The 72,089-nt window shown below is 38.4% G+C and overlaps 1 pseudogene; it reads right to left on the bottom strand.

The window, feature by feature from the left end:
* Positions 1 to 32,887: 32,887 nt before the first annotated feature.
* On the bottom strand, positions 32,888 to 36,605 carry LOC148545914 (uncharacterized; annotated as a pseudogene).
* Between the last annotated feature and the right edge of the window lie 35,484 nt (positions 36,606 to 72,089).

The following is a 72,089-nucleotide window of genomic DNA, read 5'->3' on the forward strand; positions in this document are numbered from 1 at the left end:
CTTCATTTTTCACCAAGACTCTTCCACTCCTCAATTGTATTGCCTTGCATTCTTCCTTAGGATTTGGGATTGTGTCACTGGGCAGTGAGCTTGAAGATTTCTCAACAGAAATCTGTTTGGAGATTTGCCCAATTTGCCTCTCTAGGCTCTTCATGGATGCTTCATGGTTCTTGGTTGTCATTTCTTGGTGTTTCCACATTTTGTCTATCAAGGTTTCCAAGTTGGTGAGTCTTTGAGATTCAGGTGATGCTTGTGGTGGGTTGTGAAATGTGGATGGTGGATGGTAGGCATTTTGGTTGGTGGGTTGGTTATTAGATTGGTAATGGTTGGGGTTGGAGTAGTTGTTTTGAGGTTTTCTGTAGGGGTTTTGGTTAGTTTGCTGCTGGTTGTGGTTTTGGTTGTTTCTTAAAGTGTTTTGGTTTGAGTTTCTCTGCCATGGTTGTTGATTTTGGTTGTGATTGTCTCCCCACCTAAGGTTTGGGTGGTTCTTCCAAGAAGGGTTGTAAGTGTCACCATATACTTCATTTGGCCCAGAATTTTAGTTGTGCATGTACTGGACTTGTTCTTGCTGTTGCTCCTCTTGAGTCTCTTCACTCTGTCCCCATGTGGTTGATGGTTGGCTAATGTTGACTGCTGCAACTTGGAGACTATCAATCCTCTTAGCCATTTGCTCAAATTGTTGTTGAAATTGCTGTTGCATCATCTTGTTTTGAGCTAGGATTGAATCCACTCCGTCTAGTTCCATTACTCCTCTTCTTTGTGATGGTTGGCGGCTTCTTTGATGAGCAAAGAAATATTGATTGTTGGCCACCATGTCCACAAGATTCTGAGCTTCCTCAGCAGTTTTTATTAGTTGTAGTGAACCTCCAGCAGAATGATCTAATGCCTCCTGAGATTTCAATGTCAGGCCTTCATAGAAATTTTGCAGCACATCCCATTCATTGAACATCTCTGGAGGGCACTTTCTGATTAAGGCTTTGTACCTCTCCCATGCTTCATACAAGGATTCAGCATCTAATTGTGTGAATGTCTGCACCTCAGTTTTCAGCCTGATGACTCTCTGGGGTGGATAGAATTTGGCTAGAAATTTAGTCACCAAGTCATCCCAACTAGTGATACTTGCTTGGGGAAAAGTTTCAAGCCATTGTGCAGCCTTATCCCTTAATGAGAACGGGAACAGCAGAAGCTTGTAAGTTTCAGGATTCACACCATTGGATTTGACAGTGTCACAGATCCTCAAGAAGGTAGATAGATGTTGATTTGGATCCTCCAATGGTCCTCCTCCAAATGAGCAGTTGTTCTGGACCAATGTGATGAGTTGTGGCTTCAGTTCAAAGTTATTTGCATTGACATTAGGGGTGAGAATGCTGCTTCCACAATGTCTAGCATTTGCAAAAGTATAGGAAGCCAATACTCTCCTCTGTTGTGGTGGATTATTAACTCCTTCTCCTGGATTAGATGTATCTCCTTCCATCTCGTGGTATTCTTCCTCAGATTCTTCTTCTCCAACAATACTTTTCCCTCTTTCGGCTCTTCTTAACCTCCTGAGAGTTCTTTCGTCTTGTTCATGAAAATTGGGTATGGCTCTTCGTGTACCTGACATACAAGCAGAACATAAGAGCACACAAACTAGTGATACTTCAATCTACTGCTAGAATGAAGTTTTAGTTAGCTTAAGCAAAAATTCAAACAGTTAGTGGGTTAATCAAAAGTTAATGAAAAATAAAGAAAAAGTGCTTGATCTAGATTACCACCTCGCTTAATCATTGTCAATCTAGTCAATCCCCGGCAACGGCGCCAAAAACTTGATGAGATATTTTGATGAGAAACGAATCTCTCCCAAAACACCCAAAACTAGCCGGCAAGTGTACCGGGTCGTATCAAGTAATAAAAACTCACGGGAGTGAGGTCGATCCCACAGGGATTGAAGGATTGAGCAATTTTAGCTTAGTGGTTGATTTAGTCAAGCGAATCAAGTGTTGGTTGGGTGATTTGTGATTTGCAGAATGTAAATTGCATGAAATCAAAGAGAGCGGGAAAGTAAATTGCTGAAACTTAAAGAACAAGAAATTAAATAGCAGAAACTTAAAGTGCAAGAAATGTAAATTGCTTGAAATGTAAAGGGGATTGGGATGTGGATTTGCAGAATTTAAACACAGAAAAGTTGAATTGCATTAAACAGAAGAGGAAAAGGGGATTGGGATTGAACCGGATCTTGAAGCAGTGAAGTAAATGAAGAGAAAAAGCAATAAACAGGGAATTGAAATGAGAAATTCAGATCTCAGGACCCAGAGACTAGAAAACCAAGTCTAGATCTCAATGCCTTCCTAGATCCAACAAGAACAATAGCAAGGAAATTGTAAATTGCAAAGAAAAGAGATGAAGAACAATGAACCAGAAATGAAATTCAATTAACAGTAAAGAAAGCAGAGAGATCCAAGATTGAGATTGAAACAGAATTTCTTCAATTCTCCAATCCAAGATCCAAGACAAATGTAAAATGAAATTGAAAGCAATGAAAGCAAGAAATTAAAGTGCACTCAAGTTCAAAAGCTCTCCGAAAACTATTATGAAAATTCTAAAAAGGAAAGCTCTCTTATGAAAATTCTCCAAAAAGCTCCCTTAACAAATTGAATTCTATCCTATTTATACACTTTCCAAAATGATCTTCAAGCCTTGAGTTGGGCCTTTGTTCTTGGTGGAATTGGGTTGAAAGAGGCCTTGGTTGATTGCTCTTGAAGATTGAAGAAGAACCGAAGTGAACCAATTGAACCGGTTTTTGAAGTTAGCCCCAACGTTAGCCCCCTAACTTGGAGGCTAACGTTGGGCATGTAAATCACTCCCTAGGCTCCCACGTTTGAGCCAACGTTAGCCCCCTAACTTGGAGGCTAACGTTGGCAAGAGAAACTTCATCCCTGGGCCACCAACGTTTGCGCCAACGTTAGCCCCCTAACTTGGAGGCTAACGTTGGCACTTAAATCACAATGGGGGAGTAGGCAACGTTTGCGCCAACGTTAGCCCCGATGAGAAACGAATCTCTCCCAAAACACCCAAAACTAGCCGGCAAGTGTACCGGGTCGTATCAAGTAATAAAAACTCACGGGAGTGAGGTCGATCCCACAGGGATTGAAGGATTGAGCAATTTTAGCTTAGTGGTTGATTTAGTCAAGCGAATCAAGTGTTGGTTGGGTGATTTGTGATTTGCAGAATGTAAATTGCATGAAATCAAAGAGAGCGGGAAAGTAAATTGCTGAAACTTAAAGAACAAGAAATTAAATAGCAGAAACTTAAAGTGCAAGAAATGTAAATTGCGGAATCTTAAAGTGCAAGAAATGTAAATTGCTTGAAATGTAAAGGGGATTGGGATGTGGATTTGCAGAATTTAAACACAGAAAAGTTGAATTGCATTAAACAGAAGAGGAAAAGGGGATTGGGATTGAACCGGATCTTGAAGCAGTGAAGTAAATGAAGAGAAAAAGCAATAAACAGGGAATTGAAATGAGAAATTCAGATCTCAGGACCCAGAGACTAGAAAACCAAGTCTAGATCTCAATTCCTTCCTAGATCCAACAAGAACAATAGCAAGGAAATTGTAAATTGCAAAGAAAAGAGATGAAGAACAATGAACCGGAAATGAAATTCAATTAACAGTAAAGAAAGCAGAGAGATCCAAGATTGAGATTGAAACAGAATTTCTTCAATTCTCCAATCCAAGATCCAAGACAAATGTAAAATGAAATTGAAAGCAATGAAAGCAAGAAATTAAAGTGCACTCAAGTTCAAAAGCTCTCCGAAAACTATTATGAAAATTCTAAAAGGAAAGCTCTCCAAAAACTTGAATTCTATCCTATTTATACACTTTCCAAAATGATCTTCAAGCCTTGAGTTGGGCCTTTGTTCTTGGTGGAATTGGGTTGAAAGAGGCCTTGGTTGATTGCTCTTGAAGATTGAAGAAGAACCGAAGTGAACCAATTGAACCGGAAATGAAGTTAGCCAACGTTGGTCTTCAACGTTAGGGCCAAAGTTAGGGGTCTAACTTTGACCCCAACTTTTCATAGCAGCAAACCACATCCTTCTGGTATGGACGTTGGCGCCAACGTTAGGGGTCTAACTTTGACCCTAACGTTGGCCTTGCTTGGTGTGATTGGCGCCAACGTTACCTACTCCCCCATTGTGATTTAAGTGCCAACGTTAGCCTCCAAGTTAGGGGGCTAACGTTGGCGCAAACGTTGGTGGCCCAGGGATGAAGTTTCTCTTGCCAACGTTAGCCTCCAAGTTAGGGGGCTAACGTTGGCTCAAACGTGGGAGCCTAGGGAGTACTTCATGCCCAACGTTAGCCTCCAAGTTAGGGGGCTAACGTTGGGGCTAACTTCAAGCCTCCAAGTTCAATTTCAACTTCCATTCTTCACTTCTAGCCATTCCTCTTTGCTTCAACCTTTCTCCAAGCCTTCTTCACCTATCATTGATCAACCAAACTAATCAAAGTTTTGCTCAAAATCATGAGGTATTCAATCTTCCACAATATGCAACAATTATAGCTCAAAACCTCATGAAATGGCATGAATTCACATATGGTTGGTTCAATCAAGGGAAACATGAAATTCTACTCAATTAGCTTGCTTGTAGCTCAAGAAAGTGCATAATTCTAATGAAAACTAAAGAAAAAGACTAGCTAAAATGGGTTAAGATGACTTGTCATCAGTCATTAGGGGGCATTTCCAAGATATAAAAGTCAATGGGAAATGTGAACCCCTTAATGCTCACTAATACATCTTCAGCAATTCCAACCAGTGTAATAATGCTTTTATCTGCTAACACAAAATGAGCTGCCGACCTTTTTAAAGGAGGTAGCCTCAAAGCATCATATATAGATAATGGCATTATACTAAGACACGCTCCTAAATCACACATGCAGTAAGAAAATATTACGCCTCCAATGGTAGAGTTAACCATGCATGGACCTGGATCACTACATTTTTCAGGTATACCTCCCATTAAAGTAGATATAGAACTACCTAAAGGAATAGTTTCTAATTCATTAATTTTGTCTTTATGTATGCATAAATCTTTCAGAAACTTTGCATATTTAGGTACTTTCTGAATAACATAAAAAAGGGGAACAGTTACCTCAACCTTTTTAAAAATTTCTACCATTTTGGGATCAAGTTCCATCTGCTTCCTAGACTTCCTTGCAAGGTGTGGAAATGGAATAGGAATGGCACCAGTTGCGGCCTCTGCATCCTTTGGTGCTCCATTCCTTGGCTGAGCTACTTCTTCTTCAACCTTGTCTTGCACTTCCTCTTCCTCTTCAGCATCTTTCACTTCAACTATGTCTTCATCTTGGGCGTGTTGTATTGGGCTTGGCTCTTCCTGGTTCCTCTCTTGAAATGTGGTTCTGGACCTCAAAGTGATGGCATTGATGCCACCCTTGGGGTTAGGTAGGGGTTGAGAAGGAATTCCACTGGAGCTTGAAGGTTGGTTGGTGGAAGCAGGTAATGAATCTATCCGAGAGACGAGAGCTTGTAAAGTGGCATTCAGACCATTTAGAGTAGAATTCAGTGTAGTCTGCATGTCTTGTTGTCTTTGTGCAAGAGAACGAAGCATCTCGTCATTTGATGAGGAAGAAGGATAAGTGATCTGAGGGGTCTGTTGTTGATTGTGCTGGGGTCCTTGGGATTGCCTAAGGTGGAGTTCTCTGTAAGGCTGGTTCTGATTCTGCTGTCTGTTGTTGTTATTCCACATCTGATTTCCATTATTGTCTCTGCCTCCTCTATTATAGTTGTCCCTCCAGCCATGGTTGGAATTATCTCTCTAACCCTGGTTGGAGTTGTCCTTCCATCCTTGGTTATAGCTCCCACCTTAGTTGTAGTTACCGCCTTGTTGATTATATCCTTGATTCGGGCAGTCATAGAAATTATGAGTAGCTGCCACAGTGTTGTCTTCTTGTTGGAGCTGCGGGCATTCATCAGTATAATGACTATAATCAGCACAGATTCTGCATACTCTTTGGGGAACTAACTGTTGGCTTTGTTGTGGTGGGGGAGGCTGCTGTTGTTGTTGATTTAACTACATCTGCTTCAGTAGGTTGGTCATTTCACATATACTCTGTGTAAGAGTAGTAGTCTCACTGCTAGAGGAAACCTCTGCAACAGCCTTTGAGTGGTTGTTCCTGTGCCTGTGATTCTTAGTGGACTCAGCTAAGTCTCTGATCAGTTGCCATGCTTCGTCTGCAATCTTGTACTTTTTCAGAGAACCATTACTAGCGCCATCTAGTGTAGTTTTATCCCGAGGCTTCATGCCTTGAGTGAAGTAGCTGATCAACACCAGCCTGTCAATCATGTGATGGGGGCATGCGTCCAGAAGGTTCTTAAAGCGCTTCCAGTACTCATAGAGAGTCTCTGATTCTCCTTGAATAATGCAGGAGATCTCTTTCCTCAATCTATCTGTGACTTCAGATGGAAAGTATTTTTCCAGAAATTCTCTCCTGAGCGTATCCCAGTTGGTAACAGTTGCTTCACGTTGGGAGTAGTACCACTCCCTTGCCTTTCCCTCAAGAGAAAATGAGAAGGCAGTTAACAAAATAGAAGTTTCATTTGCACCATGACGCCTAACAGTAGAACAGGCTGTCTGAAAATCCCTGAGGTGCTTGATGGGCTCCTGAGCAGGTAAGCCATGAAACTTGGGCATCAAGTTGATTAGTGCAGTCTTCAATTTAAAATCTACAGCCATAGTTGGATGATGCACTTGATACAGCTGCAGCGTAAAATCTGGGGCTCCAGCTTCCTGGAGAGTAATCCTCCTAGGTGCTGCCATGTTATCTGCACGTGAATCAACTGAATCAGTAGTAAAGGAGCTTATTTCCTCCTCAAAAGGCGGGTTAGATTCGCCCTCAGATGAGACTGGTAAATCGATAACAATACTTCACCACCCTCAGAGGCTAACCGACGCCGAGCTCGCCTAATACGTGAAAGAGTTCTTTCAATTTCAGGATCAAATGTGGCTAAGCTCAGATCAGGCAGTGAATGCGTCATTCAATGAAAGAAACATACAGCTCATGGTAATAAAATAAAATAAAATACGCAAATAAAATAAAAATATGTACACTAATTAATAATTCAGCACACAATTGCAACTCTCCGGCAATGGCACCAAAAATTGGTGCGTGGCAGAAATTAGACCAGTTAAGAGATTATAATATAAGAACAGCGTTGCAAGCATAGCCCTTAACCAGCAAAAATCTGCCTCATCAATTTAGAAAGGTAGTCACAAAAAAATTTAGAATAAAAATACTGGGAGTATAAGTCCCAGGTCGTCTCCCAACGAGTTGCTAGAAATGGTGCTAAGTTATTAATCAGGAGTTTTCTGAGAATTTTGAGAGTTGAATGACAGAAAATAAATAATTGTAATTTAAAAGATAAATATATATTCTAATTAAAAGGCCTTGACTAGGGGAATGATTAATTGGAAGTTCTATCCTTGTTGGAATTTTCACAAGTGTAGTATAAAGAGGTTGTTATTTTTACTTAGTTAACCCTTACTAAATAAAGGAAAGTCAAGCGATTGAGCTAACTCTTATTCACAAATCCTAGTCCTCTCCCTTGGGAAGGTCTAGCGTTAGTAAATACAGAATTAGCCAACAACTCCCAATTTAACCAATCACTTAAGCATTCTTATTCAAGTGTCTCCTTTTAATCAATCCCCATGTCACGTTGGGAGTCTACTCCATTGACATGAGAATTACTTGCATAGAATTAAAAAGGGAATAAAAGAAAGACATGATAGACAATAACTGCAATTTAATTAAAAATAAAAGTAATCATTTTCATTAACAATCCATGAAAATAATCCAATTGCAACTTTAAACAAGAATTAAGAATATGGAATAAATAAAAGAGTAAGGAAACAAACTAGAATAGTATCTTCAACGGAGGTGATGACTCTTCAATATCCAAAAGCAAAAGCAATAAACTGTGAATGTAAAGAAAACCTAGAGGAAGAATAGTTTTCTCTCTAGATTAAGATCTAAAAACCTAACACTATGCTAATGAGAATGTATGTTGAGTCTCTGCATGTTCCCTAGCTCTAATCTGTGTTTCTGGGCCGGAAACTGGGTTAAAACTCTGCTCGAAATCACCCCATCGTTTTCTATTATTTCTACAGATCGCGCATGTCACGCGTACGCGTCAGTCACGCGTGCGCGTCATTTGGCGAATTTCCTTGTCACGCGTACGCGTCAGGCACGCGCACGTGTCATCTTGCAGAACTCCAATCCACGCGTACGCGTCAGGCACGCGCACGCATCGCTGCGAATTTCTCCATACCGTGCGCTCGCGTGAGCCATGCGTGCGCGTCGGTGCTCGCTGGTTATCTCCTTGGTTTCTTGTGTTCCTTCCATTTTTGCAAGCTTCCTCTCCATTCTCTAAGCCATTCTTGCCCTATAAAGCCTGAAACACTTAACACACGGATCACGGAATCGAATGGTATAGAGGAGAATTAAAATATACTAATTAAAGATCTCCAGGAAGCAAGTTTTTAACCATAAAACAAAACTAGGAAGGGATTGTAAAATCATGCAAATCATCTGAATAAGTAGGTAAAGACTTGATGAAACCACTCAATTAAACACAAGATAAACTATAAAATAGTGATTTATCAAGACACCCACCATGGTAATATCCTTTCAACTCTTCTTTCTTGTAGTTTTTGTTTATTGAATTTTGCCTCTTTAATTAGCTTGGTTTGATTGCATTCTAGGTTTAAATTAGTGGTACTTTATGTTTGATCATGTGTTTTTTATGAATGATATGTTTTGAGGTTGAAAACCTTTGATTGATATCATGGTTGGTGCCTTAGAGGCATTAAAAATGTTGCAGAGATAGAGTTCTGTGCGTGCGCACATCCTTTTGTGTACGCACACTTCCCCTGTTTTTCCCCATCTGTGGGTGCGCACAGCAGTGTGTGTACGCACACCTTTTTGCACATGCTCTGTTCACAATGCTTGTGCATGCGCATCCCCATGACATTTTCATTTTGTGCGTACGCACACATGGTCATTTTTCCCTGTTTAAAAAAAAAGAGTGTTCTGTGCGTGCGCACAGCACTGTGTGCACACACACAACTTGAGACCCTCTCTGCCAGCAGTGCTCGCACGTCTTGTGTGTCTGAACGCCCCCAAATTTTGCTAGTGTGTGTACGCACAGATCGCATTCTGGGCATTAATGACAAAGGGTGCCTTGTTAAGCCAGCCTCACCCCCTTTCTTCTTTCCTTCTTTCTTCTTCTACCCCCCTCACCCCAGCCCATCCCTTCTTTCCTTCATCTTTTCAATTTTCTTGATTTAATCTTCTTTGTTATGCTTAGTTTCTTGCTTAATTTCTGTTTTCTTTATTTAATTTTGATAATTTAGCTTAGGTTTACTTAATTGTTTGTTTGTTGCATTGCAAGAGTTCAATTTTTTACTTATGGGTTGTTCATTCTTGAATCTTTGGCTTGAAATTGATGAATATGTGCACCGTATACCATGTGTTTGCTTAAATCCTGAATGAACATTTCGTTTAATTCATATGTTATTGCGACCATATGTGTTAGACTATATCCTTGTTTGGCATTCTAATCAAGAATTGCGCACTTTTAAATGGTTATCATGACATTTTGGATTGGATTTTCAACAATGTACTTTTTGTTTATTGCTTTGAGTTGCTAGCACTAAATTGATATACAAGAGTGACATTTGATTTCTTATTTGGTACAATTTGAAACAAGTACATATTGAATTTAGTGAATTGAATTGAATTGCTTGTTCATCATAGTTTTTAAGTCAATATAATCACATCACAAGGTCCTTGTTTCTTGTTAATGCCTTGCATTTGTTTGAGTTGACTTAACTTGATTCCTATCAAGACTTGTCACTTTTTGTAACAAACACCTTAACCATGTGATTATTTGATTATTCCTAAGGATGAATAAGTAATTTTCTTTTCATCATTGCATTCGTTATTGTTTGTTTTGCTATTTTATTAATCTTGCGCTTTCACTTGTACAATTTCAATATCCAATGTGGCCTACATTCAATTCACTCTTGTTGTAGTTGCCTAAGTTTGCTTGTGCTTAATTGATGCTCATCTCTTAGTTGCATCTTAGGCCATTTAATTGAGGAACTCATGCTTACTTTTTGATTGTGTGGATGCCATTTTAACCATCCGTTGTGTGTATTCTAACCGCGCGCATAATTGGAATACACACATGGCTAATCCATTTTCATCATACCACACCACTATGCAAACTTCCTCAATTAGATACTTATTTGCTTCTTACATTACCTCTTTGTGCTAGTTGCCCTATGAGTCCTAATTATACTTTATTCATTCTTTTCGAGGATGAGACATAAAGGCGAGGAGCCGGTAGAGGAGGAGGACACCGAGGATGGAGATGCCAAGAATGCATTGGACTTGGAAATTTTAGTACAACCTGAGCCCTCGCATCTGCCAGCGGAAGGTGGAGGAACCTTAGAGACATTTCCTCCCCCTGGATCGTGTTCGTGCATGCAGGACCATCCAGCGCTTAAGTGTGGGGGAGGATTCATCATTTTGGGGTGTAAATTCTCTTTTCCGAACAATTTACACTTTATTTTTGTTTCTTTTTATTATGTTTCTTGTAGATATTTAGAGTGTTTTTGATTGTTGCATTGCACTTTCTTCTAGTATATATATATACATCTTAGTTCATCCATAGTTATTGCATTATGCATTTTTGCATGGTATATATTTTATAGATAAAAGTTGTGATTGGATGATGTGAATAGTATAGCACCTAGTTCAATCTTGTGCTAATTGTTCATGTTAATTTTTGCATTGTTGAAAATTAGGAAGAGAACTAGGAAAATTTTGGAAATTGCATCCATCACGGCATCCATACATATAAGAAATAATTTTGGTGAAAAACAACAAAAATTTTCAAAAATTTTGTTTTAGGGCATTCTATTGAATTGATTTGGAAAAATTATTTTCTTTAAACTTGCTTGAATGATTTTTGTGGAACATAGAAGAGAGATAGAACAAACAACATTGTGAGTTGTTGAGCCTATAATGAGTGGTTGCACATTTTAACCACTATTTTGTTCTTGTGTGTTATACTCCTTCTATGATTGTAATCTTGGTTTTGCTTGATTCTTTATTTCCGATGATTGATGTTTGAATGCATTGAGCATGATTGAGGCCATCTTTGTATAGCTCACTAACCCATATAGACTTACCCTTGCATCTACCTTTGTTAACCCTCTTTTGAGCCTTATTTACCCACATTGTTTTAACATTACCACATTACAACCTTAAGCAAAAAACCATGATTTACCTTGGATTGTATCCTTGATTAGCTTAGGTTGAGAAGTATGTTTCATTTAAGTGTGGGGAAATTTTGGGAAGCATTGGTAGAGAAAATATTTATTTTGGATCTTCATTGAAAATTTCAGAAAATGGGTGTATTCATGTATGAACTATGCATTTGTCTTGATTGAAAAAATAATCATCAAAATCAAGAAGGGGACAAAAGTTACCCCCAAGAGAAAAGAAACAAATAAGGAATGCATGTGATATGAATGAAAGAGTATACATGAATGTGTGGAAAAAGTAAGAATAGGAAGGTTAGGTTGCATAATTTTTGTTATTGGATTGATATAGGTTGAGTTGGATACCTAAAATAATCAAGGATTCAATTGAATTAGTCCACTTAGCCATATTTATCCTACTTTAGCCCTAACCCCATTTCAACCCTATGAAGTCCTCATGATAATTGCATTCATGCATCCATGATTGTTGATTGTTAGATGAAAAGCAATTCCTTGAAAGCATGATTAGAGGAGACTTGAGTTATTAAACCCTAGACACTGAGTGATTAGAGTGTATACACACCTAGTGAGGGTTCGTTTACTCAATTCTATGTCTCCACCTTTCTTATCATGTATTCTTGCAAGTTGCTTCATTTTTATGACTTGAATCAATTCTTTAGATTTTGATTGCAGTGAGCTACTTCTTTGCTTAGCCCTATATGTCGATACTCTTACTTGGAAATTTGATTATTTACTTTCACCAATTTCATAGGATATTATATTATAGATAGATATAGATAGTATATAGTATACTTGCATGCATATAGATAGTTGCATTCAATAAGTTGGTTACCCCTTTGATTTTTTTCCTTGTTTGGTTGAGCATGAGGACATGTTGTTGTTTAAGTGTGGAGGAATTGATGAGTCTATACTTTCCGATATATTTTAGCTTGATTTGAATGGATTTCATCACACAAACTCACACTTAAGCACCAAAATAGCATACTTTTGTGTTTTATCCCTAAAGTGATCCTAAATTTGAAAACATGCAATTTTGATGCCGTGACATGTTTGTTGAGTAATTTCGGGTCATAGAGGCAAGAATGGATAGCCAAAAGTGGAAGAAAGCATGTACAAGGGAGAACACCTGAAGAAAATAAGGAAAAGCAAACACAGACAAGTGTGCGTGTGTACAAGCATCTGTGCGTACACACAAGAAGGAATTAGCATGTGTGCGTGCGCACAACCCTCTGTGCGTGCGCACAGGTGAATGTTCAGCAAAGTGTGCGTACGCACACATCTGTGTGTACGCATAGGTCCCTGCACGTGGTTTCATTAATGAAGCATGTAGCTCACGATTTTGGGGGCCTTTGGCCTAGTTTTGGAAGGCTTGATGCTGAAATTGAAGTGCTATATCAAGGGAAATTGAAGACATATGAAGGCATTAGGAGTTAGAACTTTATTTTTACATTTTTCATATAGTAGGAGTAGGAGTAGTGTAGATTAGGAAGAGCTCCCTTAGGGTTTTTAGTTAGGGTTCATTGTAGCATTTTATAGCAAGCTTTGATTTTGGATTTTGCTCATCTTTTGTAAGTACTCTCAATTTTCTCTTTAATTTCACTACTTTTGCTTTTATGTTCTTATGGTTCAAGTTACTTTTTTTATATATGCAATTTTGGTATCTTGAAGTTTTGATTGATGAATTTAATGTTTTATGCCTTATATATGCTTGATTGCTTGTTTATAATTGGTCTTGTAAGCATTTTGGTTATAGATTTTATTTTTCTTTGCAATTTACTATGTTTTGGTTTTATGCCCACAAGGTATTTGTGAAAATGCCAATTATGATTTTTGAGTAGATTTTCACACCTTGGCTTAGGATTTGAGTTCCTAGGATACTAGAGTCATAATATCCGACATTTAGTGGTAATTCTTGGGTAGTTAGTTGACTCTTGTTTCCATTGACGCTAGCTTTTTATTAACTAGTTTGATAAGTTAGCTAGGACTTATGGATTAAGGTCAATTATGCTTGCTTGACTTACTCCTCGATGTTAGGGGTTAACTAAGCGAGATTGACTCATCATAGTTACCATAGTTGTGGTTATGACCATGATAGGATTCCTTGGATTCTCATTCCCAAGTCAAGGCTCTTTTATGCATATCTTAGCATTTTCACTAGTTTTGATCTTGTTTCCTTGTCAATGGCATTGATTACAATTTTGAGCATTTCTTAGTTCTTTGATTTCTTAGTTCTTTTAATCTTTCGTTCTTTGATTTCAAACCCCATTGTCCTCACAACCAAGAGCGTAACACTTCGATTACATCCTAGGGAGAATGACCAGAGGTTGAATTACTCTCGATCTCGGTTTATATGTTTTGTATTTGAAAATCTAAACTTTGATTGATGGTTGATTGTTGGGTTGGGACTATACTTGCAACGCCAATCTTATTTTGAGATAAAATTCCTAACCCACTTTAGGCCATGAATCAGGAACCCCAAATTGATTTCAACTTATTTTAAATAAAAATTGGATTCGTGAAGTTTATGCCGTTCGAAGAATGGAAGAAAACCGATTTAAAATGATTGAGTTTTTCCCGTTGGAAGTTTTGGTGTTAAATCTGTGAATTCTGCAGCTGAACATTCCATGGTATGCAGCTTTTTGGTTAATCTTTTTTTTGAAGAACGTACATTCACGCGTACGCATGGCCCACGTGTACGCATGGCATGGAATTTTGGCGATGCGTACGCGACTGGTCCCATGCGCATGTGTAAGGGGTTAGCAAGCATGTCCACGCGTACGCGTGACCCACGCGCACGCGTGACCCACGCGCACGCGTGACATGAAGTTTTCACCCATGCGTACGCATGAAAAAGGGATGCGTGCGCGAGCTGCAGATTCACACTCCCTCGCACGCGCGTGAGTCAGGCGTACGCATGGCCTCTGTTCCAGCAAACATGATTTTTAAAGTTTTAAAACCTATTTCAAACATCTAAACCTCTATTTTCATTCCTTTAGTAATAAAAAGTAGTATTAAACCTGATAATCAGATGAAGTTAGGGGATGGAGATAACTTGAAGGTGAAGTAAAGCTGAAAAGTGATGAATTGATTATGAAATGTTACGGATGATCATATATGATACATGGCTGGATTATTCAAATGAATGATTATGTGTGGTACTTGGCTTGAATGATTAAATGATCTGAGATACGAGATTCCCTAGATAAAGTACTGTGGCTTGCCACCACATGTACCAGGTTGAAAACTCGATACTCTGTTGACCCTATGACATAAGGGTGACCGGGCACTTATATATTCCTGGGAATGTTAACCCCATTGAGCAATGTTGATTATTTGAGAAAAAGCTATGCATAGACTCTTGGGGATGCATGTCGAGGGACAGTCTAAGGTTTTCGAATTTGTCGGGTTGGCTAGATAACCGACAGATGAGCCTCATCAGCCAAAGGACAGGCATGCATCATATGCATACTACTTGAATTACTTGTTAGTGCATTAACTGGGTGTGCCTAAGTGTACTTGCCATGCTAAATGTATATTTGTTATCTGCAGTATTTGTAACCTTCTTGTGCTTGCCTCTATTTGTTTATTTGTTTGTGAAACGCTAACGGAGATGGAGGTATAAAGGAATGGCAGTACGGGACTTAGATTTAAGACTAAGTTAAGTTAAGTTTAGATACTCTTAGGAAACCACCTTTTATGGCTTCTGTTTAATACTTTAAGCTCTATAACATGTTACTTGAGCATTGCACTTTTATTTCGCAATTTTTATTTTCTCTATTCTTCAAGGCTCCTAGTATATTATAATCATTCTACTGTTATATGTACACATCTTATTTTAGAGGTCGTAATACCACACCACCTCTGTTTTACGGCTTAAGCGTAAAGCTCAGTGTGGTAGGGTGTTACATTATGGTATTAGAGCAGTTCGTTCCTATAGAGCCTGAGAGACGGACTGATTGTGCTTCTATGCATTCTCTGTATATGTGTTTATGTGCTATTAGGATATCTGATTGATATATATGGCATAAACATTTGTGAGCATGCATTTGGAACTTAAAGCATTAGACATGCAATATTGAGACTGATCAACTTAATATCACTTGTTTGGTGTATATAGGGACCAGATGTCGACTCGCGGACGCGGTCGCGGGTGAGGTAGAGGTAGGATAGGCACCGTTACTCCTGGCCCGACAGGAAATGATCCAGTAGAATTTATGGTTGCCGTGGGAAATATGGCTGTAGCTATGCAGGCAATAACCAAGGCACTGGGTAATAAGATAAACCAAGGTAATCACGGGAATAATAATGATGAGGACGGTCCTATGATACTTGCTATATTTCTAAAAGTCTACCCTTCGCTTTTCTTGTATCTGTCAAAGTGCGCCTGAAGATTTTGCTGAGTGGAAGTGTGTCAAATATGAAGGAAAGGAGGTCTTCGGAGTGATATTCTGAGCTTCGTTGCTCCAATGGAGATCAGAGTATTTTCTGAATTGGTGAATAAGAGTAGGGTGGCTGAGGAATGTGTGAAAAAGGCGGCAGCAAAGAAAGGAAGTTTGAGGGTGCCTTTTCAGAGGCCTTCAGGGAGGAACTTTTCCCTAAGAGGTAGGAATTTCAAGCGTGGAGGCTTTGTTCCGTAGCAGAATCAAGCCCAGGGTAATTACAGAAGGCCGAATACTAATGTTAATCAGGGAAGAAGGTTTGGGAAGTAGCCATAGCAGGATTTGAATTGTCAGAGGTGCGGGAAATATCACCCTAGAGTTCCGTGCAGATCGGGACTTAGGGTATGCTATTTCTGTGCACAACCTGGGCATTTGGCTAATAATTGTCCGGAGAAGAAGAAGTATGAGACTGGTAGAGTACAGCAGCTGAGGAGAGTGTATACCACTTATGGAGCAGGTGCTGAGGGATCTGAAACATTGATTAGAGGTAATTATGAAATGGCTGTTAAAATCTTAAATGCTTTATTTGATTCAGGAGCAACTCATTCATTTATTGCATTTGAAAAAGCTAATGAGTTAGGATTGAGAATGGTGGTTTTAGGTTATGATTTGAAAGTGTATAATGCTACACATGAAGCTATGGTGAATAGGTTAGGATGTCCACAAGTTCCATTTTGAATACAACAGCGTGAATTTGTGCATGATTTGACTTGTTTGCCGATGTCTAGTCTTGATCTCATTTTGGGACTGGATTGGCTATCCAAGAATCATGTTTTGTTTGATTGTTCTGAAAAGTCAGTACAGTTTATGCTAGAAGGGTCAGAAGCACCGGTTGTGGTGAACAGTTACTATTTGAACTCTATGATAGTAAATTGTTCTGGAATTAAATGTCAGGGTATTATGTTATTAACTGCGGGAGTGTCAGGTGATAATCAGAGATTAGAGCAGATTCTGGTTGTATCTAAATTTCTAGATGTATTTCCACCTAACTGAGAGGTTGAATTCACAATTGAGTTAGTGCCTGGAGCCGGTTCGATTTTGATTACTCCTTACAGGATGTCACCTTTAGAAATGGCTGAACTGAAAGCTCAGCTGGAAGATCTATTGGGTAAGTACTTCATTCGACCAAGTGCTTCTCCGTAGGGAGCGCCAGCGTTACTGGTAAAGAAAAAGGACGGGAGTATGCGCTTGTGCATCAATTATCGGCAATTGAATAAGATCACTGTGAAGAATAAATATCTGCTACATAGAATCGATGACCTAATGGATCAGTTACAGGGTGCCGGTGTGTTTTCTAAGATTGATTTGCGATCTGGGTATCATCAGATAATGGTTAGAGATGAAGATATTCTGAAACTGCTTTTAAGACACGTTACGGTCATTATGAATATGCGGTGATGTCTTTTGGATTGACTAACGCCCAGGCAGTGTTGATGGATTATATGAACAGGATCTTTCGGCCATACCTAGACAAGTTTATCATTGTCTTCATTGATGATATTCTTGTTTACTATAAGACTGAGGAGGAGCATGCTGATCACTTGTGAACTGTGCTGCAAATTCTAAGAGACAGGAAGTTATACGCTAAGTTATCTAAATGTGAGTTCTGGAAGAGTGAAGTGAAGTTTCTTGGTCACGTTGTGAGCAAGCAGGGAATAGCTATGGATCCTGCTAAGGTAAAAGCAGTGATGAAATGGGGGCGACCAACTTCAGTGACATAGATCAGGAGTTTCCTAGGTTTGGCATCGTATTATCGGAGATTCATTAAAGGATTTTCCCAACTCGCCTTACCTTTAACTAAGCTGACTAGGAAGTATACACCTTTTGTCTGGACTTCGGAGTGTGAAGAGAGTTTTCAAGTACTGAAGCAAAGGTTGACCACTGCACCCGTGTTGGTATTGCCTGAGCCAAGTGAACCATTTGAAGTATGCCGTGATGCATCATTAAAGGGTTTGGGGTGCGTTCTAATGCAGCACCAAAATGTTGTAGCATACGCCTCACGGCAATTAACGCCGCATGAGATGAACTATCTGACTCACGACTTAGAACTTGCTGCCGTTGTCTTTGCTCTAAAAATCTAGAGGTATTACCTCTATGGCGTTAAGTTCCACGTTTTCTCAAACCATAAGAGTTTGAAGTATCTCTTTGAGCAGAAAGAGTTGAATATGCATTAGAGGAGGTGGATGGAGCTTCTGAAAGACTATGATTTCGAATTGAATTACCATCTAGGAAAAGCGAATGTTGGGGCAGATGCCCTAAGTCAAAAATCTTTATCTGCAGCTTAGATGATGTTACGGGAAGAAGAGCTATTAAAGGCATTTGAAGGTTTAAACCTGGGAGTTAAGGAAGAATTTGGAATTCTATGTTTGAGTCAGTTGCAAATTTTAAGTAATTTTAAATCAGAACTTCTGAAGGATCATCAAGATGGTGAAGCATTACGTAAGGTACTGCCAGTAATTGAACAGGGAAAATAGTGAAGAATGTCAGAAGATAAGGATGGTTTATGGAGGTTTAAGAACCGGATTGTTGTGCCAGATGTCGGAGATCTGCGACAAAATATCTTGAAGGAAGCTCATAAGAGCGGGTTTTCAATTCATCCAGGAAGCACCAAAATGTATCAAGATCTGAAAGCGATGTTCTGGTGGCAAGGGATGAAGAATGATGTGGCGACGTATGTATCTAAATGTTTAACGAGTCAAAAGGTTAAGATTGAGCATCAAAGACCATAAGGAACCCTTCAGCCTTTAGAGATTTCACAATGGAAATGGGAGAGTATCACAATGGATTTTGTGATAGGTTTGCCTAGAACCCGGTCTGGTGGTGACGCTATCTGGGTGGTTGTGGACCGACTGACAAAATTAGCTCACTTCCTCCCCATTCGAATAAGTTGCACAATGGAAGAATTAGCTCGAATGTACTTCAAAGAGATTGTCAGGTTTCATGGCATGCCTTCTACCATTATATGTGACAGAGATCCTAGTTTCACATCAAGGTTCTGGGAAGCCTTTCAGTGTGCATTTGGGACTCAGTTGAGTTTGAGTACTGTATATCACCCTCATACAGATGGTCGATCAGAGAGAACTATCCAGACCTTGGAGGATATGCTAAGGGCTTGTGTTTTGGACTAGCCGGTAAGCTGGAATCGGTATATGCCATTAGTGCAATTTGCTTATAATAATAGCTACCATGCGAGCATCGGAATGGCTCTATATGAGGCTCTGTACGGCAGGAAATGCCAATCTCTGCTATGTTGGTATGAAACTGGAGAAAAAAGCTTATTAGGGCCTGGGATGATAGCTGAGACTACTGAGCAGATAAAGAAGATTCGTAGTCGATTGCATGTAGCCCAAAGCCATCAGAAGAGCTATGCTGATCAAAGGCGTAAGCCTTTGGAATTTGAAGAAGGAGAGCATGTCTTTCTGAAGGTTACACCAACTACTGGAGTGGGAAGAGCTATGAAGACTAAGAAACTGAATCCCGATTATATTGGACCGTTTGAGATCCTGAAAAGAATTGGGCCGGTGGCTTATAGGATTGCCTTACCGCCATATCTTTAGAACTTGCACGACGTGTTTCATGTGTCACATCTTCGGAAGCATACTCCTGACGCAAGTCATATCCTGGAACCGAAACCGATCCAAGTGAGAGAAGATCTAACACTTCCGGTAATTCTGGTGAGAATTGATAACACCAGCGTTAAATGATTACATGGGAAGGAAGTATCACTTGTAAAGGTAGCTTGGAGTCGAGCTGGTATTGAGGAACACACTTGGGAACTCGAATCAGATATGCAGAAAAACTACCCACATCTCTTTTCAGGTAACTAAATTCAAATTTTGAGGACAAAATTCTTTATTCAGTGGGTAGGGTGTAAACCCTGTTAAATTAGTAGATAATTAGTCAATAAATTAGTTTTTAATAAGGAAGATTAGAAATGTGAATATTATAACAAATTAGGATAGAGCTCATCAAAACAAAAATTTTGACATTAATTTCGAAGAAATCGGTCCAAGATTGGACCGAACAGGCCGAACCAGTTGAACCGAGATTGAATCGGGCCTGTGGGCCCAAACCAGCCCAAAAGAACATTAAATTCTTCCCAAATACACATTCCAAGGAGCAGAGGGAAGGGGAGAACGAGAAAACGTTTCCGACCCTTACGGCAACCTTCAACTCGCTGTAACTTTTCCGTCCGAGCTCCGATCGCCGTACCATTTGCGGTCACGCGTCCACTGTATTGAGCTCTACATTTCTACGGGAACAATTTTATTGGTAACTTGTTTAATCACTCTCATCTTCCTCTTCCCCCAAATTTTCGAAAATTGAGTAGAAATGTTGAATTTCTTTGATTTCTGATGTTTTAGGATCCAATTAGCTTGAGGAAAACGTTAATTCTTACTTATGTGAAGCTTGGGTAAGGTGAGGATACCACAAATTCGATTTGAGTTACTGAATTTATGTTTTGGATATTAAAGTGGGTATATATGTGTTATAAATGTGTATTTGGTTGTGAATAAATAATTGGAGCTTGAAATTATGAATATTGGAACTTCGAGGAAGCTGAGCTTAGAGTGTATTGAGCTTTTGAGGGGATGTCTTGGCTTTAATTAAATTGCTTTGGTCGCTACATGGAAATCGACCAAGGTATAGTTTAGGTTTCTTGCATTTAATATATAATGTTCTGTCAAAACTTAGGCTAGATGACCATAAGATAAGTTGAAACATATGTGTATATTGTGGTTTAGTATCATGTTGTTACATATGGATTGGTATGGTGCTGATTAGTTGAAGGATTGGTAAATTGTTAATTATTGATTTCAGGATATAATTATGTGATTTGTAAGCTATGGTTTGATTGTGAAATTTGGCACGTATATATAATTATTGTTGGAGGATTTGGCTTGTATATACATGTTTATTGTTGGAGTGGAGAATGATTTTATGGTGGTTGTTGTGTTGAGGGAGAAGAGCATTTTGGTGCTTGTAAGTGTAGGAGGTTGTTTTGGAATAATGGGAAACGTTTGAATGAAAAAGAGGTTTTGGCAAGTTTACCAAACTTTGGTTTTGGGCCGAAATTCGGCGGGTTATAACTTGGCTTCTGGAACCCCAAATTGATTTCAACTTATTTTAAATGAAAATTGGATTCGTGAAGTTTATGCCGTTCGAAGAACGGAAGAAAAAAGATTTAAAATGATTGACTTTTGCCCGTTGGAAGTTTTGGTGTTAAATCTGTGAATTCTGTAGTTGAACACTCCATGGTATGCAGCTTTCTGGTTAATCTCTTTTTTGAAGAACGTACATCCATGCGTACGCGTGGCCCACGCGTACGCGTGGCATGAAATTTTGGCAATGCATACGTGACTGGTCCCATGCGCACGCGTAAGGGGTTAGCAAGCATGTCCACGCATATGCATGACAAAAGGATGCATGCGCGAGCTGCAGTTTCACACTCCCACGTGCGCGCGTGAGTCACGTGAACGCGTGGCTCCTATTCCAGCAAACATGATTTTTGGAGTTTTAAAACCTATTTTAAACTTCTAAACCTCTATTTTCATTCCTTTAGTCATAAATAGTAGTATTAAACGTGATAATCCGATGAAGTTAGGGGATGGGGATAACTTGAAGGTGAAGTAAAGCTGAAAAGTGATGAATTGATTATGAAATGTTACGGATGATCATATATGATACTTGGCTGGATTATTGAAATGAATGATTATGTGTGGTACTTGGCTTGAATGATTAAATGATCTGAGATACGAGATTCCCTGGATAAAGTACCATGGCTTGCCACCACGTGTACTAGGTTGAAAACTCGATACTCTGTTGACCCTACGACGTAAGGGTGACCGGACACTTATAAATTCCCGGGAATGTTAACCCCCATTGAGCAATGTTGATTATTTGAGAAAAAGCTATGCATAGACTCTTGGGGATGCACGTCGAGGGACAATCTAAGGTTTTTCGGACTTGTCGGGTTGGCTGGATAACCGACAGATGAGCCTCATCAGCCATAAGACAGGCTTGCATCATATGCATACTACTTGAATTACTTGTTAGTGCATTAACTGGGTGTGCCTAAGTGTACTTGCCATGCTAAATGCATATTTGTTATCCGCAGTATTTGTAACCTTCTTGTGCTTGCCTCTATTTATTTATTTGTCTGTGAAACGCTAACAGAGATGGAGGTATGGAGGAATGGCAGTACGGGACTTAGATTTAAGACTAAGTTAAGTTAAGTTTAGATACTCTTAGTAAACCACCTTTTATGGCTTCTGTTTAATACTTTAAGCCCTATAATCTGAGTGTCGGCATTCTAGGATTGCCTTTGGCATTTCCAGGACCTTATATATTATGGAGTAATACCCAAAATAGGTCCCCAAGGAATTCACGTTTAGACAAATTTGTCCCCAACGAAATTTAATTAAAATTTTGTCCTTGACCTTCTTAGCTACACACCAGATATATCCCTACACCAGGTTCTGCTGGTCAAGTCTAAGGTTGACGTCCTACGTGGAGGTAACCTGGCTGACGTGTCGGGTTAAGAATGACGCGTCACGTGGAGGACAGTTTGGTCCCTGTGCTTGCAGGGCAAAACGACGTCGTGTTGGGGCACAGGAGAACGACGTCGTTTTTTAGGGGACAAATAGGTCCCCGCGATGGAAGGTAGTGGAACCAAACGACACCGTTTTATTTGGGGGGCCAATTTAAAATTAGGTTGTGTAGTTGATGATGGTTGCTAGAATTGATGATGGCTAGTGGAGGGACGACGTCAACTGAAAGTCGGAGACAATGTGGAAGAAGCATTACTGGCGAGTTGAGTGCTGATAGTGGGATGATTGGAATCGGGAGTGGTCGACTGAGAAAAGGAGAACATCCCAAGTGCTTCTGTAGGACATTAGCTGTAATATGCAGGTCGCGCACGGCAAAAAATCCGAATAGGTTGTTCTTTGGTTGTCCCTATTTCAAGGTATTGGAGAGTTTTTTTGTTGCGTCATGTGTGATAATTGCCATGGCTCTGTAAAATTATTTGCCGTGTTATTGTTGTGATTGCAGGAGAAGCAAGGTTATTGTGAATTTTTTGCATGGTTTGATGAGATTTTTGGGTATGCGATGGAGGATGTAGTCGAAGGGCATAAATTGGCTTCTGTGGACACTGGTGCGGGTGATAAAGGTGTTGTAAGGTTGAATGATGGCTTGGAAGACAGAGTGAAGTAATTGGAGGATTTGTTGTGGAAGAAAGATGTGGCTAACCAATTTGTGAAGAAGCATAATGTGTTTGACTTTCTTAGTGGTGTAATATGTGGTGCATTGGTAGGTGTGGTTGTGTTTTGTATATTTGTGGTGGCTGTTTAGGCAAACTGGATTCTATGTTAATAATCAAGTTATTGTATTGAAATGTGTATTCATGGTTAGATGGATATTAGATGGACATGCATTATATTGATTAACTCAATTGTAGTCAAATAGGATAATAGAAATACATTGCTTTTGGGTTGTTGCAGCCATATTTCAAATGGGTGAAGTAACTGATATTCAAAACATTGTAAGTACACAACTAATTTGATTCAGTAGCAATATAACTCAAATGAACCAAAACAAAGATCTGTTTCCTTCAACATACACCAAAAGCAAACCAAACTAAACAAAAGGTCTGCTGTATTAAACACAGAGAATACCAAAACAAAACAAACCAAGCAAAGAGGTTCTATTTCCTCAAACATAACAAAATATGGTGTTTATAATAAGAGAACACCAAAATAAAACAAACCAAGCAAAGAGGTTCTATTTCCTCAAACATAACAAAATATGGTGTTTATAATAAGTTGCCCATTGATTCTTAAAAGGGTCATTTCTTCTTAGATTGGTTCAATCCTGGTGTTGGGATGAATTTAAACATTTCAGATGCTGTCTGACTGGTGGTAGCTGCAGTCATATCTGCACGGACACTCTCCTGTACCTGGGGCCTCTTAATTGTTTGCTTTGGACGTCTGAACGGTTGCTGAGCCTGGAATTTACAAGATTGTTATGAGTATATTTCTTACAACTTTCAACATACACATTAATTTAATTACAAGTAGTATACCTTAAGTTTGCTTGAGATATTAGTTGTGGCTCGTGAGAGAGGATTTTCAGTTTGAGTCTCATGAGAGGCAGGATTAGGAATTTGCATGCTACCTTCCACAGATCCTTCATTCTGTATAACCAATTATAAGGCAGTTAGGTACCCAAGAAATAACTTATAAGACAATTAAGTCCCTATAGAATAACATTTATGGTGGAGATAGGTCCCTGATGTTAGGATTTTTACCAGTAAAGAATGTCATAAAAACAGTCGCGTTGTAGATATAGTCTCTAAACCGACAAAAATCCCTTTGTACAAACGTTTTGGTTGTCACAAGTAACAAACCCCTTTGAAATTGATAACCGAGTATTCAAACCTCGGGTCGTCTTCTCAAGAAATTGCAGGGAGGTATGTTCTTATTATTGGTTATGAAGATTGTAAATTGGGGGTTTCGGAAGTAAGGAAGCAGTATATTGCACAAAAAGAATAAAATAAAATAATATTAAAAAATAAACTCTTGGCAAGGTATGAAGACTGGAGGTCCTATCCCAGTTATCCTTATCAATTGTAATGAGAATTGGATTTTTCTCCCACTTTATTAACCTCTAACTATGAAGGTAAGTTTAAGTGGATGAATTAATTCTTGAAGAATTTCAATTCTCAATCAACAATGAGTTTGATAACTCAAGAGTCACCAATTATTTAACCAAAGCCAAAAGGGGGGAAATTCTACTAGAATGAAAATAATTTGGATAAACACAGGGCATTAATAAATTAAAGATAACAATCATAAGTCTGAAATACTTCGAATTATATTAAATAAAATGTTCAAATCATAACATGGGAATTCATAAATTAAATTGGAAAAATAAATAAAAATAAAGAACCTGGGATTGAGAGTCACTCCTAAACTAAGAGAAATCCTAAATCCTAATCCTAAGAGAGAGGAGAGAACCTCTCTCTCTAAAAACTACATCTACTCCTAAAATTGTGAATATGAGAGCCTCCTCATGAATGGATGCAGTCCCCCACTTTATAGCCTCTAATCTGTGTTTTCTGGGCCGCAAACTGGGTTAGAAACAGTCCAGAATTCGCTGGTTTCGAATTTTGCCACGCTGGATTTCTGTCACTGCGACGCAGCCGCATAGATCACGCGGTCGCGTCACCTAGCGTCAGGGGAACTATAACATATTATATATCAAATCGAAGCCCCGGACGTTAGCTTTCCAACGCAACTAGAAACGCGTCGTTTGGACCTCTGTAGCTAAAGTTATAGCCATTTGAGTGCGAAGAGGTCAGGCTGGACAGCTTAGCAATTTCTCCAACTTCTTGTATTCTTTCCACTTTTGCATGCTTTCTTCTCATCCTCCAAGCCATTCCTGCCTTATAATATCTGAAAACACTTAGCACACATATCAAGGCATCTAATGGTAATAAGAGAGGATTAATAATAAGCAAATATAAGATCAAAGAAGCATGTTTTCAATCAAAACACATAATTAGGAAGGAAATATAAAACCATGCAAATAGTATGAATAAGTGGGTAAAGAGTAGATAAAAACCACTCAATTGAGTACAAGATAAACCATAAAATAGTGGTTTATCAACCTCCCCACACTTAAACACTAGCATGTCCTCATGCTTAGCTCAAGAGAAGCTATAAAGATGAAGAGGAATGGTATGAAATGCAACCTATGAATGCAACTACATGCTAAATGCTTTGACTTAATTGGTTAAGAGTAAATAAGTTCTCCAAGACAAATACAAACCAATTTCCACTAATTCAAATCATACAATAAAAAGCAAGTGAACTTGTAAGAAGACAGCTCATGAAAGCAGGGAACATAGAATTTAAGCGTTGAACCCTCACTGGAAGTGTATATCACTCTAATCTCTCAAGTGTATAGGGTTATTCACTCTACTCTTCTCTAGTCATGCTTTCTAAACCTTGTTCTTCATCTAACCAATCAACAAAAATTTAATGTACCAATGCAAACATCATGAGGTCTTTTCAAGGTTATAATGGGGCTGAGGTAAAGGTAAGGATATATGTATGGCCAAGTGAGCTATAATATGAATCTTCAATTAACCTAAGCTCTCACCTAATATACATATACTCTATATACTTTTAAATTCATGCCTAGCTACCCATAATTCCCACTTTTGTATAATTCACATACTCATGTACCAAATTTTCTTTAATTTTTATCACATGTGCATTGATCTTTTATTAACTTAACATTGGGGTAATTTTGTCCCCTTATTTATTTATTTATATTATATATATTTTTTTCTTCTTTTTTTTTTGTAGAGAAATAAACATAACTTATCAATGCACATGGATTTTTCTATTATTTTTCTATTTTGGTTTTTCATGAGTAGGTTCCCAAATTCCTAATATTCAAATAAATTAGAAACATGTTACATTCCCTTATCAACCCATGTTCCCAAAATTTCCCCACACTTATTTGCTACACAATCTCTATTTTAAGCTAACCAAAGATTCAATTGGGATAATTAATTTGTTTTCCGCTTAAGGCTAGTGATGTGGTTATAGAACAGAAGGGGATTAAAAGCTCAATGGGGCTAACAAGGGTGATGTAAAAGGTAGGCTAATTTTGGGATAAGTAAGCTAAAATCAAACAATGGCCTCAATCATATGCAAGCATGTAAACACACTAAATATTGGACATATAGAATGGAACAAAAAAATAGATTACAATCATAGAGAAGGAAACACACAAGAATAAGATATTTATGGTTAAATAATGTAACCATATAAATAAGCTCAAATCTCGCAAGTTGTGTGTTCTTTGGCTCAAAAACCATGTTCCAAATACAACTTCAAACAAGTTCTAACATAAAAAATTTTCAATTTAAATTAGTAAAATTTTTCAAAGATAGGGTCTTAAAAGAATTTTATTACTTTAACCAAGTAGTAACTAAATGCACAAAATCAAATAAACATGCAATCAAATATGCAGATGCAACAATGAACAAATTAACATTGGTGTTAAAATAGGAAATAACTAACCCATGGAGATCGGTATCAACCTCCCCACACTTAAAGATTGCACCGTCCTCGGTGCATGCTGAGATTTGTAGGTGGATGGGTTGTTTCGACTATTGCTTTTCTCTAAGGATTGTGCAGATGGACTTGTTTGTCTCCCTATGTAAACGTTTTCCGCTTCCCTTCTGGGTGGCCATCCTGAAAGAAGAGGGAAAAGAAAAAGTAACCCAAAAATAAAGATAGAGAATAAATTAGGTATGGGTGGGTTAATGCCAAAATGATAAGGGTCTCATTTACATGGAAGCTTTAACATGTAAGTGAGAAAACAATAGAAGCCATGGCATACCAGTGGTGCAAAATTTGCAAACATGGGGAAAAAGGTGGGTAATGAAAGACAATGTAAATTCATGTCAATGCAAAAGAAATATCAGTAATATAAAAATTAGCATTGATTTAAATAATATTACCCAATCAGAATGAAACAAGTCATGAAGCACCAAGAAAATACCAGAAAAGATGTAACAGTTGAATAAGAATATTTGAACACCAATAATAAATTTAGAAAAAATAAAAATATGCAATGAATGAGAATATGCAATTAAATAAAATAAAATGAAAGTGAAAAAGAATGAGAAGTAGAAAAAGAAAGTGAGAAAGGAGAGAGAAGAGAGAATTTAGGATTAGAAAAGAAAAGATAAGAAAATTGGCACTAATCTGGATAGGTTGTGCGACGCTGGCGACGCGATCGCGTGGGTGACGCGGTCGCGTGGTGCGCGATAAGGTTGGGTGACGCGGACGTGTGGGACACGCGATCGCGTGACTCGATTTGTGCTAGTGGCGCGAGTGCAGCCTCGTGGTCGCACAACTCTCTGTTCAAAACTCAGTATTGACAAAATGCAGGGTGACGCGGTCGCGTGGTCGACGCGATCGCGCGGGTGGCCTTATTTCCAATATGACGCGGACGCGTGGGTGACGCGTTCGCGTGGGGTGATTTGTGCCATTGGCACGCCTTCAGCGCTGCTCCTACGTAACTTTTTGTTCAATTTATTATTCTCTCATCTCCTTGCGACGCGGACGCATCGCTGATGCGGTCGCGTCGCGTGCTCGCTTTTTTTTTAGTCTGAAAAGAAAATACAGAATGCAGTGTTAATATGGATGTGATGCAAAACTCCAGATTCAATAAAATAAAATAAAACTCAAAAACAAATAAAACAAAAAAAATGAAAAAGGAACGATTATACCATGGTGGGTTGTCTCCCACCTAGCACTTTTAGTTAAAGTCCTTAAGTTGGACATTTGATAAGCTTCCTGTTATGGTGGCTTATGCTTGAACTCATCCAGGAATCTCCACCAGTGTTTGTGTTTTCAGTAACCTCCGGGGTCCCAAACTAGGCGCAAAAAGCCTTCAAGTAAGTTAAAGCATGTGACAAGGCCCCAAGAGTGCTGATTTCTAGATTGGATTCCGGGGTCCCAGACCTTGCCTTTGCACCCATCTTCTTGTTGATCATCATCATTTTTCCACTTGGGTGGTGAACAGTCGGAATTCTCACTGAGATATCCAAACAGCTTCTTAGACTCATTCATTTGAGCTTTATACCAACCTTTGCGTTTAAACTTAAAGCTTCCAACCATAATGAACCTTGCAGGACAATTCTTACTACTGGCCATCTTCCTCTTACTCTTAATGCCACAAAGAGCTCTAAGTTGACCATCCGTCTCCAGTAGCCCATATTCAAGTGGGATTAAAAAGCTATGGGATATGAATTTTACCCACTTGAATGTTGTGAAGGATGATGGCAACTTAGGGGGAGGTGTTTTTAATGAAATTGCAAGCTCCACTCTCTTGTGCTCTTCTTTGATAATTACCACCTCTTTGCAAGCTTCTTCAATTTCAACCTCTTCTTCTTGGCAGATCTCTTCCAATTTAATCTCCTCTTCATTGCTTTCCAAGGGCATGGGAGGTTGTGCTTCTTCTTCTTGAATCTCCATCTCTTGATCAACCTCTTCCAAGTCTTCAACTGTGATATGCCTTGGAGGTTGTACACCCTCCTTAGCATCATTTTCAAACGTCTTGGAAGGGGGTTCTATGACTGGACTTTCCCATGGAGGTTCTGCATCTCCTAAGTCTTCAACCACTTCTTCTTCTTCTTAAACAATGACAGCGTCTTCTACTTGTTCTAGTACAAATTCATTCTCTGTCTTGTCCACTGGGGTTTCTTGTATCTCCTTCATGCTACGCTCTTCACTAGACTGTCCACATGGAGCTGTGGCTGATCCTTGTATATTTGAGTGCCTAGAAGCCCATTGAATTAATGCTTGCTCCAGTTGTTGAGTGGTTGCCTGAAATCGATCCACTGTTTCCTTAAAACGATCCTTTGTCTCTTGATGCACTCGGTTATCATAGGTAGGATCATAGTGCTCTTGGATTGATGGATATGGAGATGGCAGATATTGAGGTGGTGGTGGGATGGGGAGATCATTCTGTGATTGAAAAGGAAGTGCACTAGAGCTTGAGGGTTGATTGTTAAAGGTATTTGGTGGTCTGATTTGGGCGGCGAGAGCTCGTATAGTAGAGTTTAGATCGGTAAGTGCTCTCTCCATGGAGGTTTGGGGTGGATCTATGTATGGTTCATTTGGTTCATAAGGTGGTTGGTATGGTGGATGTGGGTTAGGGTCATATGGAGGTGAATGGCGGAAAGGGGCTTGTGAGTTTGGTGGTCCAAAGTTATGTTGAGGAAAGGGTTTATAGGCATATGGTGGTGGTTGTTGATAGTCCATTGGAGGTGGTTGTTGCCATGAGGGTTGATCAAATCCTTGTGGCTCCTCCCATCTTTGATTGTTCCAACTTTGATGCCTGTTCTCATTGTAATTTCTTCTTCCTGCAACATAATTGTAACCAGACTCATAGCCAAAGGGGTGAGAGTTCATAGTAGCAAATAAAAATTAAAAACAAAAATAAAAACAAATTTAAATTAAAAGGTTATTTAAATTTTGAATTTGAAAATTAAATTTTGAAATTTGAAATTTAAAATTTTAAAATTTAAATTTTGAAATTTGAATTTTAAATTTTTGAAATTTGAATTTTTGAAATTTGAAATTTGAAATTTGAAATTTGAAAATTTTTAAATTTAAATTTTGAAAAATTTTAAATTTGAATTTTGAAATTTGATTTTCGAAATAAGATAAGATAAGATAAAAATTTAAAAAAATAAAAATCGGAAAATATTTTTTTTTCGAAAAAAAATTAATAAAAAATATTTTTGAATTTAATGAGGAGAGAGAAAAACAATAAAATGACACCAAATTTCAAATTTTTAGATCAAAACGAAGAAAACAACTAAGAACAGCTTGAAGGTCAAGATGAACGCGAAGAATAACTTGAAGATCAAGATGAACACTAAGAACAAATTTTTGAAAATTTTTTTAATAACTAAATAAAAATCAATAACCTCTTGATTTATGAAAAAACAAAAATAAAAACAAAAATAGAAACAAGTAAACAAGTAAAAAGCAAATATTTACAATAACCAATAATAAGGCACACGTTTGCAATTCCCCGGCAACGGCGCCATTTTGACATTAGGATTTTTGCCAGTAAAGAATGTCATAAAAATAGTCACGTTGTAGATATAGTCTCTAAACCGACAAAAATCCCTTCGTACAAATGTTTTGGTTGTCACAAGTAACAAACCCCTTTGAAATTGATAACCGAGTATTCAAACCTCGGGTCGTCTTCTCAAGGAATTGCAGGGAGGTATGTTCTTATTATTGGTTATGAAGATTGTAAATTGGGGGTTTTGGAAGTAAGGAAGCAGTATATTGCACAAAAAGAATAAAATAAAATAATAATAAAAAATAAACTCTTGGCAAGGTATGAAGACTGGAGGTCCTATCCCAGTTATCCTTATCAATTGTAATGAAAATTGGATTTTTCTCCCACTTTATTAACCTCTAACTATGAAGGTAAGTTTAAGTGGATGAATTAATTCTTGAAGAATTTCAATTCTCAATCAACAATGAGTTTGATAACTCAAGAGTCACCAATTATTTAACCAAAGCCAAAAGGGGGGAAATTCTACTAGAATGAAAATAATTTGGATAAACATAGGGCATTAATAAATTAAAGAGAACAATCATAAGTCTGAAATACTTCGAATTATATTAAATAAAATGTTCAAATCATAACATGGGAATTCATAAATTAAATTGGAAAAATAAATAAAAATAAAGAACCTGGGATTGAGAGTCACTCCTAAAACTAAGAGAAATCCTAAATCCTAATCCTAAGAGAGAGAGAGGTTCTCTCCTAAAATTGTGAATATGAGAGCCTCCTCATGAATGGATGCAGTCCCTCACTTTATAGCCTCTAATCTGTGTTTTTTGGGCCGCAAACTGGGTCAGAAACAGTCCAGAATTCGCTGGTTTCGAATTTTGCCACGCTGGATTTCCGTCACTGCGACGCGGCCGCATGGATCACGCGGTCGCGTCACCTAGCATCAGGGGAACAATAACATATTATATATCAAATGGAAGCCCTGGACGTTAGCTTTCCAACGCAACTAGAACCGCGTCGTTTGAACCTCTGTAGCTAAAGTTATAGCTGTTTGAGTGCGAAGAGGTCAGGCTGGACAGCTTAGCAATTTCTCCAACTTCTTATATTCCTTCCACTTTTGCATGCTTTCTTCTCATCCTCCAAGCCATTCCTGTCTTATAATATCTGAAAACACTTAACACACATATCAAGGCATCTAATGGTAATAAGAGAGGATTAATAATAAGCAAATATAAGATCAAAGAAGCATGTTTTCAATCAAAACACATAATTAGGAAGGAAATATAAAACCATGCAAATAGTATGAATAAGTGGGTAAAGAGTAGATAAAAGCCACTCAGTTGAGTACAAGATAAACCATAAAATAGTAGTTTATCAGTCCCCGTGTACAGGGGCAATAGTCAACTCCACAATATAATGCAAACTAAGACTCTGCAAGTGAAAACTAATGCAATAGATGTTACCTGAGATAACGGGATGATTGAGAAACAACCATCTCACACTGTGGCTGGGCCTACTTCTTCTTTCCTTTGGCCTTTGAAGATGATCCTTGCTGAGGTGCCGCTTTGCAAGTTTTGGAATTGTGACTAATATCTCCAAATTTGGAACATGTAACTCTGAAGGTCTTCTTGGCCTTTGTCCCATCAGGGCCGTCCTCCACTGCATCAGGTCTTCTTTGCTTCACAGGACGCCCAATTGGTCTCTTAATTTTGGGGGGTAAGGAACTAACTACTCCAGATTTATCCCAATATTCCTCACTGTTGACAGGGCTTATGGAGTAAGCATAGGTAGCCCTGAATGCATCCATCTTCAGCCATTGATGGACATATCCCTCTAGTCTATCTCCTCTTTTGCCAATTGCAGCCATTGCATGCACACAAGGGATGCCTAGTGTCTCACGTAAATTGGAGTTGTGATTAATATATGATGAATATATCAGAATGTTAAACTCAACAGCATGTTAAGCACACCATAGAAAATAACCTTTAAGATTCAAACCCAGAAAAATTCCAATGGAGCACTATACAAGAAATTAATACAAGTAAAATGTAACAATTACCTCTAAGTTTCCACATGTTACAAGAACATGTACTGTTTCGTAGATCCACCCCCACTTTCTTCATGTGATACTGCACCTCAAAAATTTGTCTTGCATCATCACCAGTCCATTGAGCAGTCCAGTATTTGCATTCTTTCATGATGTCATCAGTCCTCTTTTGTTGCACTGGTGCCACTATGCCTGTGTAGGTGCTCAAAACTCTCTTAAGCTGGGCCATCCTCCTCATGATGTAGCATCTCAATTCTTCCAGCATTGTTAAAATGGGTTTTCCTCTGTAGTGTACTATCTTGGCATTCCACACTTCTGTCATGTTATTGGTGATGTTATCTAGTTTCGGCCAGTGACTAAAATGTGATTTTGTCCAGCATCTAGGGTCGAATTTTGCAAGGTAAGCCCATGCATCCTTGTTTACCTTCTTTAGTCAATTCATGTGCTCTCTGAACTCTGCATTCGTACTGTTTTTAGCACAAGTCCAGACGACATTCTTCAATTGCTTGCTCTTATACTTATTGGTGAAATTCTTCCATATATATCTAACACAGTTCCTGTGATGGGCATTCGGCATAACCTCCTTCATCGCCAGCATCAGACCCTATACAAAATTGAAGTGTGGTATAACTAAATTAATCATTGTTGCAAAATTAAGAGTAAATTTAATATAACAGTAACAAAAAATTTGCCAAAGGTAGCATTTACCTTTTGCTGATCACTAATGAAGTTCCACCCTTCAACTGCAGCAGGGCCTAAGTCATTTTGCAACAAGTCTAAAAACCATATCCAGCTTTCTTTAGTCTCACTAGCAACCACTGCGTATGCAATCACGTAAAAGTGATTGTTGGCATCTTGTGCTACCACCGCAGCAGTTGTTCTCCGTAATAACCCTTCAGGAAGCACCCGTCTAACCCTATCAACGGTCGACAACCAGCCCTAAACCCCTTTTTACACGCATCCAAGCACACATACAACTTGTCAAACAGTGGAGGGGACTGGGGAATTGGCTCCACTGCTAACAGAGCAGTTGAACCATGATTGCTTCTGTGTAGTTCTTGTAGGTAATCTCTAAGCTTTCCATATTGAGCCTTCTCATTACCAACATACTTCTCTCTTGCTATCTTCAAACCTCTGTACAACATCTTATCAGTAATAATCACATTATAATCAATTTTTATATGATCCCAAGCCTCTGTTGCTTCCAAACTCTCTACCATAATTATGCACAGGATTAAAGGTCTTAATCTGGTAGCCCCCGGACCTAGAGTTCCTAGTACAATAAATAATCCAAGGACAGTCATTCTTCTCATGTTGTGCTTTATCACCTACTGCCTCAGACCCTGGCTTGCTAGCATTTTGATCAGGGTTAGCTTCAGTAGAATTGGCTACAGCTGGAATGTCACCAGCTGCATTCTCCTCTTTGCCTCCGTTTGATCCATCCTCTTTTGCCTTGGCTTCTCTCTTAGCTCTTAGTCTTGCTTTGGCCTTATCCTTCTGTATCTCATTTCCAGCCATAAATCCTCCATGAATACATGCTGCTCTCACCCGCCTCTTATCATTCTTCGTGTAAAATATTCTTCTGCCTTCAGCTATAGTATAGTCCTTTAGAGCCTTTTTGAACTAGTCTAAAGTCTCAAATTCTATCCTCAATTGAAATTAAACTTCTCCAAAATCTGCATTTGGATCATATTGAGGCCAATTAAATCCTTCACCCCCATCATCACTTGAGTCTGGAGGAGTCAAGAAGGCTTCTGACTCATACTCAAAATCAATATCTGACTCATTGAAAGAGCGGAAGATTGATGGTTTAGAAGTTATAATAAACTCTCGTTGTAAGTATAGTTACTAAACCAAGCAATCAACCGTTCTTACAAACGTTTTTGGGTATCACAAGTAACAAACCCCTTTTAAAATTGTTAACCGAGTATTCAAACCTTGGGTTGTCTTCTCAAGGAACTGCAAGGAAGTATGTTCTTATTATTGGCTATAATGGTTGTAATCGAGGTTTAGAAGGTGAGAAGCAAGTGATTTAAATGACAAGTAAAGTAGATGGTAATTAAAATAAATAAATACTGCAAGGTAAACTTTTGGCAAGGTGAAAGGAATTGGAAGTCCAACTTGGTTATCTCTCTCAACAATAATGAAAGTTGAATCTAAATTCTACTTAGTTAACCTTTATTAAAGTAAAGGAAAGTCAAGGGACTAATTAGTTTGACCTTCGAATCCTATTTATTTCCTAAGAAAAAGTTGGGATTATTGAAGTTCAGTTCAATTAGCAAGATAACGATTAATTATGTTGAGTTTGATAACTGTTGAGTTTCTGATTTCTTAACCAAGACCAAAAAGGGGAAAAGTAAATTGCTGGAATAGAATATCTTCAGATTGGAAACAATAGTAACACAAATTAAAGAGAAAGCAATCAATAACTGAAATACCTCAAATATCATTAATTCAAATAACAATCTGTAACATGGAATAATTCATAAATTAAATTATAAAAGTAAATAATCAACTCAAGTGCTAGAATAAATAAATAAAAGTGAAAAGGGAAGCTTAAAACAAAGAAACATAAAACCTGGATCGAGAGTCACTCTTAAAAACTAAGAGAAGTGCTAAATCCTAATCCTAAGAGAGAGAGGAGAGAACCTCTCTCCAACTAAATCTAAATCATGGAAAGTAGTAAAAAATGCGAGCTCCTCTTGAATGGATGCATTTCCCCACTTTATAACCTCTAATTTGTGTGTTATGTACTTGGATCTGGGCCAAAAGGGCTTCAGAAATTGCTGGGGACGTATTCTGTAAATTCTGATATGTGGCCTCTGTCACGTGTCCGCGTGGGTCACGCGGTCGCGTCATCTGGAGCTTTTCCTTGCCACGCAGTCGCGTCAGTCACGTGTCCGCGTCGTATGCGTTCTACTTAAGGCACGCGGTCGCGTCAGTCATGCGGCCGCGTCGCTGCTTCTTCGCTTCTGGCATGCGATCGCGTGGATACCAGTTTCTGCAAAACTCCGTTTCGCACTTTCCTTCCATTTTTGTACGTTTCCTTTTCCATCCTTTAAGTCATTCTGCCTTAGAAATCCGAAACTACTCAACACACTAATCATGGCATCGAATGGAAGTAAAGGTAATTAAAATAATTAATTTTAAAGCTTAGGAAACATGTTTTTCACATACATCACATAATAAGGAAGGGAAAGTAAAACCATGCAATTAATATGAATAAGTGGGTGAAGGATTGAGTAAATCACTCAAACTAAGCACAAAATAACTCATGAAATATGGGTTTATCACTCATCCCTTGGCTCCACTCCAATCTCCTCTGCAAAGGTTGAAGGTTTCCTAGGCTCAGTCCCATTAACCTCATGAGGTCCATTATTGTCATTTGGGCTTGGTTCAACACTGTTAGGCCCAACTGTCCTTTGCCCACCATCACCCTTCTTCCTCACTTTAGGCCCACTTCCACCACTTACAGCACATCCATCTTTCTTATACCCTACTTTTTTACCTTGGGTCTTAGCCTTGGAACCTCTGGTAACATTGACATTTGGCTTTGAAGCTTTCATTGTAGTTTTTTTCTTTTCCTTATCACATTTTCTCCCTTTCGTTCCGCTATTTTTTTTTGAACACTCCTCATCTTCATTTGAATAAGAAAATCTATAACCTGAGGGTGGGGGCTTATATGGCTCATCTTCTGTAGATTCATAGCCATCATCATCACTAGAACTACTCCTAATGTCTACATCATTGTCCAACCCAGCATCTTCAACAACTACCTCCGCAGCACCCTCATCAGAATTAGATAATATCTTCTCCACCCCTTCCAGTATTGGATGATCAAAATATATGTAAAATTCATATGTATTCTCATTCTGTATCTTATTCTTATGTAATGCTCTGATTTCTTTATCTCCATGAATCGGGTGTAGACCAGACTCTAGAGTTTCAGATGTGGGATCATACCAGTACATAGCTTTATAATCATGGTATCCTAAGTCCAGAAAAAGTTTCTTCAAGTCAAAGAAACAAATGAGGTCAACATCCATTAGGGAAAACCTTTCCACCTTCCCATTAATGTACACCAAGACACCTTTGTTATCTCGAACAAAGCTTCCACCATGATGAAACACTGGGACCACATCTTCCAACATCTAAATGCCAACAAATAAACAAGTACAATTCATTTTCTATTATATCTAATATCGCTAATCACTACAACTATCCACGACAATGCATGCAACCAAAATCAGAAATTCAAAAACAATCAAGTAAAAAAAATGTTTCACTTACCTTGATCAGTTGAGTCTTGAACCAACTGCCTTCACAACCACTTTCACGATCAATGTCACTAGCGAGTATGAGCAGAGCAATGAGTATGCACAATGTTGATGGAGGTATGCAAGGGTTTTCTTCGTAAAGCCTAGCAGAGCTAATGGGGTATGGAGTAATTTCACAAACAATTGAATATGAAAAGACTTGTATATCAAATTGGCCCCCCAAATAAAACAACGTCGTTTGGTTGCACTGCACTCCATTGCGGGGACCTATTTGTCCCCTAAAAAATGACGTCGTTCTCCTGTGCCCCAACACGACGTCATTTTGTCCTGCAAGCATAGGGACCAAATTGTCCTCCACGTGACACGTCACTCTTAACCCGACACGTCAGCCAGGTTACCTCCACGTAGGATATCAACCTTAGACCTGACCGGCTGAACCTGGTGTGGGGACGTATCTGGTGTGTAGCTAAGAAGTCAGGGATAAAATTTTAACTAAATTTTGTTGGGGACAAATCTGTCTAAACGTGAATTCCTTGGGGACCTATCAATTTCAAGGGGATTGGTTTTCGATTGACAATTCTCCAATTGGAAGTTAACTAGATTGAGCAATTTTTCTTTTCTTTTGTTAATAGTTTTTGTTTTAGTTTATTACTGCTAATTTCTGCAAATTTTAATTTGTTTTCTTTGCTCATTCACTTGTTAGCATACTAACCACCAGCTGTTTGTGATATTGCCTCACTATGGGATTTCCACTATCTTTGGATGAGTATTGTTTGAGACTGGGCACATTGCAAAAAAGAAAGGAGTATCCATCATCTTTTGGTCAATCAAAATCCATGAGAAACTCTCCACCACCACAGAATGATTCATGTTATTATGCTCATGGTGGGTGGGAGTATCAGGAACAGGAAACGGGGTACTTCCCAGAGCCACAAAATGGTCCATGTTTGGGTGATTTTGATCACTACTCAAGTTGTGGCTGGGAAGATCAAAACCAAAGAGATTTCACTTATTCACACCCCATTCATCAAGAGCCATCACCTCTGAATTATCCAACCTCACCTCCTAGTTCTACATATCCAAATTCTTCATCACTTGAGCATTTCTCAGCACAAAATTCCTTCTCAAATTCATACAATTCATTTCACTATCCACAAGACTCATCCCACTTCACACAAGAGTCATACCACTACCAACACTCCAACCAAAGACTCTATCAGCCTACACAAAACACATACTCCCAGCCACCATATCACAGCCAAGATAATCAACCTCATCAACCCAATCCGAACCAACAATTTCAAGATCAATTAAACAGGATAGAAGGAATGATTGCAACTATGGCCAGAGATGTGGCCGATTTGAAAGGCTTTAAGGAAGAAGTGATATCCAACTTACAAAATCAAGGTGCTGCCATTCAAAAGCTAGAAGCACAAATTGGATATCTATCAAAGCAAATCCCTACCCACAATTCTTCTAGTGATACCATGGCAAACCCAAGGGAGGAATCAGAAGAACAAGAAAGGGAGAAAGTCAATCAAGGGAGATCACACTCCAATGACACAGAGAGTTGCAAAGAGGAAGGGTTCATTGAACCACAAATTCAGGAAGATTTTGATGAACAGGATACTCCAACTGTCCAACAACAACCAAGTTCTGAGATCAAGGATGTGAAGGCAGTAGAAACAAGCACCAAAATGAGGATTGTGACCGAGAAACAAAGGACCATATCCATGAAGAAGAGAAGGTCGAAGAACAATCCAACTCCTGAGCCAACAAGCAAGTTCACTCAAGCCAATCACAAGGGAAAGCTTGCTGGAAAGAAGCATTCACAACAAGGGGCACTAACTAGCTCCTTTATCCACTTGAAGTCATTCCTCTTAACAAACTGGAGGAAGAGGAAGAAAGTCAGGAACAGCATGTCAAGCTAATGACAATAAACAAGCGCTTGTTGGGAGGCAACCCAACCAAAGGTAGCTTTTCTTTTCTAGTTAATTCAATAAAAGAGTTAAGTAGATTTATCTGTATTGCAAGGAGCTAAGTTTGGTGTTGCACACCAAAACAATTCAAGGGTGAATGTGAGATTCTAAGTTTGGTGTTCCACCAAAAACTTCATTAAAAGCACATTTCTACCTCAGCATGACTAGTCACTAGCTCCAACCAATCAGGGAAACTACTTAAACAATAGTTTAATTTCTAGTTCATAGTTTCTTTTTCTAGTTCATAGTTATTTTCTTAATAAAAGCACATGAGGTTTTCTGCATATGATCCAAATTGCTGCATATGGCAAGGAACTAAGTTTGGTGTTCACACACCAATCTAAGTTCAGAGGCTTACAAACATACATGCATGCTAACCAATTCTCAAAGTGCTTGGGGAACAAGCAACTTCTAATAGCTTTGCAGGAAGACAATCAATCTCATGGAAGGAATATACATCATCATCAAAGAGAACACCAAGGCTAGGAAGGATGATGAACAACAAAGAAGATGCTAAAAGGTTGTATTGTCACTTAATTGCTTGTACTTTGAATTGCTGATATTAGAAGTTTGCATGCACCCCTGCTTTAAGTTTGAGTCATTGCAGTTTTTGTTTGTCTGTTTGTTTAATGTCCAAATAAGTGATAGTCTAAGTGTCTGGATAAACTTCACTTGCTTAAATGTATGCTTGCCATGCTTGTTCTGTTTCCATAAAATAAAAGAAATGTTTGAACAAAAGTAACTCAATTCCATTTGGTAAGAAATCAAATAAGATTAAGTGGTGGTATGCATGTTTGATTGAATAGTCAGCTCACTAAGAAATAAAGTTAGAATTGTCACTTTTAGTGGAAATTAGGATGCTGTCTGTGGATCTTGATGAATAAATGTCTTTGGCCATGAAAAAGAAAGAAAAAGAAGAAGAAAAAGCCACTGAAAAAGGGCAACCAAAAAGCAAAAAAAATTGAGAAAATAAGCTAGGCACCAATGGTTTGAACTTCCGAGACAAATGCCTGTGGTGTTTATGTATTAAGGATATGCTTGGATGAATAGGTTCTGAGGAGTGTTTCAACACTTGGTAACTTGGGTTAACTAACCCGGGATTATCAACCAAAAGTCCATTATCAAGAGCAACCTAAATACAAAACATTTAGTCACACAAAGAGGTGCTGGGCACCAATGTCTCAAGAAGAAATGTGAACTAAAATGCCTGTAGTGGATATGTGTAGTGCACTGATAAGAAAAAGAAAATGCCAAAGGCTTGTGCAACACATGACACTGAGCAACAAGGAGCAAATAAGCTCAAAGGAAAAGAAAAACAAAGAAAAGAAACTTGCCAAGGATATGTGAATAACAAGAGGCCATAGCAGTGTTTTAGTGGAAACATAAAAAGTGACATTCTTACCTAAGAAACAATAAAGTGATGCTGCAACAACTTTCTGCATGAACACCCCATTAATCAATGTCAATTACTTACTGATATGGCTAATGAATTTACTTTCTGTTTCATTCTTTCTTCTCAATAATTCAGAACTTGCTTGGGGACAAGCAAGTATTAAGTTTGGTGTTGTGATGCCAAGGCATCTTAGGCTAGTTTCACTAGCATTTTTTATGTTATTTTTAGTTGTTTTATGCATTTTCTTGAGCCTTAAGTAATCATTTGGGCCAAATAGTCATGCTTGTCTTAAATCATTCAAACATGAAGATTTTGATGCAAAATCCATGAGTTTTTAGTTATATTCCTTGAAAGCTATGAATGGAAGAATTCTCATGAATTTTTGCAAGACTTTGATGCAATTGTTTGGATGATTTCAGGGAAGAAGAGGCTAGGCAAGGAAGCAACAAAATCAATAAAGGAAGCTTGAATATCACATGTGGAGTTTAAGTTCCAGTTTAAGCCTAAACTGGAGCTTAAACGCCAAAATCATGAAGGATAAGAAATGCTGGGATTGAAGTTTAACCTCCAGTTTGACCTCAAACTGGAGGTTAAACGCCAGAATGAAAAGCCTCACTAAAGAAGCATTCCACGTTTAACCTCCAGTTTGACCTCAAACTGGAGGTTAAACGCCAGAATGATAATGCCACTCAGGGAGGAGTTCCACGTTTAACCTCCAGTTTGACCTCAAACTGGAGGTTAAACGCCAGAACCAGGAAGAGTACCAGGGAGCCATTCCACGTTTAACCTCCAGTTTGACCTCAAACTGAAGGTTAAACGTGTTCGACACCTCCAGGGCTACCATTCTAAGCTTCCACGTTTAACCTCCAGTTTGACCTCAAACTGGAGGTTAAACGTGTTCGACCTCCAGGGCTGCCCTTCCTTTATCCACGTTTAAGCTTCAGTTTAACCTTAAACTGAAGCTTAAACGTGTTATATGGAACAGCTTGACCATGCCTTCTTCAAACATAAATAACTTGAGCTACAAAACTCCAAATGAGGTGATTCAAAATGCATTGGAAAGAAGACATCTAGAGCTTTCCAAGCATATATGACATGCATGGTGGATACTAAAAATTGAGGGAGAAAACAGCCCCGTAATGTGCATAGAAGAGCATAGTACCAACATGCAATCAGGCCAGCTGACCTCTTCACCTTCCATGGAGTATAACTCGAGTTGTAGAGATCCAATTGAAGTGCTTCCAGTTGCGTTAGAAAGCTGACATCCATAGCTTTCCAACGAGGTATAATAGTCTATATTTGGCATCAAATTGGCAAGGTTGACAAGAGAACAAAGTGACGACTCAAGAAAGGGGGTGCAACATTTGAGTGTAGTTTAATGGATCATTATCCTTTTTGGATCAATTATGTCACTCAGCCCTTCAAGCAAGCAAGGCCCATCAACAACACCAAATCAAGGCCACAAGAATCATCTAGAATAGTTTATTTTCATTTGATTGTAATTTGCTTTGAATTTCATTTTCATTTTGTAATTTAGGGAGCCTATTTAAAGGCCTTAGTTTTTGCATTTGAGAGGGGGGATTGAAGGGGAATCCAGCCCCTGATGGGGACCTTAAACCTTTACTTTCACTTTTAGCTAGTTTTCCTTTTCTTTGTAATTGAATTCAGAGCTATGACTCACTAAACCCCCTTTCATTGGGTTAGGGAGCTCTATTGTAATTCAATGAATCAATAATAGTTTATCTTCTTCTTCAATCTTTTCTCTTGAATTTTGTTAGAAAGCTTCTCGATCTAATTCCATTGAGTAGTTGTCTTGGGAAAGAAACTACTCATACTTGGAATCCTTCGGAGCCTTGGGAAAGGAATGGAGGATTCATGCTAGAGAAGCTTTCTCACAGTGGATTGGATTGGGGTTTGGATGGATATTGTGACATGTAATCCTACCAAATTGTGGTTCATGAAATTGTGTGGTATAATCAGTGATCAAGCATCATCTCTTTTTATGAACATTTAAACCAAGGGATTGGGAATTTGTTTGTTTTTAGAGAGCATTGGTGAGCCAAGGAATTGGGATCCAATCATATAAGATTGCCAAGCAAAATTCAATGAATGCATTGGTTGAGGAAGAGATATACATGTTTTGATTCGGAGATTTCAATATCTCCTAAACCCAATGAATTCCCCATTTCTGATTTCCACTTTCTCTTTACATTCTGCAATTCAATTCTTGCAATCATCCCCATTCCCTTTTAATTTCAGTAATTTACATTCTGCTCTTTAATTCATGCAATTTAAGATTCAGCCATTTAATTTTCTTGTCATTTACTTTTCCCGCCAATTTTACATTCCGCAATTCTCATCTCAAATCTTGATTCCGCTCAACTAGAACACACTTCTAATCCGAATTGCTCACTCAACCAATCCTTGTGGGATTCGACCTCACTCTATTGTGAGTTTTTACTTGACGACGATAACCGGTGCACTTGCCGGAAGGAATTTTGCCGATCGTGCAATTTCCTAAATCATAGCATAACACGTTTATGCGCATCACCTATTTGGGGTATTACTCTATGTGATGTGTGTGGCACGGTTACCATACTGAGAACCTCTGGTTCTCACCCCATACTATGTTGTTGTTTTTCAGATGCAGGTCAAGAGGCATCTCATTAGGCATCCGGACTCCTAAAGTAAAGTGGTAACTGGGTTATTATGTTGTATAGTGATGTATATATATGTGTAGTTTGCTTCCTGATGCGTGGCAGAAATTAGACCAATTAAGAGATTATAATATAATAGAACAGCGTTGCGAGTATAGCTCTTAACTAGCAAAAATTCGCCTCGTTGATAAACCATTATTTTATGATTTATATTGTGTTTAATTGTGTGGTTTTATCAAGTCATCACCCACTTATTCATATGATTAGCATGATATTACAAGTCCTTCCCAAAATTGTTCCATGGTTAAAAACTTGCTTCCTAAGGATCTTTTAATTGTATATTTTTATTCTCCTTTATACCATTTGATGCCGTGATCTGTGTGTTAAGTGTTTCAGGCTTCATAGGGCAGGAATGGCTTAGAGAATGGAGAGAAAGTTGACAAAAAATGGAAGGAACACAAGAAATTGAGGAGATGACCAGCGAGAAGCGACGCGGACGCACGGCTCACGCGACCGCGCAAAATGGAGGAAATCGCAGTGACGCGCTCGCGTGCCTGACGCGAACGCGTGAATTGGAAGCCGCACGAGTGACGCGAATGCATGGACAATGCACACGCGTGGCAAGGAAAAACGCTGGATGACGCGAACGCGTGGATGACGCGATCGCGTGATGTGTGCGATCTGCAGAATTTGCAGAAATCGCTGGCGTGGATTCTGGGCCGCATTTCAACCCAGTTTTCGGCCCAGAAACGCAGAATAGAGCCAGGGAACATGCAGAGACCAGGGAGAGGACATTCATTCGGCATGATTTTTAGTTTTAGATCTGACTTTACTCCTCCTCTAGGTTTTCTCTCTACACATTCATAGTTCTTAGGATTTCATTTTTATTGCTTTTTAGATTGGGATATAGAGAAGAGTTATTACCTCCACAAGTCTTCATCTCTCTAGTTCGTTTTCTCTATTTTTCTTACTTACTCTTTCATATCCTTAATTTGTTCAAAGCTACCATTGGATTATTTTTAGAAATTATTGATACAAGAACTATTTTTATTTTTAATTGGTCTTTTTGATTATTATTTATCATGTCTTCCTTTATTTTCCTTTCTTATTTTGTGAAGTTTACATTCATGATGAGCGAGTAGTTCTCTAACTTGATTGGGAGTTGATTGAAAGGAGAACCTTGAGTTGGAATGCTCAAGAGTAAAATTGTAATTGGTTTATTGTTGGATGGCTCTCTAGTCATTGACATTAATCCTTCCCAAGGGAGAGGATTAGAACTTGTGAATAGAAGTAGACTTCCAACTTACTTGACTTTCCTCTACCTAGTAAAGGATAACTAAGTAGAACAACCTTCAATTATCAATTGATCTTGGGAGAACTCCAACAAGGATAGAACTTCCGATTAATCTACTCCCGGTCGAGATTTTTATTTAAATTACATAAATTCTCTGATTTAATTTCCTGTTTATCAAACTTAAAACCATTTTGGAAAACCTCTGATTGATAAAATAGCACATCTTTCTGCAACTCGTTGGGAGACGACCTGGGATTCATACTCCCAGTATTTTAATTCTAATTTTGTGACAACCCTTCTAAATTGATAAGCGGATTTTTGTTGGTTAAGAACTGTACTTGCAACGTATCTCTCATATTAATTTCTTAATCTGCCAATTTCCGCCATATCAATTTTTGGTGCCGTTGCCGGGGAGGTGCAATAGAGTGCTAATTTATTAATTGGAATTCATTTATTTGCATTTTATTTTATTTTGTTTTTGTTATCATGAGCTATATGTCTCTTCCATTGAATGACGCGTTCACTTCCTGATCCAAGCTTGCCAGTATTTGATCCTGAGATTGAAAGAACTATTTCACGTATAAGACAAGCTCGGTATCGGTTAGTCCTCTCCAAGGATGAATCTGAAACGTCACTTAAGGAAGAAACAAGCTCCCTTCCTACTGATTTAGTTGATTCACGTGCAGGTAACATGGCAGCACCTAGGAGAGTTACTATCCAGGAAGCTGGAGCCCCAGATTTTACACTGCAGCCATTTCAAGCGCATCACCCAGCGGTGGCTGTAGATTTTGAAATAAAGACTGCACTACTCAACTTGATGCCCAAGTTTCATGGCTTACCTGCTCAAGAGCCTATCAAGCACCTTAGGAATTTCCAGACAGCTTGTTCTACTGTTAAGCGTGATGGTGTTGATGAAACTTCATTTCTGTTAAAAGCCTTCCCATTCTCTCTTGAGGGAAAGGCAAGAGAGTGGTACTACACTCAATCCGGAGCAACTGTTTCTAGCTGGGATACGCTTAGAAGAGAATTTTTGGAAAAATTCTTTCCAGCTGAAGTTACCGATAAACTGAGGAAAGACATTTCCATGATTATTCAAGACGAATCCGAGATTCTCTACGAATACTGGGAGTGCTTCAACAATCTTCTGGAAGCATGTCCCCACCATATGATTGATAAGATAGTGTTGCTCGGCTACGTCACACAGGACATGAAGCCTCAAGATAAGACCACATTAGAAGGTGCTAGCAATGGGTCTATAAAAAAGTACAAAATCACTGATGAGGCATGGCAATTGATCAGCGACTTAGCTGAATCTACTCGGAATCACAGGCAGAAACAAAACCGGTCAAGAGCTGTTGCAGAGGTATCCTTTAGCAGAGAGACTACTGCTCTAACTCAGAGTATCTATGAAATGATCAACTTACCGAAGCAGATGCAGTTGAGTCAACAACAAGCTCAGCAAGCTCAGCCTTCTCCACCACAACAAAGCCAACAGTTGGTTCCACAAAGAGTATGCGGGATCTGTGCTGATTATAGTCATTATACTGATGAATGTCCGCAGCTCCAGCAGGAAGACAATACTGTGGCAGCCATTCATAACTTCTATGACTGCCCCAATCAAGGATACAATCAAGGTGGCAGCTACAACCATGGATGGTAGGACAATTCCAACCAAGGTTGGAGAGATAATTCTAACCAGGGATGGAGGGACAATCATAATAGAGGAAGCAGAGATAACAATGGAAACCAGAGGTGGAATAACAATAACAACATCAGACAGCAGAATCAGAATTAGGCCTACATAGTACCTCATCTAAGGCAGCCTCAAGCATCTCAGCAGACCCCTCAGATCACTTATCCCTCCTCATCTCCTAATGATGAGTTATTACACTTTATTGATCGGAGACAGCAGGCCATGGAAAACAACCTTACTTCTACTCTAAATGATCTGAACTCTACCTTACAAGCTCTTGTCTCACAGATTGGATCACTAAATAACTCCACAAACCAACCTTCAAGCTCCGGTGGACTTCTTTCTCAACCCTTACCTAATCCCAAGGGTGGCATCAATGCCATTACTCTGAGATCCAGAACCACACTGCAGAAGAGGAACCAAGAGGAGCCAAGTCTACCAGAACACACCCCAGCTGAAGATGCAGTGGAAATGGAAGATGCTGAAGAGGAAGAGGACATACAGGACATAGTTGAAGAAGAGGAAACTCAACCACAGGGTGAAGCACCAAAGAATGTTGAAACTGCTGATAATACCCGTCCTGTCCCCTTTCTACAACTCACAAGGAAGCCCAAGAAGCAGAAGGAATTCGATCCCAAAATGGTAGAAATATTCAAAAAGGTTGAGGTAACCGTTCCCCTTTTTGATGTTATTCAACAGGTACCTAAATATGCGAAGTTTCTAAAGGATTTATGTATACATAAGGATAAAATTAATTAATTAGAAACCATTACTTTAGTTAGTTCTATCTCTACTTTAATGGGAGGTATACTTGAAAAATGTAGTGATCCAGGTCCATGTATGGTTAACTATACTATTGGAGGTGTGATATTTTCTGACTGCATGTATGATTTAGGAGCGTGTGTTAGTATAATACCTTTGTCTATATATAATGCTTTAAGGCTCCCTCCCTTAAAAAGGTCGGCAGCTCGTTTTGTGTTGGCAAATAAAAGCATTATTGCAGTGATTGGAGTTGCTGAAGATGTATTAGTGAGCATCAAGGAGCTCATGTTTCCCATTGATTTCTATATCCTGGAAATGCCTCCTAATGACTCCGGGAGGCCATCATCAATTTTGCTTGGAAGACCATTCTTGAAGACTTCAAAGTTCAATCTGGATGCATTTTCAAGAACTTATTCTTTTGAAATAGATGGCAGAATAGTGAAATTCAGTTTAAATGAAGCTATGAAGCACCCTCCGGAAGATCATTCTATCTCCCAGTGTGACATCATTGATGAAACCATAGCTGAAGTTCACCAGGAAGAATTAGAAAAGAAGTACATAGGGCAAGGTCCAAGTGTGGGGACATTCTCAGAGGACAATGAGAGCACTTTACCATTATCACCAGCTCCGGATAATCCAGAGCTTGGCCATAAGCCGAAATTAGAATTAAAACCCCTCCCTCCACACCTCAAGTATGCTTATCTTGAGGACAAGCAGAAGTTTCCAGTTATTATTACGAGGGAGCTCACTTCCCAACAAGAAGAATAGCTACTCAGTATACTGAGAAAACATAAGAAAGCGATTGGATGGAGCTTGGCGGATATAGTGGGTATCAACCCTCAAGTTTGTGAGCACAGAATATTCTTAGAAGAGGGAGCAAAACCTATCCATCAACCTCAAAGGAGATTGAATCCCACCATCTTAGAAGTTGTCAAGAAGGAAGTGACTAGGCTACTTGAAGCAGATAACATTTATCCCATCTCAGATAGCGAATGGGTTAGCCCAGTACAAGTGGTGCCCAAGAAGTCTGGAGTCACAACAGTAAGAAATAAGCAAGGAGAGCTTCTGACAAATAGAGCGCAGAATTCATGGAGAGTTTGCATTGACTATAGGCGTCTCAACCAAGCCACTCGCAAGGATCATTACCCCTTGCCATTCATTGATCAAATGCTTGATCGCCTGTCAGGTAAATCCCATTACTGCTTTTTAGATGTTTATACAGGCTACTTTCAAATTCATATAGCCCCTGAGGATAAAAAAAAGACTACTTTTACATGTTCTTTTGGAACATTTGCTTATAAGAGAATGCCCTTTGGTTTATGCAATGCACCATCTACTTTCCAAAGGTGCATGATGAGTCTTTTCTCTAACCTTATTGAGACTTGTATGGAGGTCTTTATGGATGACTTTAGCGTATATGGTGATTCATTTAGCCTTTGCTTGGATAGTTTATCTAGAGTATTGGACAGGTGTGTTAGTTCAAACCTTGTTTTAAATTTTGAAAAGTGTCATTTTATGGTGAAACAAGGAATTGTTCTAGGGCATGTTATTTCTGATACTGGTATCTGTGTAGACCCAGCAAAGGTGAATGTTATTTCTAGTTTATCTTACCCCTCCTCCGTGAGGGAAGTCCGTTCGTTCCTTGGCCATGCAGGTTTTTACAGGAGATTCATTAAGGACTTCAGTAAGGTAGCATTACCTTTATCCAGATTGCTGCAGAAAGATATCGAGTTCGAGTTCAGTGAAGATTGTGAGCAAGCTTTTGATAAGCTGAAGACCGCCCTGACTCAAGCTCCAATTGTGAGAGGACCAGACTGGAGCCAGCCATTTGAAATCATGTGCGATGCTTTCAATCATGCAGTAGGAGCAGCGCTGGCTCAACGCGAAGGTAAGGACCCTTTCGTCATTGCTTATGCGTCTAAAACTTTAGACGCTGCTCAATCTAATTACACTACTACTGAAAAAGAGCTCTTAGCTATTGTGTTCGCACTGGATAAATTCCGAGCCTATTTACTTGGTACTAAAGTAGTAGTGTACTCAGACCACGCAGCTCTAAAGTACTTATTAGCTAAAAAGGAGTCCAAACCAAGGCTTATACGTTGGATACTGCTACTACAAGAATTTGATTTAGAAATTAAGGATAGGAGTGGTAACCAGAATCTAGTGGCAGACCATTTGAGTCATCTTGAGCACATTAAGGATGCATCCACTCCTATAAATGATAATTTCCCATTCGACAACTTACAAGCAGTATCTGAAGTAGTCTCTTGGTATGCGCCTGTAGCTAATTATCTAGTCAGCTGCACTTTTCCTCCAGACTTTACTAAGCATCAAAGAGACAAGCTGAAAAGCGAGTCCAAATATTATATATGGGATGACCCATATTTATGGAGGTGTGGTGCTAACCAGGTAATTAGACGATGTGTGCCTCAATCAGAATTCCAGTCCATTTTAGAGGCATGCCACTCATCTGAGAGTGGAGGACATTTCGGTCCTCAAAGAACAGCTAAAAAAATTTTAGACTGTGGATTCTGGTGGCCTACTCTTTTTAAAAACGCTGCTGAATTTTGTAAATCTTGTTTCTCATGCCAAAGGTTTGGTAATATATCCAAGAGGGATGAGATGCCTCAACAGATTATGTTTTTCTGTGAAATTTTTTATGTTTGGGGCATTGACTTCATGGGTCCATTTCTAAATTCTAATGGTTACTTTTATATATTGTAAGCTGTGGATTACGTTTCTAAATGGGTGGAAGCGATTCCTACCCGCACCGATGATGCTAACACTATTGTTTCCTTTGTTAGAAACCATATTATCTGTCGCTTTGGATCACCACGAGCAATCGTGAGCGATCAAGGCACCCATTTTTGTAACAAGAGATTAACAGGATTACTGAAGAAGCATGGGATAATTCACAAAGTGGCAACAGCCTACCATCCCCAGACTAATGGGCAAGCCGAGGTGTCTAACAGAGAGATAAAGCGTATATTGCAAAAGATAGTCAAACCTCATAGAAGATACTAGAGCACCAGACTACAAGATGCACTCTAGACATACAGAACGGCATACAAGACACCCATTGGGATGAGTCCCTTCCGCTTAGTTTATGGAAAAGCCTGTCACCTCCCAGTTGAGGTAGAGCACAAAGCCTTTTGGGCAGTGAAGGAGTGCAACATGGGATTTGAGAAGGCCGGAGCTGAAAGAAAGTTGCAACTGTAGGAATTAGAGAGCCTTCGCCTAGAAGCTCATGAGAACTCCAGGCTTTACAAGGAAAAAATGAAGGTTGTGCATGATAAGCACATCAAGAGGAGAGAGTTCCAACCGGGGGACTTAGTCCTCCTTTACAACTCCCAATTGAGGTTCATGCCAGGCAAGTTGAGATCAAGATGGGACGGCCCGTATCGAGTAGAGAAGGCTGAGCCATACGGAGTTTTCCACCTGAGTCATCCTTCAAGCTCTGAATTCATCAAAGTCAATGGACATCGCTTAAAGCATTATCATGGTGAAAAGATGAAAAATAAGAAGGAGCTAGAGATCTTCCTCTTGGAAGATCCACCCACAGCAGAAGACTGAGCTAGTGGAGCATCCAACTTAAGGACATTAAAGCAAAGTGATGGGTGGGAGACAACCCACCATGGTATGATCGTTCCGTTCTCTCTTCTTAGTTTTCTTTTTCAATAACTCTTCTCCGTACTAGTGCATATAGTTTGCATTTGCATACTGTATAAAACAAAATAAAATGTCTCCGACGCGTCCACATCATGTGAGGGAAAAATGTCTTCCACGCGTCCGCGTCAAGCACGCGAACGCGTGCTCTGAAAATCGACGTAAGAGAGGGTGTATAGCAGAATGTTACACTGGACCGGGGCTGGAATGGTGCTAGACGCACAAGCCCTACCATGTGAATGCGTGCCCCACGCATCCACGTCGTTTTCCAATCTTGGCCATTCACGTGATCGCGTCCACCACGCAAACGCGTCACCTTGAAATTTGGCAACAATGAGTTTCCCCAAATCCTACTTTTTATTTTCTCTTTTCTCCCCCCCCTCCCCCTTTTGTTCTTTCTTCCTTCTTTCTCCCTTTCCACTTTCTCTCTCTCACCACCATTATCAAGGTTTTTCTTTTCTTCTTCCCTCCTTCCTTTTCTATTCTTCCTCTTATTTTTATGTTCTATTCTTCTTTTTCTTTCTACTTTCACTATCCATGTTTTCTTTTTCTTTTTTTTTCTTTTTATTGGTATTGGAAATTTATTTGGGTCATTCTTTCTTATATTTTACTTGTGGATTGTTAAGGAATTGTTTGACAATTATATATTAATTTTATCGGATTGCTTGCATGTTCAATTTAATACTTTCAATAGCTTATTTATCATGCATACTATGTGTTTGTGAAAACGCCCGTATGGCATTGTGCCCTATTTTTAGATTTCTTTTAATCTACTACTCTAAATGCTTGCTTTTCACAAAACCCTTTTTATATTTTATTAATTAAATATAATTGTTATTACAAACATATTGTTAGTTTGACAGACTTGGTAATCTAACTTGGACATTGAATGCTTGATCTGTGCTACTCTTGCCTTTGCCGGCATGCCAATAAACACCTTGCATTTAACTGTCGTCATATGCCCTTGCTATATTTCCATTGATGATTTTTCACATGTAGTCATGACCATGTGTTAACATCATTCGTCTTTAATGTGCATTGGTTACCACCTTTCCCGTTCTCTACCTTGCTCTAACCCTTGAAGTTTTAACATCCTTACTTTGTCCCTTTCAGGATGGCCACCAAGAAAAGAAAAGAGAAAGCTACTCCCAAGCCACCAGCAAGGAGAGGAACAAAAAGAGCATTAGTGGCAGAGCCATCTTCCACTGCAGTTAAGCCCTCAACAAAAAGAATTAAGAGGATTATAAAGGTCGATGAAAAAGAGAAAGCCTTCCCAGTAAAGGACACTGCGCGATTTCCCAACCACTACTGTGAGCAGATGTTTCCCATCCTGGCAGCAAGGAATTACAACAACGAATACCTGCTTATCCTCCCAACTCGTATTGCTGAATTTGTTGAGCCGCGAATTGAACAAAGACACTGGGGATTCCTACAAAGACAGCCACAACAGGTGAATCTCTCATGGGTAGTCGAGTTCTACTTTAATTTCCACTTGCCAACCCTGCAGTCTGTCTATCTCCGTCAGAAGCAAATCCCCATTACCGAAGAGGCCATTCAATGAGCGTTGGATCTCCCCCCTGCTCCAGAAGGACTGGACGCATTTCAAGAGGCCGCACTCAAGCGCCAGACGTACCAATTTGACTGGGACGCTGTTCTCAGAGTTATCGCACAACCTGGCAGCAGATGGATTTATGGATACCATCGTTCCCGACCTAAGGGAATATCGGCTTCCGCACTTACCTTGGAGGCCCGCGTATGGGCACAGATTATGTCCCATTACGTCTTTCCGAGCACTCATGAGTCCTCCTTCACTGCAGACATGGCCGTTCTACTATGGTGCATCCTTACAGACCAGTCTCTAAACCTACCAAGACACATCCGGAATGCCATGGGACACGTACAAATTACGGGCAACTTACCTTTTCCCGTCTTGGTCTCAGATCTTGTCTCAGCGGCCGGAGTCTCCTACAAAGCTGGGGACACCAAAGCCATGCTTCCACGGGATGATCAATACGTCCCTAACGGAAAATATCTCAGGCCACCAACAGCCACTACCAGCCAGTCCACAGAACAAACTGCAGACATTCCCCCTTCCACACCACAAGCACCTTCAACAAGTCAGCTGCTCCATTAAATACTGGAGAGGTTGGACCGGCAAGACCAGAAAGCGAAGCTACGAGAGCATCGCAACCAGCGCTGATTTAAATACCTCAAGGAGCTACTCACAGGCAACCATAGACCTGACAAAGCCCCAGTCACTCCGGACTCCACTTCCTTTACCAGCACAGGGAGCCATGACGGTCCCGACTGTGGAGATACTGCTACCAGCCCACCTTTGTTCCTGACAGATGGCACCGAGGACGGTGCAAAGCCTTGAGTGTGGGGAGGTCGGTCAGTACCTGACTTCCGGAGGTAATTTCTCTTCCTTAACACCAATAAAATAGAATATTTAGTTAGTTTTTCTTTTTTTTAGGATAGGATAGATTGCATAGTAATAGGTTAATTGCATGCATGTTCTACTTGATTGAAAAGGCAATAAGTTTCTCCTAAGACCTGAAATTTTTCACTAATTTAAATCAAAACATTTATGTTAAATTTGTTTGAAGTTGTAATTGGAACATGGTTTTCAAGCTAAGAAACACACAACCTGTGAGACTTTGAGCCCAAATACATGGTTACATTATTTAACCATAACTATTTTATTCTTGTGTGTTTACTTCTCTATGATTGTAATTTGAATTTTGTTTTATCCTATATGTCCAATGTTAATGTGTTATATGCATGCATATGATTGAGGCTATTATTTGTTTAGATCACTTATCCCAAATAAGCCTACCCTTGAAATTATCGTTGTTAGCCACTTTGAGCCGTTTTAATCCCATTTGTTCTACATTTTACCACGTTACTAACCTTAAGCGAAAAAACAATTAAATATCCCAACTGAATCTTTGGTTAGCTTAAGATAGAAATTGTGTGCTAATTGAGTATGGGAAGATTGTGGGAACAAGGGTTAATAAAGAAATGTGTCATGATGGAAATTTGGGTACCTACTCATGTGAACCCATAAAAGAAAATTAAAAATCTACGTGCATTGATAAGCTATGTTTATTTAAAAAATAATATATATATATATATATATATAGAGAATAAATAAATCTAAATAAGGGGACAAAATTACCCCAATGCTAAATTAAACAATCAATGCACATGGGAGAAAAATTAAAACAAAGGTTGATGCATGAGTATGGAATGTGAAAAGGAAATTCTGGGTAGCTAGGTATGAAATTTGAAGTTATATAGAATATACATATATGATTAGGTGAAAGCTTGGGTTAATTAAAGCTTTAATTTATAAGCTCACTTAGCCATATATGCCCTTACCCTTACCTTAGCCCCATTACAACCTTGAAAAGACCTCATGATGTTTACATTGGTACATTAAATGTTGTTGATTGGTTAGGTGAAGAACAAAAATTAGAAAGCATGATTAGAGAAGGATAGAGTGATTACCCTATACACTAGAGAGATTAGAATGCACACACACCATCAATGAGGGTTCCATGCTCGACTCCATGTCCCCTGCTTTCACGAGCTGTCTTCTTACAAATTTACCTGCTTTTACTGTATGATTTAAACTAGTGGAATCTGCTCTATATTCTGTCTTAGAGAACTCATTTATTTTTAATCAGATAGACAAAATGATATAGTTGCATTCATATACATAGGTTGCATTGCATGAGTCTTACATGTCCTTATTCATTCATATTTATCTCCTTCAACTAAGCATGAGGACATGCTAATGTTTAAGTGTAGGGAGGTTGATAATCCATTATTTTATGATTTATATTGTGTTTAATTGTGTGGTTTTATCAAGTCATCACCCACTTATTCATATGATTAGCATGATATTACAAGTCCTTCCCAAAATTGTTCCATGGTTGAAAACTTGCTTCCTAAGGATCTTTTAATTGTATATTTTTATTCTCCTTTATACCATTCGATGCCGTGATCTGTGTGTTAAGTGTTTCAGGCTTCATAGGGCAGGAATAGCTTAGAGAATGGAGAGGAAGCTGACAAAAAATGGAAGAAATGTGATTTTTATTTAAAAACTTTTAAAAACTAATAAAAACATAGTAAAAACTAACTAAATTATACTAAAAACTATGTAAAAACAATGCCAAAAAGCGTATAAATTATCCGCTCATCACAACACCAAACTTAAATTGTTGCTTGTCCCCAAGCAACTAAAAATCAAATAGGATAAAAAGAAGAGAATATACTATAAATTCCAAAATATCAATGAAACTTAGCTCCAATTAGATGAGTAGGACTAGTAGCTTTTTGCCTCTGAACAGTTTTGGCATCTCACTTTATCCTTTGAAGTTCAGAATGATTGGCATCTATAGGAACTCAAAATTTAGATAGTGTTATTAATTCTCCTAGTTCAGTATGTTGATTCTTGAACACAACTACTTTATGAGTCTTGGCCGTGACCCTAAGCACTTTGTTTTCCATTATTACCACCGGATACATAAATGCCACAGATACATAACTGAGTGAATCTTTTCAGATTGTGACTCAGTTTTGCTAGAGTCCCCAATTAGAGGTGTCCAGGGTTCTTAAGCACACCCTTTTTGCTTTGGATTACGACTTTAACCGCTCAGTCTCAAGCTTTTCACTTGACACCTTCACGCCACAAGCACATGGTTAGGGACAGCTTGGTTTAGCCGCTTAGGCCAGGATTTTATTCCTTTGGGCCCTCCTATCCATTAATGCTCAAAGCCTTGGATCCTTTTTACCCTTGCCTTTTAGTTTAAAGGGTTACTGGCTTTTTTCTCTTGCTTTTTGGTTTAAAGAGCTCTTGGCTTTTTCTGCTTACTTTTTCTTTTTCTTTCTATTTTTTTTATTTTCGCCATTTTTTTTTCACAAGCCTTGTTTTTCACTGCTTTTTCTTGCTTCAAGAATCAATTTTATGATTTTTCAGATTATCAATAACATTTCTCCTTTTTCATCATTCTTTCAAGAGCCAACAATTTTAACATTCATAAGCAACAAATTCAAAAATATGTACTTGATGAGCGGATAATTTATACGCTTTTTGGCATTGTTTTTAGTATGTTTTTAGTATATTTTAGTTAGTTTTTATTATGTTTTTATTAGTTTTTAAATAAAAATCACTCTTCTGGACTTTACTATGAGTTTGTATGTTTTTCTGTGATTTCAGGTATTTTCTGGCTGAAATTGAGGGACCTGAGCAAAAATCTGATTCAGAGGCTGAAAAAGGACTGCAGATGCTGTTGGATTCTGACCTCCCTGCACTCAAAGTGGATTTTATGGAGCTCTAGAAGCCCAATTGGCGCGCTCTCTATTTTTTTGGAAAGTAGACATTCTGGGCTTTCCAGAAATATATAATAGTCCATACTTTGCCCGAGATTTGATGGCCCGAACAGGCATTCCAAGTTGGCTCAAGAATTCTGGCGTTTAACTCCAAAACTGGCACAAAAGCTGGAGTTAAACGCCCAAACTGGCACAAAAACTGGCGTTTAACTCCAAGAAAAGTCTCTACACGAAAATGCTTTAATGCTCAGCCCAAGCACATACCAAGTGGGCCCAGAAGAAGATTTCTGCAATAATTACTGATTTCTGTAAACCCTAGGCTACTAGTTTTCTATAAATAGGACCTTTTGCTATTGTATTTTTCATCTTGGGACGTTTATTCCTTAGACCTTTGAGGCTGGCCATTCGGCTATTCTCAACGGTGGAGTTTCTACACACCATAGATTAAGGTGTGGAGCTCTACTGTTCTTCATGAATTAATACAAAGTACTATTGTTTTTCTATTCAACTCAAGTCTATTTCTTCTCCAAGATATTCATTCGTTCTTCAACTTGATGGATGTGATGATCCGTGACACTCATCATCATTCTCACATATGAACATGTGCCTAACAACCACCTCTGTTCTACTAGCAATGGCTAGAGTGCGTATCTCTTGAGTTTCTAATCTAAGATTGGAACCTTCGTGGTATAGGCTAGAATTATTGGCAGCCATTCCTGAGATCCGGAATGTCTAAACCTTGTCTGTGGTATTCTGAGTAGGATCTGGGAAGGGATGACTGTGACGAGCTTCAAACTCGCGATTGTGGGGTGTGTGACAGACGCAAAAGGATCAATGGATCCTATTCTGACATGATCGAGAACCGACAGTTGATTAGCCGATGTTGTGATAGAGCATCAGGACCATTTTCACTGAGAGGACGGAATGTAGCCATTGACAACGGTGATGTCCAACATAAAGCTTGCCATGGAAAGGAGTATGAATGATTGGAAGAAGGCAATAGGAAAGCAGAGGTTCAAGGGGAACAAAGCATCTTCATACGCTTATCTGAAATCCACCAATGAATTACATAAGTATCTCTATCTTTATTTTATGTTTATTTTCATCATCTTAAACTCCATAACCATTTGAATCTGCCTGACTGAGATTTACAAGATGACCATAACTTGCTTCAAGCCGACAATCTCCGTGGGATAGACCCTTACTCACGTAAGGTTTATTACTTGGACGACCCAGTGCACTTGCTGGTTAGTTGTGCGGAATTGTGACAAAGTGTGATTCATGTTTAAGAGCTCCAAGTCCTTTGGCACCATTGTTGATGATCACAATTTCGTGCATCAGTACTATTCAAGCATTCATTCAGAAAACAAAAAGTATTGTCACCACATCAAAATAATCAAACTAATTTCAAGGATGAATTCGAAATCATGTACTTCTTGTTCTTTCGTAATTAAAACATTTTTCATTTAAGAAAGGTGATAGATTCATAGGACATTCCTAGCTTTAAGACATAGACACTTAAACACTAGTGATCATGTAATAAAGACACAAACATGAATAAAGCATAAGGCATAGGAAACGAAAAACAAAAAAATAAATAGACAAGGAGATTAAGGAACGGGTCCACCTTAGTGAGGGTGCTGTCTTCTTCCTCTTGAAGAACCAATGGTGCTCTTGAGCTCCTCTATGTATCTTCCTTGCCTTTGTTGCTCCTCCCTCTTAGCTTTTTGATCTTCTCTAATTTCATGAAGGAGGATGGAATGCTCTTGGGGCTCCACCCTTAATTGTCCCATGTTGGAACTTAATTCTCCTAGGGAGGTGTTAATTTGCTCCCAATAGTTTTGTGGAGGAAAGTACATCCCTTGAGGCATCTCAGGGATTTCTTGATGAGGAATTTCCTCATGCTCTTGTTGAGGTCCATGAGTGGGCTCTCTTGTTTACTCCATCCTCTTTTTAGTGATGGGCTTGTCCTCTTCAATGAGGGTGTCTTCCACATAAATGTCCCTAAGGACTTGGTCCAACCTTTGATCAAAGTTGACCCTTCTAGTGAAAGGGTGAGGATCACCTTTTTCTTAGCCACAAATTCATAGAAGTGATCTTGATGGACCTTTGAGATGAATCTTTCCATCTCCCATGACTCAGAGGTAGAAGCAATTGCATTTCCTTTCCTCTTTCTTGAGGTTTCTCTGGCCTTAGGTGCCATTAATGGTTATGGAAAAACAAAAAGCAATGCTTTTACCACACCAAACTTAAAAGGTTTGCTCGTCCTCGAGCAAAAGAAGAAAGAAAATAGTAGAAGAAGGAGAAAATAGAGGAGATGGAGGGAGATATGTGGTTCGGCCAAGGGGTAGAAGTAGTGGTTGTAATGTGTGAAAATGAAGGAGTGGTGAGGGATTTATATAGGGGTGGGGGGAGGGTTAGGTTTCGTGCATTAGGGTTGGGTTTGGGAGGGAAGGGATTTTGAATTTGGAGGTAGGTGGGGTTTTTAGGGAAGAGTGGATGGATGTGATTGGTGAAGGGTATTTGGGGAAGAGATATGGAGGTGAGAGAGAAAGAGAGAGAGGTAGGGTAGGTGGGGATCCTGTGGGATCCACAGATCCTGATGGGTCAAGGACTTAGCATCCCTGCTCCATTTAGGCGTGTAAACGCCCTTAGACTGCAATCCTGGCGTTTAACGCCAGACTACTGCTTGTTTCTGGCGTCACCAGCTTTTCTCCCTTTCTTGGCGTCAAACGCCTACTTGGTGCCTGTTTCTGGCGTTAAACGCCAAGCTATAGCCTGTTTCTGGCGTTTAACGCCAGCTTGATGCTTCTTTCTGGCGTTAAACGCCAGTCTAATTCTTCTTACTGGCGTTTAAACGCCAGTAAGCTCTTCCTTCAGGGTGAGTTGTTTTTAATGCTATTTTTCATTCTGTTTTTTGATTTTTCAGTTGTCTTTGTGACTTCACATGATCATCAGCCTAAAGAAAACATAAAATAACAATGGAAAATAAGTATATATAATTAAATAACATTGGGTTGCCTCCCAATAAGCGTTTTTTAATGTCAATAGCTTGACAGTGAGCTCTCATAGAGCCTCACAGATAATCAGAGCAAGGTTGGGGCCTCTCAACACCAAACTTAGAGTTTGGTTGTGTCCTCTCAACACCAAACTTAGAGTTTGAATGTGGGTGTTTTGTTTGACTCTGAATTGAGAGAAGCTTTTTATGCTTCCTCTCCATGATTACAGAAGGAGAACCTTGAGTCTTGAATACAAGGTAGTCTTTATTCAACTGAAGGACCAACTCTCCTCTATCAACATCAATCACAGCTTTTGCTGTGGCTAGGAAGGGTCTACCAAGGATGATGGATTCATCCTCATCCTTCCCAGTGTCTAGGATTATGAAATCAGCAGAGATGTAAAGGCCTTCAACCTTTACTAGCACGTCCTCAACTAGTCCATAAGCCTGTTTCATTGATTTGTCTGCCATCTCTAGTGAGATTCTTGGAGCTTGTACCTCAAAGATTCCCAATTTTTCCATTACAGAGAGTGGCATGAGATTTATCCCTGACCCCAGGTCACACAGAGCCTTCTCAAAGGTCATGGTGCCTATGGTACAATGTATGAAAACTTTTCTGGGATCCGGTTTCTTCTGAGGTAATGTCTGCCTCATTAATGCATTCAGTTCATTGGTGAGCAAGGGGGTTCATCCTCCCAAGTCTCATTACCAAATAACTTGGCATTCAGCTTCATGATTGCTCCTAGATATTTAGCAACTTGCTCTTCAGTGATGTCTTCATCCTCTTCAGAGGAAGAATATTCATCAGAGCTCATGAATGGCAGAAGGAAGTTCAATGGAATATGTATGATCTCTGTATGAGTCTCAGATTCCTTTGGTTCCTCAAAGGAAAACTCCTTTCTGTCCAGAGGACGTCCCATGAGGCTTTTCTCACTGGGACTCACATCCTCCTCACTCTCTCCAGGTTCGGCCATGTTGATCATGATTATGGCCTTGCACTCTCTCTTAGGATTTTCTTCTTTATTGCTTGGGAGAGTACTGGGAGGAGTTTCAGTAATCTTCTTACTCAGCTGACCCACTTGTGCCTCCAAATTTCTAATGGAGGACCTTGTTTCATTCATGAAACTTAGTGTGGTCTTGGATAGATCAGAGACTATGGTTGCCAGGCCAGAATGGCTCTGTTTAGAATTCTCTGTCTATTGCTGAGAAGATGATAGAAAAGGCTTGCTATTGCTAAACCTATTTCTTCCACCATTATTATTGAAGCCTTGTTGAGACTTCTTTTGGTCATTCCATGAGAAATTTGGATGATTTCTAAACGAAGGGTTATAGGTGTTTCCATAGGATTCTCCCATGTAATTCACCTCTGCCATTGCAGGGTTCTCAGGATCATAAGCTTCTTCTTCAGAAGATGCTTCTTTAGTACTGTTGGATGCAGCTTGCAATTCATTCAGACTCTGAGAAATCATATTGACTTGTTAAGTCAATATTTTGTTCTGAGCTAATATGGCATTCAAAGTATCAATTTCAAGAAATCCCTTCTTCTGAGGTGTCCCATTGTTCACAGGATTCCTCTCAGAGGTGTACATGAACTGGTTATTTGCAACCATTTCAATGAGTTCCTGAGCTTTTGCAAGGGTTTTCAGATGAAGAGATCCTCCTGCAGAATGGTCCAATGACATTTTTGACAATTCAGACAGACCATCATAGAATATACTTATGATGCTCCATTCTGGAAGCATGTCAATAGGACACCTTTTGATCAGTTGCTTATATCTTTTCCAAGCTTCATAAAGGGATTCTCCTTCCTTCTGTCTGAAGGTTTGGATTTCCACTCTAAGCTTGCTCATCTTTTGAGGTGGAAAGAATTTGGCCAGAAAAGCACTGACCAGCTTATCCTAAGAGTTCAGGCTATCCTTAGGTTGTGAATCCAACCATGTTCTAGCTCTATCTCTTACAGCAAAAGGGAAAAGCATAAGCCTGTAGACCTCGGGATCAATTCCATTGGTCTTGACTTGATCACATATTTGCAAGAATTCAGCCAAAAACTGATGAGGATCTTTCATTGGAAGTCCATGGAACTTGCAATTCTGCTGCATTAGAGAAACTAATTGAGGCTTAAGCTCAAAGTTGTTTGCTCCAATTGCAGGAATTGAGATGCTTCTTCCATAGAAGTTAGAAGAGGGTGCAATAAAGTCACCAAGCATCTTCCTTGCATCTCCACCACTGTTATTAGGTTCGGCCATGTCTCCTTCTTGTTCGAAAATTTCTGTCAGGTCCTCTCCAGAGAGTTGTGCCTTAGCTTCCCTTAGCTTCCTCTTCAGAGTCCTTTCAGGTTCAGGGTCAGCTTCAACAAGAATATTCTTATCCTTGTTCCTGCACATATAAAAAAGAAGAGAACAGAAAAGAATAGGAATCCTCTATGTCACAGTATAGAGATTCCTTTATGTGAGTAGAAGAATAGGAGAATAGAAGAAGGAGAAAAGAAAAATTCGAACACAGAGGAGAAGAGTGGGTTCGAATTTTGAGTGGAAGAGGAATGTTAGTAGATAAATAAATAGAAAGAGATAAGAGAAGGGGAGAGAATTCGAATTTAATTTAAAATAAAAGAAAAATATTTTTATTTTTATTTTAATGATTAATTAGTATTCGAAAATTAAGAAAAAAAATAAAATTAAATTGAAATTTAAAACAATTAGTTAATGAAAAGAAATTTTGAAAAAAAATAGTGATTTTCGAAATTTGGTTAGAGAAAAGTAGTTAGATAGTTTTGAAAATGACAAGAATTTAAAAATCAAACAAAAAGTTAAGTGGTTAATTGAAAAAGATTTGAAAATCAATTTTGAAAAGATAAGAAGTTAGAGAAGATTTTGAAATTGATTTTAAAAAAGATGTGATTAAAAATCATTTTGAAAAAGATTTGAAAAAGAAATTTAAAAAGATTTTATTTTGAAAATTAAAGTTGATTACTTGACTAACAAGAAATTAAAAGATATGATTCTAAAATTTAAAGATTGAACCTTTCTTAATAAGCAAGTAACAAACTTTAAAATTTTTAAATTAATCACATTAATTGTTAGTAAAGATTTTGAAATTATGAAATGAAATTAAGAAAAAGATTTTGAAAATCATTTTTAAAATTTTCGAAAATAATAAAAGAAAAATGAAAAAGATTTGATTTTTAAAAAAGATTTGAAAAAGATAGAATTTTTAAATTGAAAATTTGACTTGATTCATAAGAAACAATTAAATTTTAAAACTTTATAATTAAATCAATTCAAATTTTCAAAATTTATGAGAAGAATAAAGGAAAGATATTTTTTTATTTTTGAAATTTTAAGAAGAGATAGAAAAACAACAAAAAGACTCAAAACATGAAAATTATGAATCAAAACACACAATGCATGCAAGAACACTTTGAATGTCAAGATGAACACCAAGAACACTTTGAAGATCATGATGAACATCAAGAACATATTTTTGAAAATTTATAAGAAAAGACACACATGCAAGACACCAAACTTAGAAATTTTTAATGTCTAGACACTAACAAATTGAAAATGCATATGAAAAACAAGAAAAGACACAAAACATGAAAATGTAAAGATCAAACAAAGAAAATCATCAAGAACAACTTGAAGATTATGAAGGACACATGCATGAATTTTCGAAAATTTTTAGGAAATTAAAAAGATGCAATTGACACCAAACCTAAAAATTGACACTAGACTCAAACAAGAAACAAAATTATTTTTGGTTTTATGATTTTATTAAATTTTTTTGTATTTTTCAAAAATTGTTTGGAAAAAGAAAAATAAGGATTCCAAAATTTTTAATGAGAATTCCAGGAATCATGCAATGTTAGTCTAAAACTCCGGTCCAGAAATTAGACATGGCTTACTAGCCAGCCAAGCTTTCAGTGAAAGCTTCGGTCCAAAACACTAGACATGGCCAATGGCCAGCCAAGCTTTAGCATACAAATCAGGCATACAACAGCTGAATTGATGAGAATCAAAAAGCTCTTGTGATGATGAATTGAAACCTCAGTCCAAAAGATTAGACATGGCTTCACAGCCAGCCAGATTTCAACAGATCATCATGAAACTCTAGAATTCATTCTTAAAAATTCTGAAGTCATAGAATAATTTATTTTTTTTTTGTATTTTTCGAAAATAAAAATCTTAAAAATAAAATAAAATAAAATTACCTAATCTGACCAACAAGATGAACCGTCAGTTGTCCAAACTCGAACAATCCCCGGCAACGACGCCAAAAACTTGGTGCACGAAATTGTGATCTCTAGCAACGGCGCCAATAACTCGGTACGCATGTTCATAATCTCATATTCTTTTTCACAACTCCGATACAACTAACCAGCAAGTGCACTGGGTCGTCCAAGAAATAAACCTTACGTGAGTAAGGGTCGATCCCACAGAGATTGTCGGCTTGAAGCAAGCTATTGTCATCTTGCAAATCTCAGTCAGGCAGATTCAAATGGTTATGGGATTTTGATAATTAAAATATAAATAACAAAAAATAAGATAGAGATACTTATGTAATTCATTGGTGAGAATTTTAGATAAGCGTATGGAGATGCTTTGTTTCTTCTGAACCTCTGCTTTCCTACTGCCTTCATCCAATCATTCATACTCCTTTCCATGGCAAGTTGTATGTTGGGCATCACCGTTGTCAATGGCTACTTCCCGTCCTCTCAGTGAAAATGGTCCAAATGTGCTGTCACCGCACGGCTAATCATCTGTCGGTTCTTGATCAAGTTGGAATAGGATCCAATGATCCTTTTGCATCTGTCACTATGCCCAACACTTGCGAGTTTGAAGCTCGTCACAGTCATTCCTTCCCAGATCCTACTCGGAATACCACAGACAAGGTTTAGACTTTCCGGATCTCAAGAATGGCCGCCAATAATTCTAGCTTATACCACGAAGACTCCAATCTTTCGGAATGGAGGCTAAGAGATAAACGCTCAATCCAAAGTAGAACGGAAGTGGTTGTCAGGCATGCGTTCATAGGTTGAGAATAGTGATGAGTGTCACGGATCATCATATTCATCATGGTTGAAGTGCAAGCAAATATCTTAGAATAGTAATAAGCTTGAATTGAATAAGAAAACAATACTACTTTGCATTAATTCATAAGGAACAGCAGAGCTCCACACCTTAATCTATGGTGTGTAGAAACTCTACCGTTGAAAATACATAAGTGATGAAGGTCCAGGCATGGCCGAATGGCCAGCCCCTTAAACGTGATCTCTGAACATAAAATTATTCAAAGACTAACCAGAGATATAAAATAAATCACTAAAAGTAATTTTTATACTAAACTAGTAACTAGGGTTTACAAAAATGAGTAAATGATGCAGAAATCCACTTCTGGGGCCCACTTGGTGTGTGCTTTGGGCTGAGCATTGAGCTTTCATGTGTAGAGACTCTTTTTGGAGTTAAACGCCAGGTTGTAGCCTATTTCTGGCGTTTAACTCTGATTTGCAACCTGTTTCTAGCATTTAACTCCAGAATAGGACAGGAAATTGGCATTTGAACATCAGTTTGCGTCGTCAAAACTCGGGCAAAGTATGGACTATTATATATTGCTGGAAAGCCCTAGATGTCTACTTTCCAACGCATTTAAGAACGCACCAATTGAAGTTTTGTAGCTCTAGAAAATCCATTTAGAGTGCAGGGAGGTCAGAATCCAACAGCATCTGCAGTCCTTTTTCAGCCTCTGAATCAGATTTTTGCTCAAGTCCCTCAATTTCAGCCAGAAATTACCTGAAATCATAGAAAAATACACAAACTCATAATAAAGTCAAGAAATGTGATTTTTATTTAAAAACTAATAAAAACATAGTGAAAACTAACTAAATTATACTAAAAACTATGTAAAAATAATGCCAAAAAGCGTATAAATTATCCGCTCATCATGTATTCTTGGAGATTGATTTATTTTGATTGAGCCATTGCATTCATGTAGATAGATTGCAGTTAGTTAGTTTGTATTGAATAAATGTTGATACTTGATGCGGGTGGAAACTTGTCTCTCAACAAATCTCCCTTCGACAAGTGTACCGAATTTGTCGTCAAGTAAAAACTCACAATAGAGTGAGGTCGAATCCCACAGGGATTGATTGATCAAGCAACTTTAATTAGAAGAATGTTCTAGTTGAGTGAATCCAGAATTTGGGTTGAGAGTTGCAGAAAATAAAATGGCGGGAATGTAAATAACAGAAAAGTAAATGCTAGAAATTAAAGGACTGGAAGTAAATGACTGAAAATAAATTGCAGAATTGTAAATGGGAATGGGGGATTTGCTCATAAAAGTAAATGGCAGAAATTAAAGAGAATGGGTAAGATCAGAGATGCGGAGTTCATTGGGCTTAGGAGATGTTGCAATTCTCCGGATCAAGTTCATTTTCATCTCTTCCTCAATCAATGCACTCATTGATCTCCTTGGCAATCTTAATTGATTGAATTACAATTTCTTGCAATTCAATCTCTCAAGTCTTGATCAATAGCCAATTCCTTGGTCAATTGCTCATGAGAAGAGATGAAGTATGGTCACTGATTATACCACATGCATTTCCCAAATCAAGTATTGAGAGGGTTATAGTCACATACCCATCCAAACCCAATTTGGTCCAACATGAGAAAGTATTTCTAGCTTGATCTCTTCATTCCTCTTTCAAGGTTCAAAAGAGATCCAAGTTTGAATAGCTTCTTTTCCAAGATAACTACTCAATGGGATGAAGATCGAAAGCTTTCAAGTAAAATCAAGAGAAAAGATAAAAGAAGAATAATGAAAATTAGTATTGATCCATCAAATTACAACAGAGCTCCCTAACCTAATGAAAGGGGTTTAGTTGTTCATAGCTCTTGAAAATGAAAACAAAGATGGAGAATACATCATAAAACTAGAAATTGCAGAGAAGGTAAAATACAGAGAGTAGTTCTCTTTTTCCAGCCTCCAGAACTCCTTTAACAATTCAAAGCTACTCCTATATATACTACTTCTCTCAGCTTCTAGTTGGCTTTTCAAGTCTTGAGCCTTTGGATATTGAGTTTGAAGCAGTTCTCTTCTTCATTTGGGCTTGGCTTTACTTGCAGAGAGAAAATGTGAAGTGGGCAGAGACTTAAGCTCAGGACGTTAGGGGTGTTAACGTTTTAGTGCAAATATGAGTTCGAGAACGTTAGTGACAATCAACTTTCTCACTAACGTTACTAAGTAAAAGCCACGTTAACTTCAACGTTAGTGGCACAAACGTTGCCACTAACATTGCCTCTAAGTCCTTCGCAAACGTTATTGAGACTTAACATTTCCAATAACTTTGAAAAGCCCCCTTTGTTCCCACGTTAGAGCCCACGTTAACTAGGTTAACGTGGCTTCTAACGTGGCCTTGCCAACCTTCGAGAACGTTAGTGACACTCAACATTGTCACTAACGTTCCAATGTGCCCCTAGATCTCACGTTAGAGTCCATGTTAACTAGGTTAACGTGGCTTCTAACGTGGCCATTCTTAGCCATCCCAACGTTAGTGACAATGTTGAGTGTCACTAACGTTGGCTCATCATTCATTCCTCATCGTTAGCTTCCACGTTAACTAAGTTAACGTGGAAGTTAACGTGGCTCCTTGGGGGTTGTGTGGTTGCTTCCAACGTTAGTGACGATGTTGAGTGTCACTAACGTTGTCGACAACTCTCACTTCTTACGTTAGCTCCCATGTTAACCAAGTTAACGTGGAAGTTAACGTTGTGTGTTGTATCCTTAGGCCAACGTTAGTGACAATGTTGAATGTCACTAACGTTGGCTTCTCTTCCCACTTTAACGTTAGAGACCACGTTAACTAGGTTAACGTGGGCTCTAACGTGGCCACTCATGAGTGTTTGCCAACGTTAGTGACAATGTTAAGTGTCACTAACGTTGGCTCAACTTCCCTTCTCCACGTTAGAGTGCACGTTAACTTAGTTAACGTGACTCTTAAGGTGGGCAATGATGGCTTTGAGAGTGTTGTTGGAAATCACTTTTCTCATTAACCTTGCAAGTTACCTCCCTTTCATTACTTCCTTTGGTCCTGAAATTAAGCAACAGAGTGTATCAAAGTTCTAGTCCAACTCATGGGTAATGCAGCATACAATTTGTCACTAAATTCATGCAAAATCCTCATGAAATAATGTAAAATGCACAATGTATGCTTGAATCAAGGTGTAGGTGAATATCTACCCAAAACTAGCTTATTTCCTAAAGAAATGCATGAAACTACCCTAAAAACAGTAAAGAAAAGGTCAGTGAAACTGGCCAAGATGCCCTGGCATCAATACCCTTTGCTTCTTTCTTGATCTTAGCATGAGGACATGCTTAGTTTAAGTGTGGGGAGATTTGATAAACCCCGATTTTGTGGTTTATCTTGTGCTTATTTTAGGGGATTTCATCACCTTTTCCCACATTTATTCAATGAAATAGCATGGTTTTGTAATTCTCCTTTAAATTGCGCTTAAGTGTAAAAACATGCTTTTTAGGCCCTTAAATTGGTGATTTTAATTCACTTTAATTCCATTCGATGCCTTAATGTATTTGTTAAGTGATTTCAGGTTCATAAGGCAAGTATTGGATGGAAGAAATGAGGAGAAAAGCATACAAAGTGGAGAAGGCATGAAGAAATAAAAGTTGGGAATTCATCGATGGGCGCGCACGCGTACAAGGCGCGCACATGCAAAAGTGAATTCATCGAAGGACGCGCACGCGTACAAGGCGCGCACGCACAAAAGTGGTTTTTCATAGAGACGTGCACGCGCACATGCCGCGTCCGTGTGGATGAAGAAACAGCCAATCGACGCGCACGCGCACATGGCGCGTACGCGCCACTACTAGCACGTGACCCACTTAATGGCAAAATGCTGGGGGCGATTTCTGAGCTGCCCAGGCCCAAATCCAACTTGTTTTTGAGTGTATTTTATGCAGAATTGAAGTCCAAGCAAAGGGGGAGCAATTAGTTAGCCAACATGAGCCTTTAGTTAGTTTTCTAGAGAGAGAAGCTCCCTCTTCTCTCTAGAATTAGGTTAGGATTAGGTTGAATTGTCATAGATCCATGTTTAATTCCTTGCTTTCATCTTGTTTCTTTTACAATCTCTCATGTCTACATCTTGATTTTCTTAGTTGTAATGTTAATTTCTCATTTTGCTTTCTTTTGTGATGATGAACTCATGTTGGATTTGGTTTACATTTAATGCAATTTGATGTTGATGTTTCTTTCATGTTGATCTTGCTTGCTATTATTGATTTCTCGTTCATGAAGTTATGGGTTTCCTTAATTTTAGCATTTTGTGATGTTTACTTTTATTGCACATTAAGTGTTTGATACAATGCTTCCTATAGTTTTTGAGTAGTTCTCTTGACCCTTGGCCTAGGCTAAGGGGATTGAGTGATCTTGAGTCTTTGTGCTTCATTAAATTGGTAATTCTAGAACCCTTGGGGATCAATTTGATAATCATTGACTCTAGCCTACTACTGAGTTAATTAGTAGCTAGGTTGGGACTTATGGATTGATGTTGATCAAGCCATTTGACGTACTCAAAGCCTAGGAGTAGACATTACGTACTTAAGGCTTTAGTGAGTAGACCTAATGAGCTCGGTTCCGCATGATTATCAATATTTGGATTGTTGACAAGGATAGTGATCTCGGTTACCTAAGTCTTAGCCAAGAGTCCTTTATCTTGCTTCCTTTAATTGCTTATTTGATTTACTTTTCTTGCCATTTATTTTATTGCCATCTTATTAATCAACCCCCCTTACTTCCTCATAGCCAATAATTGACCACTTCATTACTATCCTCGTGAGATGACCCGGAGTCTAAATACTTCGGTTATAAATTCATTGGGGTTTGTACTTGTGACAAAAACCATAAATTTTTTATTGGGAGGATTGTTTGTTGGTGTAGGACTATGCTTACAACGAGAATTCATTCAATTTATGTGAAATTCTATACCGACATGACAATTTTTCCTAAATCAATGGCTCTGCAGCTAGTGCTCTTTTTCTTCCTTTTCTTGCTGGTGGTTTGGGAGTAGATTTCTCTTTACCTTTCTTGGTGGCCATCCTGAAAAGGGAAAAGGAAAGTAAATTTTAAAGCTAAGGGTTAGAGCAAAGAAGAAGATGGTACAAGTGATAATCAATGCACGGTAAAGAAGGATGTCATTAACACATGGTCGCGACTACATGTGAAAAGTTCATCAATAGAAATATAGCAAGTGCATGTCATGGCAATTAGATGCAAGATGTTTATTGGCATGCTGGCAAAGGCATGAGTAGCATAGATCAAGTATTAATTACTTAAATGTATTATCACTCGTAACAAACTAGCCATCACGTTTGTATTGACAATTATACTCATTTAATAAAATATTTAAGGAGTTTTGTGAAAAACAGGCATTAGAGTAGAAGAATATAATATTTAAGTATGCACAACGCCATATGGGCTTTTTCACAAACACTTAGCATGCATGGTAAATATGTTATTGAAAGTATTGAATTTGAACATGCCAACAACCCTTAAGAAGTAATATTAATTGTCAAACAATTCCTTAATAATCCACAAGCAATTATAGAAGAAAACACTCATCCAAATAAATTGTTAACACCAATTAAAATAATGTGAAAGGAAAAAAAAAGGAAAGACAAATAAAACATAGATAATAAAAGTAAAAAAGAAAAAGAAGAAGAAAACATAAATAAAAATAATAATGGAAAAGTAAAAAGGGAAGAAGAAAAGAAAAGAACCTTGATAATGGATGTGAAAAAGAAGGAGGGAGAAAGTAAAAAGTGAGAAGGAATAAAGAAGAAAGAAGGAAGAAGAAAGAAATAACAAGAGAGAAGAAAAAAAATTAGGATTGGGGAAGAAAAGATAAGAATTCTGGCGCAGGTCTAGTTAAACTGTGCGTCGCATGCAACGCGGACGCGTAGAACACGCGATCGCGTGGTTGGCGCTATTTTCAAGTCATGCGGATGCGTCAGGGACACGGATGCTGATAAACCACTATTTTATGGTTTATCTTATGCTCAATTGAGTGGTTTTTATCAACTCTTTACCCACTTATTCATACTATTTGCATGGTTTTACATTTGCCTTCCTAATTATGTGCTTTGATTGAAAACATGCTTCTTTGGCCTTAAGTTCCCTATGTTTAATCCTCTCTTATTACCATTAGATGCCTTGATATGTGTGTTAAGTGATTTCAGAGATTACAGGACAGGAATGGCTCAGAGGATGGAAAGGAAGCATGCAAAAGTGGAAGGAATACAAGAAGTTGGAGAAATTGCTAAGCTGTCCAGCCTGACCTCTTTGCACTCAAATGGCTATAACTTTAGTTGCGTTGGAAAGCTAGGTGACACGAACGCGTGCTCCACATGGACGCATCGCAGTGGCAAAAATCAGCCTCACAGATTTCTTCTCCAGCGATTTCTGGGCTGTTTTTGACCCAGTTTGTGACCCAGAAAACACATATTAGAGGCTATAAAGTGGGGGAATCTATTCATTCATGAGAATAAGCTCATAATTTACAATTTTAGGATTTAGATGTAGTTTTTATTTAGAGAGGTTCTCTCCTCTCTCTTAGGATTTAGTTTTAGGATTTAGGATTATTTCTTCTTCATCACAGGTTCAATATTCCTTTTATTTTATATTTCTCTTTTACTTTCAGATGCTTTAATGCTTGTATTAGTTATGTTGCCTAATTGGCTTATGAACCATCCATGTTAAGGATTCTTTTTATTTGATATAATTTGAGGTATTTCAGAATTATGGTTGCTTTCTTTTATTTATATAAATAATTTAGATTTTCCCCTTTTGGATTTGGTTGAGTCATTGGAGACACTTGAGTTATCAAACTTATTGTTGATTAAAAATTGGAATTCTTCAAGAATTAATTCGGGTTCCAATAACTCTAACTTTTCCCAAGGAAAGACTAGGACTTGAGGAATCATAATTAATTCATCCACTTAACTTACCTTCATAGTTAGAGGTTAACAAAGTGGGAGAAAATCCAATTCTCATTACAATTGATAAGGATAACCAGGATAGGACTTCCAGTTTTCATACCTTGCCAAGAGTCTATTTTATAGTTATTTATTTTATTCTTATTATCATTCAACATACTGCTTCCTTACTATTAAAACCCCCAATTTACAAGACTCATAACCAATAATAAGAACATACCTCCCTGCAATTCCTTGAGAAGACGACCCGAGGTTTAAATACTCGGTTATCAATTTTAAAAAGGGGTTTGTTACTTGTGACAACCAAAACTTTTGTAAGAAAGGTTGATTGCTTGGTTTAGTAACTATATTTACAACGAGAGTTTACTATAACCTCTAAACCATCAATCTTCAGTTCTTTCAAAATGGCGCCGTTGCCGGGGAATTACAAACGTGTACCTTATTATTGGTTATTGTAAATATTTGCTTTTTGCTTGTTTATTTGTTTTTATTTTTATTTTTGCTTTTTCATAAATTAAGAGGTTATTGGTTTTTTTTATTTGTTATTAAAAATTTTTATTTTCAAAAAATTTGTTCTGTGTTCATCTTGATCTTCAAGTTGTTCTTAGTTGTTTTCTTCGTTTTGATCTAAAAATTTTAAGTTTTGTGTCATTTTATTGTTTTTCTCTTTCCTCATTAAATTCAAAAATATCTTTTCTATTTATTTTAATTGAATTTTTGAAATTTGCATAAAAAAATTCAGATTTTTATTTTAAAATTTTTATCTCATTTTATCTTATTTCAAAAAAAAAATTCCAAAATTCAAATTTAAAAATTTTCAAAATTAAAATTTAAAAAAATTTTCAAATTTCAAATTTCAAGTTTCAAAATTCAAATTTCAAAAATTTCAAATTTCAAATTTCAAAATTCAAATTTCAAAATTTAAAAACCCAAAATTCAAAATTTAATTTTTCAAATTCAAAAATTTTAATTTCAATAACCTTTTAATTTAAATTTATTTTTTTATTTTCGTTTTTAATTTTTATTAGCTACCATGAATTCTCACCCCATCGCTTTGAGTTTGGTTCTAATGCTGTTGTAAAGAATGGAAATTATAACAGGAACATGCATCAAGGTCAAAACAATCAGAGATGGAAGGAGCCAAGAGGATCTGATCAACCCTTTAGGCAACAACACCTTCCAGGATACCATGGACAAAGACCATCCTACAATGCATGCCAAGATAATAGATATGGTGGACCCCCTTATAGTTACCAACAAGCTCCATCATATGCCTATGAACCTCCTCAACACAACTTTGAACCACCACACTCACAAGCCAACTACCACCATTCACCTGCATATGATCCTAACCCATATCTACCATACCAACCACCTTATGAACCATATGAACCATATATAGAACCACCCCAATTCCAACCCAATTACTCCCAAGAACCACCACCTCCATGTGCACCATATCCATATCCATCAATCCAAGAGCCTTATGGTCCTACTTATGATATCCAAGCGCAACAAGAATCACAGGATCGTCACAAGGAAATAGTGGATCAATTTCTTGCAACCCTTCACCAATTGA

Source organism: Arachis ipaensis, chromosome B9 (assembly GCF_059453495.1).
Source record: "Arachis ipaensis isolate K30076 ecotype BB chromosome B9, ASM5945349v1, whole genome shotgun sequence".
NCBI classification, from domain to species: domain Eukaryota; kingdom Viridiplantae; phylum Streptophyta; class Magnoliopsida; order Fabales; family Fabaceae; genus Arachis; species Arachis ipaensis.